The sequence below is a fragment of the Pempheris klunzingeri genome, chromosome 8 (genome assembly GCF_042242105.1).
Source record: "Pempheris klunzingeri isolate RE-2024b chromosome 8, fPemKlu1.hap1, whole genome shotgun sequence".
Taxonomy (NCBI): domain Eukaryota; kingdom Metazoa; phylum Chordata; class Actinopteri; order Acropomatiformes; family Pempheridae; genus Pempheris; species Pempheris klunzingeri.
The window spans coordinates 7,094,031-7,149,241 of NC_092019.1; the positions used below are offsets into that span (position 1 = coordinate 7,094,031).

Sequence of the window (55,211 nt, forward strand, 5' to 3'; positions counted from 1 at the left end):
TAAGCTCTAACAACCATTAACCTAAGCAACGACTTTTACTGCATGTGATAACAGAGACTGATGGAGCTGCGTGTCAAGATGTGACTAGACACTGAAAACAGCAGAAGAATGCAAACAACAACAACAACATGCTTCATGGTTCATGTTGAACCCGCCCCAGAGGTCCCTGATGAGTGGATGACTTCAGCTGCAAAGTCACTTTGACTCAGTGAATCAGGAATCAGGTAACGGGATCAGGCTTCATTAGGTGACTTCAGCCGAGCTGGCAGACGGCCAGGTGAGCTGGACGCACAAATGGACATTGATTTTTCAATAAGGGCCCTGAAGCTGTCAGCCAACCAGGCTATGGTGATATCTTCTCTCGCGGGGATGGCCTTCTCCCGATGATGGCCTGACTGGCACCCGACCACAGGCCACCACACCGGCATCCACTTCATCTCCAGCTTCACACATCCACCCGGGCCATGCCCCATGCCCCCACACTGTTGCTAATGGGTAATCCTGTGCAGCTAAAGCTATAAAGCTAAAAACTGGCACTGGCTGATGTATTGATGAAAATGTTAAACTTCACTATATGATGGTTTCCCAGAAAAAAATGACTGGAGTGTGTATATCCTGGTGTGTATACGTGCCGGTACATTTGTCTTAATACATATTTTATTGTTGTAACTGACTTGTATCATAATGAAAAGGCACTCAGTTTACAAATTAGTCCATGGTGTCAGTGGGGTGAAAGAGGTTACAATCATATTTTCCTGTCAGGTCATCTGACCCAGGCCTAAAGGGCCCCAACACCCCTAATGGTTTCCATCCATCAGGCCTCCCTCTGGCCTGCCCTCAGCCTCAGCAATCAGTACCTCTAAGACTGTGGTCATCAGATTGCCCTTGTTCTGAACTCCACAGCCAGCAGGGCATCATGCAGTGAAGGGAGGTGTAGAAGAGCTAGCCTGGACTCGACCTGCCGTATGACCCTCCAAAATGCGAATGTTAGATGTAAGTCGGCCTTGATGTTAGTAAGGACAGCAGGAATGGAAGGGAGAGAGGGGGAAGAAAATGAGAGTCACAGTCAGCTATAAAGATAAAGAGAGGAGCTTATTGTGAAATGATCATAACTCTTCTGTTGGAGAATGGCCCTAAAAGTCAGAGATTATACACAATGACATGAGATGATTTCTTTACCCCGAAAGGCATGAGTCAAAGGCATCTCTTTGTGCACAGTGTGACTCCAGAGAACAAAGTCATGATTGGTGAGAGCAACTGGTAGTTCCAGCTCCACGCTGGTATCCTTTGATTCACCCTGCTGAAGTGTTTTTGAGCTGCACATTAAATTCCAAAGCAAACACTAAACGGTTTGCCTTTTGGCGTTAAAAATATGCCATTTGGAAATGTTTGCACCTGATCAAATCAGCTGCATGAATGAATCTAAAGTAAGCAATTGTTTCATTTTCCTCAAAAGCATTCAGTATCTAGGAATCTAGGAATTCGTGTAATAACAAAGAAGAAAGTTCTAATCAAATGTCTAGCAGTTTGTACAAAACCAAAAGATTATAAATCTTTCCCTACAATAGGCACGTCCAGGTTAGCAGCACTTCATTTAGGAAGCGAGCATCCCAGTATCAACAATCAGCTGCTAATAAAACTTCCAGTTTGAATTGGATATCGGGGCTGTAAAAGAATCACCTGCAGTATTTTGGAACTATTTTTCCCCCACGCATCAATCAAGTCACAGTTTAGTGCTCACACTGGCCAGATTTTAATTTTTCTTTGAGCTTTATTGGAATTCTATTTGCCAAGATAAAGTTAAAGCCATTAATCTTATTCTCCCCACGCGTCCCTTCCAATAAACTCACTGAAATTGGCGCAAATATCTCTTTGCTCCAGATCTCTCCTTAGTGACTGAGTGTGTAGGTATTTCATGACACAATTTTGCGCTTTATTCAAATATTTGCTGTCAGAATCGAACACTGAGTGAAACTTGCTGCAGACGTTTGAAATACAGACAAAAACCGCAGCAGTAATCACTTTCACAGTTCTCAGCATAAGTTCAAAATAACAAGCAGCTTTCTGCACACATGACATAGAAATCACTGACTTAATGGCTACTGTATAAATAGTTCTTCCAGGATCATTTTCTGAAAAAGAATCAATAATCCAAATATCTCATAAGGATTCGAAACTCACTGTAAAGCATGTCAAGATCTTCAACTGATGTTACACTTGTTGGCATAGAAAACACATTTGCAAGTAAAAGGAAGCCTCCCCCTTGAATTCTACACAGCCATCATCGAGAGCAGACTCACCTCATCCGTAATAGTTTGGTGCAGCAGCTCGGAGGACCACACATGCCGAAAACTGCAGCACGTAGCCATTCCATCAATTGAATCACCATATCGCAAACACACAATCAGAGGAACAAAACAATAATAATAATAATCTCTGACCTCTCTCACCCTTCTCACCTCTTCTTCCAGCTGATGCCCGACTGGTAGTCGGTTTTTCCCCTCTGCAATCAGGACTCTAAACACCTCATCCTGTCCCCGAAGCAGGTACTTTCTGTGCTAATCGTTGCTTCCTGTGTCTAATGTGATGTTGCAAAAGCAAATTCTAATTGCTGTGTGGTAATTAAAGATGATAATGATGATGAGAAAAGAAGAAAAAAATCATACTTCTGAGCGTTATTAGCAGGCTGAGATGTGCTGACTTCTTGTCTATGGGGACTGGCTCTGCTCACTCATCTCTCCTCAATTTTTTTCCCTTCGCATCTTGGATGTGTAGACCTCGTCCACATCTGTCAACGTCAATTACGCATGGCTTTCCCCTGCATCTGCATAACCGCCACCACCCCCGTGGCTGCAACAAACACACGCACCCACACTTTAATAATTGCTCTCAATTCTCCGCCGTTGTCCCAGCGGGGCCTGGGCCCGGCCGACAGTGTCAGCCACACAAGTTGCAAGAGGAAGTGCAGCAAATTCAAGTCCGCTGGATCACACTGCTACTTTTCGCCTCGCCTCTGTCTTATTACCCGCACATTTCTCAAACAAATTTTCCCAAACTGTCTAGATTCTTGCAGCAATTAAAGCATTTCTCTCATTCCCTCTTCCTTTCTTCTCTGTCCTTTTGGCAGGAGGAGCGACCATGTTGGTCAGGTCGTCTCAGTGTTCCTGGGCCAAAACTGACATAACCAATTGAAGGAGGCAACCATGATCTGACAAATGAAAGGAACAGAGGATTACAGCAAGGAGGACGTCTGGGGTTCGAGGAGCAGTGAGAATCACACAGGGCGTGCCATTGTTTCTCAACCACCGATCGTTTTTGGCAGCTGTCGGGTCTTTTCTTTCCTAAAACCAAAGAGCCGTCCTGCTCTGGCAAACCTTTATAAAAGAGACATAGAGAGGTTGCAGTGAAAATAAGAAGCATTTGTGTGGCTTGAGGGCTGTTGGTGTATTGCACTGAACTGGAATATAAACCCTATTCTGGGGTGAAAGGGTGATGGCGAGGGGAGGAGGGCTCTGACGTGTAGTGGGGATGCTCTCTGTGAAAATGATGAGTCACTCGTGCTTACTGAAAAAAAAGAACTTGATAAAGAGAATGTGTAACATTATACGAAGATGATAGGTTGGTTGGTTGCCTGTTTTATTTCGAAAAGTGCAGCAGTGTTGGGAAGTCTGGTAGTTCGGAGTAGCACTTGTTTCCATTGGCCTCGTATTCAAAAAACTGGCCAGACAGGATTCAGAAAATGATACCAAATGACAGCAGATTTTCCACTGTGCCTCTGCTTTGTTTCTTTGTGTCTCTGTGTGTGATGGGCTGAAGTGGTCAGTGGAATTTTGCTCCTCCATTTCACCTTATCTTCTTTTTTTTTTTTTCTCCATTTTCGTTGCTTCTTCATGTGACCTCATGATGAAAATCTGTCAGTAACTCAGACAAGTGCCAGGATATGAAGATTGGTCTCATTCCTGAAATACTGCCCAAGTCACATTAACGTAAAAAGTTGTGATGTTAATCTTACTAAGTGAGACACGGTAACATTTCGTCCAACACATTAGTATCCACTGAAAGTTGAAACGCACAGAGGAAAATTAAAGACAAGTCTATACATTTAATTATCGTGTCCTCTGTTAATAGAAAATGAAATCACTTTAAGGTAATAATTTTGGGAAAAATTGTTTGCTATTTCACTTTCTTGCCCAGAGTTAGATGAGAATATCAATAAAACTCTCATGTAAGTACAGAAAATGTGAGGCTACAGCCAGCAGCTGGATGCCCAAAATTCCTTTTAATAAATCACAAACCACCATAAAAGAAAAAAAAAAGTCTCACACAGCCAAAATAGCAAGACCAGGTGTCTCCCTCCTTGAATTTATTATGTCATCTATTCCAACTGTATCGTCGCTCTTTCTCTAAATGTGCTGTCATGTGTGAACACAATTATTCAATCTACTATCTACTATCTCAACTCATCAGCGTGTTGCATATCACACATGCCCTCCGGCACTGATTGAGACAAACAGTGGAACACGGATGAGACTGCCTCTCTGCAGTGACACACAAAGGTGTGACGGGGAAACAAGCCAGTTTATCATTGAAACTGAGGGACAGGACAGAGGGGGACACAGGTATAGGGCAATGGAGACAGCCAATGTTGGACTCCTTCTAATATCATTAACTACATGTCCATTTTCATTTGTTCCCAGGCTTGGATAGCACGATGTATGTGTGTGTGTGTGTGTGTGTGTGTGTGTGTGTGTGTGTGTGCATGTAGTATGTGTGTCAGAGCAAAGAGAAAGGAGACAGAGGACGACCACATATTTATCTGACAATGAGCTGGACAATGTCAGATTCATCCACATGAGAGTGCATAGTTTGGATAGGATCTGCTCATTATTTATTACTTTACTACTGCTTTCATGACCATAACATGCCTCCAAACATCATTAACAAACCCAGCACAAATCCTGTGTTATTTACACAGCCAGGTGCAGTGAGGGCACAGGAGAACAAATATAAAATATCCTGGCACTCAAGGGCTGAGAGGTTTTGATGATGTCCAGGTTGGAAAGTTCTAAATATTCCCACCTCCGCTTCAGGTCAATAAAGTTAATCATAAAAAGCTATTTATTTTAGGCTTTCAGTGCTTGGTTTTCATTTTTATTTCTCGTGGGAAAGGCCCGCGTTCAAAAAATGAAACACATGCTGCTTTTGCTTGATCCACAAATGTAAATTGTCTAAATGATGTTGTCGAAGGGGCTTTTTAATAGACCTTTAGAGAGTACTGAAACACACCAATGTTAGCTCTGAAAAGGGTACGGGGTGACTCTTGTGACCGTGCGTATCCTGAGAGGGATCCGTGTAAATCGACGCTGAGAGAGTGAGAGCTTATTGTTAGTAATTAGGGAGAGATGAAATTGAATGCGATTCCTACAGCAGCACAGCATGCCGCGCTAATGTAACAGCACACTCATCAACTCCACGCCACAAAGCCAATATGAAAAACATCTGTTTCAACATCTCCCACTTCCCATAGCAATGTGCTTGAGTGGATTGTGGCACTGTGACCTTGACAGTGTTCCGTTTTTATTCAACCTCAGAGGCTGCGTTCGTGCCAGTGCCTGCGTTGGCTCCGAGGCAGAGTTATGACTGTGGAGGTTTGCTATTGTTCTGTTACGACTGCTAACTATGACTGTTTTCTGACAGAATTGTGGTTATTCTCATTACAATGTAACTAGGTGGGGGGTGAGGTCTGTCTACTGTGTCGTGGTGCTTTGTCAAATGAGTGAAATCGGGAACACGTTTCAGGCATTTTCTTGCAATGAACAAGCAAACAGTAATTAGGCAGCATTAACAGAAAATATGCAAAATTATTATGGAGCTTGCCATTGGCTCCAACAATGGACGCAACTGCTGGCCAGAAACCAGAGATTTTCCTGTAATATTCACAATACGAGAAAGAGAAAAAGAATGATTTGTATTGCATCTTCTTGGCAATTTAGACGTGCTAGATGGTAGCTGTTTTAAAAACTGAAATAACAATGAAAGGGAAATAAGCACGGACATCACATTTAGCCGTGATGACAAGCTTGTTGACAGTCCACCAGCGGCAAATAACCATGATACTGTTGGCCATGTTCATGGCAAGCACGCGTTACTACTGACAATAACGATGGTTCTACTCTAGTGTGTTAAAGTGAGCCTGTATTGTGGACATAATAAAGAAAGTTGAATATAGTGCCACCTCTCCCTGGTAGTCGGGACGGCTGCACATGCATGATAGTGGATGTAAGTCTGTGAGTCATTGAGTGAGTTAACCCAGCAGCACAACAGGCTCCACACCCACTGAGCTTAATAACGAGTGAGAGTCGTATTAAGTGAGCTAACACAGTGACACAGTACAGTATAAGAGAGGTTGTCAGTCAGCGGTTGTGTACAGAACAGACCAGAATTACTGAGGGAATCATTTTAATATTTACACCTGTGATTTATGGACTTGGACATGTCAGAATGTCATCTGTGGAAAAGGCCCACCATTAAGATACAGATAATGTTTTTTCCAGGAACAAGTACTGGCCATATACTGAACTCAAACATGTGTAATTTGAAAAGTGCAGGTGTCTTTGTTAACAACAAGCCAAAAACAATGTAATGTTTGACCCAATCCCAATCCACACAAAGGCTGTCTCTTCTTGTGTATGTCTTTGATGTACACTTTTCATAAGTCCATATTTCTGCAAATCACCCACAGTTCATGGCATTGTGACGCTCAACTCTGGGTTAACCAGGAGAAGTCAGGGGCATTCGGAACAAACATGGAAGGACCAGGAACAACTGTTTTAACAGAAACAACTAAATTGGTTTATTTTAAACCTCTAGTTAACTCTGTAGGGTAGCCTGGACTGTGACAGAGAAGAAGGTAAAAAAACACACACAAAACAACTGTGGAGTAAACTGTCACAATTGATTGCCGATCATAGCTTCACTCTCTTATACTTTGGAGTGGATTGATTGGATTCACTGCACATGACAGGAATCTCTGTTCGCAGTTCATTTCGATTCATTTGCTCATTATTTTGACCAAATTTTATGTTCACACATCCAAATTCTTAAACGAAATCCAAACTTTTCACAGCTTGCTGTCCATATCTAACCATTACATTTGTTCTACATATGGTTGAGCGTAAAAGCTGTTAAAACGTTTGACCACTGTGAGCTTTACAATGTTTATTCAACTTTTCATTTGTTGAAAGTTGTTTTAATTACAACTTAGTCCCCCTGGCTGGTTTGTAATCATAGACTCAAGTTGCATACACCACATGTTGTACATTTATTGTATAATTGCTTTTTAAAAATGTAACATAATGCAAAGTGCTATCCCATTCCTATTCATATCATTTCCAGCCCTTGCAGCATCCCGTGCTCATGCACTTTCTTGGTGACGTTACTGTAGTCCATGAGGGTTCAGGGCTTAGGCCTCTGCCTCTCTAAGCCAAAGACATCTGAGAGCTCTCTTTCTTGGTGCGAAGCCATTTTTCACTGGTCCAATTTTTTTTATCTAAGTTAAGTTGTAAAAACAGTTATATTTTCAGTGATATTCCTCAGGCAATGTGTGTCTATTTATGACCGCTAATGTCTCTCCATTAAGTTTATATGTTATCACAACACAACTAAAATTCACCTCACGCTCCGTCTGAACTTTTATCAATAAAACGTGAATATTGAGTTTTACCGTCACTCCAAAATGCAGCTTCATCAAAGTCACAGGCCCCCATGACATGTTTATTACATAATAACTAGCCATGGTGAGATCTTGGTAGAGCGGGAAGCACTGATTTATTCCATCTAATTCTAATTCGCTATGCTATATCCACTTGCACTTCCTGCAGAGTTTTCAAAATAAAAGCTTTTCGGACAAATAAAGTCATGGCCCCATCTGAGGAGCTACTGTACTGACTGTGTTGCTCACTTCAAATGCACGATTAGCAAGTGCAAATATCTTTTAAAAAGGCAAAAATAGGAAGATTACTGCAGAAATATCAACAACTTGACATTCGGTCAAGAGGATTTGTGCAGCGGAAATTATAAATGATTTCAGTTTTTGAGTTTCAGTTTCAGTTTCTCTGCTGAAGTGACTATAATTCTCTAAAGAGTGACCCTGGGGGTGCTCTGTAGTTTCTTGGGAGTAAGAAAGCTAAAGTATCACACTCACTTCACACACGATGTCCCTCATCCTTCCTCAGTTTAGTAAGTGTTGCTGTAAGACGAGACATGAATGCACCTCTTCCATTATTGCCTCTGCCTCAAAGAACGCCTCTTCATAGATCACCTTCAGTGCCTTTATTCTCCTCATAAACAGCCCTTAAAGATAGGAGGACAAGAGCCTTGCAGATAGTTTACACGATGGCAGTAGCACTGCAGTCAGACATATATTATTCCCAAGCAACTTCTTATGAAAGTCATTTATAATTTTCACATCATCCTGACATGGTTTATTTCACTTAGAAAACACAATAAATTCTTTCCCAACTGTCATTTCAGAATGAGTTACAGATAAATCAACTCTGTCAGGCTGCAGGAGAGACGCAGTGGATGAAATACAAGGAAACACAAGTTTGGCCTCTGGGTATTGTTACACATTCTCGTTGGTTTTGCGGCGCTATCTTTGATATTTTCACATGCTTCTCCTGGGTTTTGGGGCCAAATGAACAGTCTGGACCAAATGCTGGGCAGGGAGAGTCTCAGGGAAACACAAATATTATTTCAAAGAAATCCAATATGTGGGTACAAGTATGACAGCTAATAAGTTGGCCCCTATCCTTGCTGTGCACCACCCACAGAGCGACGCCCGCTGGCGTGTAAAATCCTACCCTCTGTCTGGATGACCTCACAGCTCGGACCTCTGCTCAGGCCAGGGTCTTTAACCAGAGTCCAATAAGCCACCCCATAACTCGCTAACACTCTTTTCATTTGTCCTCCTTGCTCTTTTAGAATACGAACACCACATACTTGCAGCAAGCAATCAGAATATGGTGCCGAGCGGCTGTTGAACACTGCACTAGGTGTGTCTAAGTCAGCGTGGGTTGCGGCCTGGCGCCTCCATTGTTCTTCGTTGTTATTTCAGAACTTAAAATTTAAAAAAATACACACACACACATGCAGGATGGTTTTCACTGGCCGAGCCATCAGTGAGGGTCGTGTGAGCTCTGGTGCAGAGGTCTGTCTTGCAGTCATGTGGCCCCAGACTTCCAGGAGAAGTTTTTACACAGGCCGCACGAAGATAGCCGCACCGCTTTATGCTGCGTCATAGACCTTTGCCAGGCATAATTACAATGTCAGTCTGTTTAAAAAGCAGTCTTCCGGGAATGCGAGGGCCCCATTACTGCATCAGGACTGTGCACTGGGGGCCGTGGGGCCATAAAACACTCATCTGTGACCAGCAGTAAAAGAAGCAATAGAGAAAAAAAAAATGGCACTCTGACAACACAGTATTTAGTGCAAAAATAATCACACCCCCTTTTCGCTTTTATTACATGTAAGCTTGATTGATTCATTGCCTTAAGGGGAGAACACATGGAAATGTGCTTGTCACAGTGTGTGTGACCATAGTAACACAATTTTCAAGGACTAGCCTCCCTTATGCAGTGCCAAATGTGTGTGTTAAGTTGGGAAACAGGGACAGTAAGAGGTGGCTCTGTAGTGTCAGTGGTTAAAGTCTTATACATTGATTCTTATTTCTTTGAGTTTGTTGTCTGAACACGTAATCCAATGCAAGTTTTACTGACTGAGAAAGTAGGTGATCCGTGTCATAGCTGTGGGCAGTTTTTCATCACATATGTTCACCTGTATGAATAAATCTTGTAGCTTTCCAATTATGGCATGATCAGTTCTGACCAGGCATTCTGCCACTTGTCTTTCATCATGATTTGTCATCATTTCACCAAGCTGTTCTGTTTAATAGCTGACATTATTAATAGAAAAGCCCATGGGTGGAATGATACAGTAAAACTTTTCTTCTCCTTTCCACCAGTTTCAGCAGAGGCCAAAAAGAGCAATGTGCAGTGTGGCCAAGCCAATGAAAGGCGCAACAAAGACGAAAAATAACCAGAAAATACATTTTTAAAAAATAACAATTATGGTTTAGGTAAATCATTTACCTACCAGTTTTGGAAACTGTCATTTTGTGTATTTCGAGAAAGATTGATTCAGGTAACTAAACTGTGCTTGAAGGGTTTCATTAATCCTCACTGGTGGTCTGACCAGAAAACAGTTAGATATGGAAATAGTTAGATATTAATGTTAGTTGAGACGCATCTGTCATAAATACAAGGGTCTGAACTTGCTCCAAGTACATTCACAAAGAAACCATATGAGCCTGACCTTTTGTCTGTTGTTCTACAGTATCTGCTGTTCAGTGAGCAAAAGTTCAAACGAACCACACAAACAGATCAGTCGTGTCAGAAATTGTCTGTTTGAAACAAAACCTGGCAAAAAAACAATTTGGTTGCTGTTAAATGTGTATTTATTGATTTTGTTTGCCCCCCAGGGGGTAGTGTAAGAGTCTACACAACACCAACAAATTATCAACTTATAAAGTGGATAGGCTGGAGCAGTGGTTTGAGTCGTGTTTGTGTTGACTCGATGATTCCAATATTTACTCTCATTTTAGCTCTGTTTTGGTCTCCACCAACTCCTGAGGGAAAAAAAGCAATATGCTCTTTAGCTGGTAAATGCTCCACGACAGTAGGCTCACCAGATAGTTTTACTATTTACTGCTTGGTGCTAGGATGGACTCGTAATGATTCGGTGAAGGTAAAGTAAAATTAAAAAAAACAATTATAGTAGAAGTCCTCTCGTTATGAGTTGAGAATTGAACCTGGGTCACTGCAGTTAAAGGCAAAAGTACATAGCCCTTCACCACCCCAACCACAACAGCCTTACTTTCCACTGTGCTATTTCTATGTCAAACCACTGCCTGTTTCTAGTCATGTCTCCTTCATGTAATCCTTTTGTGGTGGGAAAATGTATTTCTCACTTGTACAGTTTAAGATGTTGTGCTCTTTCCGTCAAATTTTAGGACATCACTCATAGGATTACCATGGGATTTATCACTCACTGGAAATCATAATAGTGCATGTGCTGTTTATGCCAATTGAAATGGACAAAAATAGACTGGGATTTTCCCAAAGATAAAAATAACAGTAAAACTCAATTCATTATACAACATTCGTCCATTCTGGGGTAAGTGTAATGAAAACCTTGCTTGTCAATCATCTGAAGATGGTAAACACCGTCAAGTGTCTTTGTAAATAAGCGCATGGAATTGTTTCTACAATACAGGCTTTTCCTTATGATTGAAATTGATGTGGATGGAGACACATGGAAAATTAGTCTCCAATCATGTCATTTTGAATCGTAAGGAGGAGCCAGAACTGTGCACAGATACGATTCTGTGTGGTTTCAAAGCAAGCATCAGGGTCTGCAGCAGTAAGTCAACGATAATGGCCAAAAGCGATGGTCAGTAACTATGAAACTGACGCAGGACTTCAAATTGACAAGTTAAATGTATAATTTCTATTGTCCAATCTGATAGAACATTGCATTTAAATTAAATAATGATAGCCATCGCAGAAGTTATTACTTACTGAAATATAATATTCTGAGAACTTTATAGAGTTCAATCTTCTGTTCAATGTGAAAATCATAAAACTCAGCAGGTTAGCCAAAGACTGCCCGTCGATATCCATATTCACCTCAGTCAGAGTAAACATACCTTCAACATATCAAACAAAGATTGTATCATAGACAAACGCACATGGCAAGGACCACATGGAATGCTTTAAAATAGCTGACCTCGTGTGATCCTTGGTGCACACAGAAACATCGCAGAAGCTTAAAAGTTTGATGCTGTGATCAAGGCAAGAGTCCAAAGGGCCTGAACCAATAAAAAACCATGGAAGATATCCAAAGTTTCTGGACAATTGTAGAATAAGAAGTGCTTGGCTCAGTTTGGTTTCTCCATCCAAGCAAAGGTTTGGGCTGGAGGCCTGTCTTCAGAGTCTTGACTGGATGCCATGGGAGCAGGCCGCAGCAGAAAAACAGGTCAATACTGACTGTTAATGCCACGATTGGATGGTTTGTGGTCTGACCATTTGGAAGACTGAACAAAATAACATTTTACTGGGGTTCATAAACCTCTCGTGGATGTTAGAATGACTCCTCCATAAATCCTAAAGTGTTGAAGGCAGGACGTTAAAGTTGAAGCTACAGGGATGACAAAACGTATAGAACTGCAGAGTCTCAGAGGAGCCTCCAGCACATGCCGGAGAACTAAACTGTAATGCCTCTGGTGTTATACAGGCAATATAAAGAGCCAGTAAAGATCGATGAGTGGTAAATGATAATCACTTAGTGAGGACACAGTCACAGTTCCCTTGTCAATAAAACTAGCACAATATCATAACCTGGAAGTCCACAACCTCATCAGTTTTGCATAGTGATCTCAGTTATTTACTTATTTGTAATTTTTAAAGTTGACTATAACTAACTATTGTTTCCATTATCAATTATTCTGATGCTTATTTTCTCAAATAATCACTTAGTTTTGTCTTTAAAATATAGATAAACAAAATCTCCTCAGTTCTAAAATGAAACTGACACTAAAATGTGTGTTTGCTAAGAAACCAGTTTTGTAGTCCAGCGTATGCAGAGCAGAGGGTAGCTATCCTAGTTTGCTAGCTCCTACTTCCTAAGTGTAATGCAAACATAACAGAGCGAAGGATCCTTCCAAATGTTGAACGTTGAAAAGTGACATCATCATACATGCATGACATCATAAATCACTGAGGGTGTATATCCACCTGTGTGTTTGTTGAAAAAACATGTCTTGTGTCAACGTTCATATGTCATACAGAGCTACGTGTATAATAGTAGCTGCAGCTCCTTACACAAAAGGTGAGAATGCAAATTTCAGGTTGACTTTAAATGCTCATAAAAATGTGTGTAGGGTGTGCTTGTGATGAGTTCATGTCCTTGGTGCTGAGGTCATGTTGGTGATTACAATTGCAGTGACAAGACAAATGAGTTCAGAAACTGAACTCGTGCTGATGTATGAAAATGAATATTTCATTGACGTTATTGAAGGGTGACTCATCTGATGAGCTGCAGGGAAGCAAGCAGAAGAAAACACATCTGAACTACATCCTATAAGTGGTGCATCATTTGATATGATTTAAGCATAGGCTCCCCTTGAGAAGACAGAAATTATACTGACGTCTTGTGTACTAACAATGAACTAATGGTAATTTGAAGTTGACCAAAAGCCAGGCCAAAGTGGATGTTCTGAGGTCAGGTTGAAAATAAATCATACCCAAGAGGATGTTATGGTTATCATAATGAATACAAGGAGGATTTCGCTTGATATAGAGACACAAAAGTACACATAATACCAGCAAAAAGCATCCTCTGGGTTATTAAAGTTCACAGTTTCATTATGCATCATCTTCTCTATCTCTGCGACCATATGTACCTCCTCAAGCTTGTTTATTTTCTTAAATCTATCCTGGTCAGTTGATTCTTTTTGCCCCAAACCATTTATCTGCTTCATGTTGTGAGGGAGAGGCATCTTCATTTTTAAGTAGCAGATAACACCTGCTGCTCCACCACCACTCTGCCCAAAGTAACACAAGTTGACACGCACATGTGGAATTTAGCCCTGTGGTGGTTGGAAAGCTGATCCCCTGAGAAGTGTGGCGAACTCCAGAACGGAAGCCCTGCTGTGACCAATATATAACCCAGCATGAGTCATCCTGCCAAGACCCCACAGATATGATGACCCCCTCCATTGTGCTGCAGCAGCATCAGTTTAGGCCCCTGTAAGAAAAGGTTTGCACCCAGCCTCTCTGATCATCTTCAGATGATCCTCCTCTCCCTTGGGGACAGCGAGAGGTCAGAGAAAGTGTGGGTAATGGCAAAGGGAAAAAGAATCCAGGAGAATCAGTCATCTCCTGAAGGCCCAGGGTGTTTCATTTTATACACGGCTTCCTGAACTAATCCTAGTGATTTGATTTGTCCAAGGTAGAGATACACTTCAGGGCTCCCTTACTCACTCAGCGACTTTGAATTATTAGAAAAGTGTGTGTGTGTGTGTGAGAGAGAGTGAGTGAGTGAATGGTTGGACTTTCATCATGAGATGACAATGAACAATCAGGAAGACTGATGTAATGATAAAATCGATCAGGATTTGATACATGGCCCCATCGCGCTGCTCACCACAGCTATTATTCCAAAGATATCACCGTTTCAGCGCGCCAAAAATTATACGGAACCACAGCATGAGATCTTTTTCCTCCCATTCAGTCCAGTGTGGCTGAAGTGAGCCACAGGGGTGATGAGGATAGTCTGGCTGACCCTTACCTCAAAGAAAACTCCCCTCAGGTGCCAGAACCTCCACCAAACACAGAGACCAGATGAAAGGGAGCAGAGCTGTTGAAAGTAAACAAATTAGCAGTTGGCTTTTTATGTTGCCCTTAGGTTTGTGGGATTTCGTTAGAGTTGGAAGTACATACAACCACAGGTAAAATCCCTCCTGGATGCAAAAAGATGTGGTATGTGTTTGAAGTGATAACTGCTGGGCCTCTCCAAAACAAGTAGAGAGTCTCACTTTCTTTCTTTCCAGACTCTCAGTTCATACAGAGAAAGGATACAAGCTGGGGGAACACCCGCTGCGGCTCCACAGAGTCAAAAGGCCTTTCTCAGTACACTACATCAAATCCAACGTTGCCATCATCTGAGCTCGAATTTGGCAAACCGGTAGTCCGACATCCTGAGAACGTATGTACATTGTGTACAATATACCATTTGCTACAGGGACAGTAGTTCTTGTTGCTCAGCTCTTGCTGACCAAATCAGCCAGCCTGCCTCTACTGCTAAAAATTGCGTCAGAGTCTACCTTCCCCTAGGGGGGAGGAAACAGTCACTCCCCACCTCCTGCTGTGCTGAGCTGGGAAACATGAGACATGTTCTACATTCACATCATCTATTCTACACGAGTTAACTGACTAAAAACATATTAGATATATTTATTTTAATTTTTATTGAAGTTTTACATGGAGCTGAGAAAAACACAGGTAGAAGTATTGTATTAGGTAAAGTGACCACTAAATAACCATAAAACTTAACTTAGCCTTTAGACAAATCAATATTACCAGCAACTAATATTTGATTATATTTCAATTATGATATCTAAGTTTATCCTCCAGCACATCAGTGCTACCACTGAACTACCAAATGCTTTCTAAGATAAAACTGCTCATTGATATCCAGCAGGTCCTGCACAGCTAGCTGGCTCTCACCTGTCTGAAAACATTGGAGCAAATTTTCTAAATCTGAGTGTTTTTTCTCATCTACCTAAGCTGTTGTAACTTTTAGTGTTTTAATGCCAAATCTTTGTCAGTTCTCTCCCATATGTTTTGTGTTTCACCTGCATCATTGTCAAAGTCAAAACTTTCCAGCAGAGATATGAATCTTCTTGTTTATGTGAAAGTATCTCAATGATGCAACTTTCTTTAAAGTGGTGTAAAAGTTGAAAATGTTTTTTGGTTAGTTTCCAAATTGTCTCAGTCCAAAAGGACTTTTGATGGCCACAGTACTGAGATGTTATCAACAAGAAATGTCTTGGACCTGAAACTGCAAAAATACTATAAAATATTACTCTTAAAATAAAATAATACATCAAAAATGTATTTTTGCCATTTTCCCCCAGTGTTCAGCCAAAGTCAATGGTCATAAGTTCACAAAATCAGAGAGCGCAAACAATGATGACATAAATTTTTCTACTGACTTTCAATAGAAGCCATTTTCAGTATTTGCTACAGTGGGCTTTACCATCCAAATCACAGTCTAACACTCACATATCCTGCTGGAGGATATACAATACATACAGTACTGTAAGTATATTATTCATTCCTATTTCTGTCTTTCGTGGAAAACAGTAGGAGTGAAAGCAAAACGGAGAGGATGAAATAACATTTGCATGGTATACAAAAGCGATTCCCTGGTTGTGCTGCTGGAGGAAGATGCACAGTGAGTTTCTATGTCTTCTGTGGTCTCTAAATGTGATGAATCCAAAATATCCACATATTTTCACAGACACCCTATCTCTTTCATACTCAGGTCCAGCCAGCAGGCCATATGTATTGGGCTTCACGCTTCCCAAGACCCTTGCCTGTCTTCTACAGACCACGACTTCCTACCACAGGACCCCTGCTGCACAGCGAGGCCCTGAGGCCAGACCACTCGTCTACCCAACACTAATGGGTCTGTTTAGTAACTCAGAGCCCTTCGCAGTTGAGCCAAGAACTCTCCAGGAGTCAAATTTGACATGGAGACCCGGAGCACATTCTCACAGATTCCACACAACTGGAACAGGTCAAATGGCTCCAGCATCTTTCTCTATCGTAGTCTATTTAGCTATCGAATGGTTAACGAGGGCTTTCAGGTTACAAGGTGTCCTTAAGAAGGCCATAGGAGATCTTCATTTCTGCTGCGCTCCCTGGAGAAGGCACAAGGTGTCCCACAAGAGTCCCCCACTGGCTCCTAGCAAGAAACGGATAAAAACAGGTGATTGCACTTCTAAAGGTTTTAATTTTGCCAGACAATCTATCCTAATGATTTATGATATCCCCTGTCTTTTTCTACAGCACCATGCACCAGCAGGTTGACATTAAACACGCTCATGTGTCCGTCTCAGGCTAAACATCGCTCCATGGCAAACTCCTCCAGCTGTGCGTCCCAGTGCACCGAGTGCTCAGCTGCTGTCGCCTATGGTGACACCATGCTTCCCTATTCCAGTTTGCCATCGGAAGGGAGGCGATTCTTTGAACAGATGCCCTGGCTCTAAATGATGGCGTCTGGCAACCAAGCCTGCTCCACTTCCTGGAACCCAGAGCTGTACGTCCTGGTCGGGAACAGCGCGTGCCAGCACTGCAGAACAGTATACAATCCAACAACAGCTTAACTTTAGATATCCCTCATGTATGCACTAATGTAGGCAGAATTGGTTTGAGGTGCAATGCACCTTTTAAATTGAACAAGCTGCAAACTGCCCTCGAACTACACTAATATATTCCCCTTAGAGATTTTAAAGCCTTATTCTGATGCTTCTATGATTCATGTAACTGCTTCATGTAGCTGTTTCTTTAATTCTTGTGATTGTGTAAGTGTGTTTTGCTGTCTGTGTTTTTGTGAATGTTACTTCTTCTCAAATCGCTCTTGGGAGAGAGATCTTAATCTCAATGACAGTGTCTGATTAAATATTGGTAATATAAAAATAAAACAAAAATTTGTGGTTTTGAGTTAAATGTCTCAGCAACTTTTGAATTGATATCCATGAAATCTGCTACAGATGCTTCCTCTCCCCCCCCCCAGGATGTAATAGCTGTGGTTTTCCTTTCACTTTTCTTGAGCATCATCATCGAGTCAAACTTTAAGTTTTGCTAATACTTTGGTTTACAATACAATACTCTTTTTATTTAAGCATGTTACCATGCTGACATTAGCTGTTAGCTCAAAGCACCGCAGCCTCACAGAGACACAAGCATGGCTGCAGACTTTAAATGACATGACTTCAACATCACATCAACATAACATCACTGCCAAGTACCAGCTAAAAGCAGATGGACAATACGGCACCCTAAACTCACAGTTAGATGTCATGCCTCAGACAGAATTAGGTTTGGGATTTGGTTATTTTTAAAAACTGGACTTACATTCGCACCACGACTGTCACGTCTCTCTGCTTGTCCAGCTTGGATTTTTTAACCACCATGATCACACTGTTCACTACATATGAACACAGCCTTAAAGCCTGATAAAAGTATCTGGATCATAAGGGTGTGTGAGCTTAATAGTGGACAATGGTGTTGTCAATCTGGGCTTGGACATGTTTCGTAACAAAAAGGAGAAAAAAACTGTGCTCATGTAGTAAAAAATAAATGCAATAAAAGCAAAATGCATGTGTCGATTCTCAGAAGTATCAAATGTGTTTCTGCGAATGCATGGATGCAATGTCCCAAGGTTGGACTGGTGCTGATTCCAAGTGAGAGAGCATGTCAACAGACCAGCAGTAAAATTCATGTTGGATCGTCAGACGGCACTTCCACATTTCCTGTATTGAGCCATCAGATTTATTGAAGGGCCACGACAGCCGCTGAACTGATTTCACTGTGCGGTCAGGAAGTGAACTTTCTCATGCAGACCAAACATGCCCACACTGCCATGTAATAGTTTCAAACAGCCCAAGAAAACATAAATCTCTAATAGTATATCATATTTGCAGGATTAAAGAAATAACCTTTTCCAGCCCTTGTTAAATGTCCAGTTAAACAAAATTCCCAATAACCTCATCCTCACCACATTTGGATGAACTAAGGCACAGATCAACAACAAAGTTCATAGGTATACAGTATATTGTCTTTGTAAAGGCATCATGCAAATTTGGTTCCTCCATGAACAAAAGATTAATCATTTTATAATAAAAGAGCAAAATATTGCCTATATATTTGGCCTGTGAGCAACGTGTTATGTGCAGTGAGACAATAAATAAAAGCCTGTACTAATGTTGTTCAATCTATCCATTGTAGTTTTATTTATTAAGGTAAAAACATGACACTTACTGTGTTCTATCAGCTTCTGTCGTGGTCCAAAATCCCCCAGAGTGATGGCATAGTTAGCTTGTGAGGAAATTTGCTGTTTCTCTAAATCACCCACTTGGAACGTGTTATGGGCTCATGCTTGATTTCAAAGTGTGAAAATACAAATATGGTGTGAAATGGCAAACTGGCTCTGTTTTAAATAGACTGTATTTGTTATTCAGAACACGGGCTTGTAAACAAAGTAGTGAATAGTGAATATAGAGATTGTCCAACACTTGACCAGTCAAACTAATTTATTACTGACTAGAACCTGCATTTAAATTCACAGGAAATTACCCAAACTATGTCAGTAATAGTACAATAATATGAAGAAATTAGTGGTGATCAGTAGAAGTAGTAGTATATATATATGACTCAGACTTCACAGAAACTGCTACCACTACTGTGCACTTTTCTCTAATACTAAAAATAACATCACCAGCAGCTGAGGATTCACAGCCGCTGGCTTGTTGTCATTCTAACCCTCCCCACTTCGGCATCCATATAAAGCTCTGGCTTCCCACTTGACTGGCTTATGATGAGTGACAGCATCCCTGATTCCCAGACTCCAGAGCCAGCCAGCAAGGAAAGAGAAGGGTGGGCGGAGATGCCAGCAAGCTGGATCAGGGCATCTGTTCTGGATGATTTGGTACAGGCTGGACTGGACGGCCATGAACAAATCACTCCTTCCCTGCTTCTTGATGATGGACCATTTGCTTCCCTTATTTTACTGTTAATAGACAAGGAACGATGGAGGAAGACTTGGTAATATTTAACCCCCGTAGCTCTTCTTTTGGTTGCAGGAGTGGTTGACGGTGGCAGTGACATCTGTGGTAGCAGTGAGGGTAAGTAATGAGATGGCACGTATCACCAAGGAGATATTAATTCAAATGAAATATACCTAAAGAGCCAACCCTTGATCTGTCAGTTTGAATAATGGTGGTCTCTGTGTGTCTGTACGATTTAGCCTAGGTCATTAATCTCCAGGGAGTAGCCCTAGCCCAGAGGCACTAGAAGAAATCCCTTTACCCACTGAATATGAAGGTAAAAAAGCTTAAGTCAACCCTGCTCTTACTCATTCCCCATTCAACCTATCAACCCCCATGCACCCCCTCGCTTTGGCAACACACAACAAACTCAGTCAAACTCAGCTTTTCAAATGTAGGTATACCACAATTTAAGTTAATGCAACCATCTGTTCTAATTGTAATTCAGACGAAGAAAAGGAATTTTGTCTTTCCCGGTTCAAGTGTGCCCACCAAGCATTCAGGTAGACTTGCAGACTCTGCTTCTTTAAGGGCTTGATAACACTCCAACAATGTATCAAAAGAAAATAAGAACCATAAGAGTGTTGACGCACAAGGGCAAAACAGTAATGCTCTCAGTCAAGGAACTTAATAGTTTTGGTTTTTTAATCCCACTCGCTGAGACCTCTAGGAGGAAAAATAGCCCAATTTGGGCTGCGAGGAAACCGGACTCCATCTTGGACTGAATCATAGCCTCCACAACAAAACAAATTTGCATCAATGATTATTTTCCAAAGGGGGAGAGAAATCTTGCAGAAACTTTCCAGAGGTATAAACAGCGCAATTATTGACAAACAGTCACCACAAAGGTAACCTTACCCTTCTGACGAGCATGCATCGTTCAGCATGTGATATGTATTATTTATCCAGATCTTTACAAGTGTTGCATTGCTGTACGATACATTGGGCTTAATGTGAGCAGGCAGTGGCAATTGAGATTATTGAGCTGGACCAAAGTGTCTCGGTCACCAAAGAGAAAGTAAACTATACTGAACGTTGCAGAATTTGATAGCTTAAAGAAGAACCCGATCTCTACTTTGTGTTCGCTGTAGGGTTGTTGATGCTGCGTTGGATGTGCTGATATATAGCTATAATATCCAGAGCGGTGTCATTAAAGTAATTCTACCTAAAGGCCGTGTGATAATATTTCTTGAAAAGATGTACTTCTTAATCTTTTTATTGTGTTATTCGGTGGTGGAAGAAGTACTCGGATCCATTACTTCGATAAAAGTATCCATACAAAAATGCAACAGCGTAAATATACGCTGTTCAATATTTTGTCATTTTCATGACAAAATATTGTTTTGAAAATGCACTGAAACTATCAAAAGTATTTCATTACATTTGACTGTTGTAGCTGGTTGAAATGGGCACACTTTACACACAGTTACGTGGTTTGGGGTCACAAAATAAATCGTGAGGCATCATGAGATGATTAATGAGGTACAAAAGAAAAAAGTTACACAAGTTCTATTACAAAAAAATGAATTCATCTTCTGGATTTTCCTATAATCTTTGCTTTTTGTGAAATAATGGATGATTTTATCTTGCGGGGCCTGAAAAAACGACTTCAAATCAAATCTTGTCATGAACCAAAAATGTTTGGAACCACTGGTTTAATCTTTATCACACAAGCTCATCCTGTTTTCAAACGTAACATCCTAACCTGAATAGTAACAGGCAACTGTTGCTTCTGGATAAATGGAGTACTGTGAAAGGACAATAATTCCCATGAAATGTCGAATTATAAAGTCGCATAACATGGACATTGTCAAATAAAGTAGCTCAAAGTTGTACTTAAGTACAATAATTGAGTAAATGTACTCAGTTCCTTTCCACCACCTGTGTTATCTTGAAAGCTATATTATTTTTACCAGTAACTTTGTCTAGTGTTGGTGGATGCTGGGCAGATAGTGTACGACTGCCTGCTGAGGCCCAAAAATATGCTACAAGAGCTGTGAAAATGGACCACAGTCGTGACGTTGTGGTGGGATTGCTAAGCAAGGAGCTGAAACTCACTATAGAGCTTCACAAAGCTGAGGGGCGCTTCAGATTCAGGTGATAACTCTCAGCAGGTTCATCACTGCGGGCTTCCACCTTCACATTGTCACACTGTGTTCACATTGTCACTGATACATTGTTACTATAAGAATATTGATTATTCTCCCGTAAATGGCCAAGAAACCTGTAGAGGCATTCTGGAAAACAACCAGGTGAGGTATGTTTGTCGTCTGCCTGCATGGCAGATATAATTACCCCCTCTCTGTGCTGCTTTTGACGCACAACTGATGAATAATTAAGAATGGACAAAGTGGATCGGTGCCAATATTGATTGTAATGCATTATGGGTTTGGTTGTTTGTTTTTTTTTGCATAGAGCAATAGTATCTGCAATGTCGAATGTGTTACAATAAACTGCAGCAAGACTGTGAAAGATCCTCCATGCAGCACCTACATAATTTGTTTTCATGTGAAAGATCCCACTTTGACCTAAGAGGAATATGTGGTGAAATTAGACTCTACGGTTTGGCTCGCTCGGAAAGCGAAGAAAAACCTGCAAACTTTAGCCAACACTAATACTGAGGGAAGGTCACGAGGGCGACCACAATTTAGCTGATCAACTCTGTCATTTAATATGGGAAATGTAATGATTTATACATCAGAATTTGCACCTACTATATATGAGATTGAAGAAACACGAGTTGGACGAACGCCCATAGCTTTAATGTGATCACTCAAAACCAGATTCAATTCAAGTATTCAAGTATCATTAGTGGCTCTATGAATATCTGGATGTTTTAGTGTTCCTGAAATAGAGAAATGCATAATTAAGAGTTTCTGCTGTCCACAGTCCAGATGAACAAAATGTCCATTAAAATGCTGCCATAGGTAATGGATTTGTAGCCTAAGCTTTTTATACTCTGGCATGGATTCTAGCTATTCATTTAGTTGAGGACCCAACTCATAAACTGAGTTCTTTTATTTTGTTTTGCTGTTTTTTTGTGTTTTTTTTTTTTTTTGGGGGGGGGGTTTCTGGCTTTACCACACAGTTCAAGCTTTCTTTCTGCTTGTTTCTGCTCTTCGCTTTATGTGTCTCCAAGAGCAAAGAATCCTCTAAAGTTATATGCAGAACTCTCCCCCAATTAGCATTTATTAAGAAATCCCTACCTGGAAGTATTGGCGGAAACTGGCTCCAAGTTTTACAAGGGTAAGAACTGTATGAATAAGAGATTCTGTTTGGTTTAAACAAAACTACGTAAATGTCTGAAAAATGTTACAGTAGCTGCCAGCGAACTGGAGAAGCACTTTGTCGTTGTGCTGTGGCCCATGTTGTACAAAGTCCAAACGCTGTGGAATGAGGAGTCTACTGCTGTCTGTGAGATAGAGACTTAGTGGAACCCATCACTATTACCTTGGCTGTTTGTGGTCGTCCGCCTGCCATATCCCTCTCCCCACAAGCAGATGGTAGCATCGCTAGCCTGCCAAGTTTACACTGACGAGAATGTATTTGTGTGTGTGTGTGACACGAGTATCCACTGGTGTATATGTGTGTATGTGACCGCACATAAAATTGTACGTGGCAATAACACGGTAGAGTTCATTCCCATCCATCGCGAAAAGGCTACTTGAAAATTCCCCCTTATCTTCCACAACAGAGGGTGTACTGTATGTTTTCGTGTCTATTACAGATCATGTCACAGGGAAAGAGAGTGATGGGTCTCGACTGGATACATGTGAGAAAGGATGTAATACGGTAACCTTACTATGCACCAAAATGAGACGGCAAGTGAACAGTGGGGAAAGGAATACAGACAAAGCGAGGCAGCAGACCACATTGCATGTCAGTATGTCCTGCAGACGTAGGCTTGAATCTCTCACTGATGCCATAATTTACACAAATCAAACGACACCAGGCTGAGTCAGGCTTTTCACTGGGGATCGGCGTGTTTTTTAAACCCCACCATGTTTGCCAGTTATCATAGTTGGGGAAATTAACAGTGACCAACCACCCCAGAGACAGCGGAGGAGACAAATGGCTACCATGAGGATGGAGGAACCAGCCAACTGATAAATTAAACCATGCATGGCCACATGAGCACATATGGATGTAATTAATAACAACGTTGTTGGAGATTACTAAAAAGGAAAATCATGCTGCTGGAGTTAAGCTGAGGAACTCCGTCCAGTACTTCATACTGTAACAGGTAGTGGGATGCTGAGTCAGGAGCTGAAAACATGCAGTGGTGGAAGACGTACTCAGATCCTTCTCTGAAGTAAAAGTAGCAATACCACAATTTTAAAAAAAACAAACTGAATCACAATTAAAATATTTCTGAGGTAAAAGTATGTTAGTAACCTCAGCCAGATGAATAAGTATCATGTTAAGCATCAAAACTAAAAATACTCCCGTCAGTGTTATATTAGTATTTGATAACATCTAAATTATTATTACTACTGGGTTATTTATGAGCAAGCAGCATGTTGTGGCTGATGGGGCCTATTTTAAAGGAATAGTTCAGCATTTAGGGAAATCCACTTGTTTGCTTTCTTGCCAAATTAGCAAAGATTATTGTAACTAGTGCAGCATTAACTAGCTACTACAGCTGCCACATACATGTAGTGGAGAGAAAATACAATATTTGCCTCTGATATGTTATGAAGTAGTTGTATAAATTAGCATAAGGGGCAAACATCTCAAAACTGTACTTAGTTGCATTCCACCAGTGACAGTATGGTATGTTGGCAATCGAAAACAAGAGAGGAAAGAGTTCACACAGCAACAAAGCTGCAACGTGGAGGAATATTTGTCCCATTGTTCCCAGTTGGATAGAGGTTTGGCTCAATGCCTTTGGCACTGCTTTGACTCCAACACCCTAGTAAAATAGTGTTTACCATTCCTGGATGGGATCCCGTCAGAGTATACAGATGAGAGGTCTCACAGTGCCTATGGAATAAAAGAACATGTTATAGCTTGAATGTAGTTATAAACCCACCTAAAGCTCTGTCTGTACAACCCCAAACCTCCCCTGCCTCCACATACTCCCAGTCTCTGTTGCATCCCTCTCACGGTATAAAATATCCCTCTGTGGTTGCTATTAACATTCACCCAGGAAGCTCAATCAGTAGCCAATTCTGGTTTTCCCTCCCATTTGTAATTAGGCCCCAGGCCTTGTGTGGGGTAAGCCTGTGCATTCTGGCTGAGAAGACGCTCTGAGAGGGGATTTGCGGTTTGAGAAGCCTGAGCTGGAAAGAACAACTGTCTATTGGAGCCAGCAACTTGCCCCTTTCTGATTTGACACATGCCCTACACTGTGACAAACGTTGCAGACAGGATGCAGCCTCGACATGTGCACGGCGGGGCTTCATCCAGAGAGCTGAGAATCCAGCGCAACAACCAGAGAGGCCTGTGGGGGCCACAGAATATCCTCTGGAAGAAGATCGCAGCAGTCTGGAGCCTCCTGGTCAAGAGGCTTAGGGATACAAGCATCGCCTGAAGCCAATAGTTTTAATTCCACAGGCAAAAGCTCTACATATTGTTGAAATTACCACATAGTCTCACACACACTCACTCACATGCACACATAAACTCAAGCTGACACAAAGGCATGCCTGCACATTGTCTGCACATTCATAATCACACTTTCATAACCACACAATCTCTCTTTCAAACACACACGCACACTTTTCTCAGGGATGTTCTCTTGCCTCGAGAGGAAATTATTTCCTAGCATCAATGCCCTTGGAGAAAAAATTAAGTTTGCATTCTTGCTGCTGCAATTGTGCTGAGGAAAACTGAGATGGGACCAGCAAGGAGATATTGTGCAATGACCAGGAACAAAAAAAGAAATATATATATATATATATATATATACATATATAACTTTGCTGGATGACCTTACTGCTTTGTATGCAATGCTTGCATTGTGTTATGCAATACAAATTTCCCCCTTTCCACATAAACATCCCACCTCCCACAATCATGTAGTGAAGCTTGGACTGTGCTGTGCAGGATGGATTGATGTGGCAAACTCTCAGTACTTTATCCAAAGCAAAAAAAAGAAAAAAAACCCTACTTTGATGAATTCATGCTTGTCAAACAGTATTTTCCACTAAATGAATTTCATCATGAAAACAGCATTAATTTGACACAACTAGTCAAGCAGATCTATGCAAATACTCCAGAATTGATGAATGTGCATTTGTAATGGTGTATGTGTGTTAATATTCAAAGATAATTGAAATGGATCATAAGCTTGGGCCGACTCAAGAGTTGCAGATTAGTGTGAATTTGTTAAGCGAGTTCTGGAGTAGTTATCGCCTCGCAACCCTCCTCTCGGCCTACATGTAAGGTGCTATCTGACTGATCCATATTAAGCTGGTCCAACTCTCTGCTTCTGCTGCATCTCCATTCCCAGAAAAAAGGGAGTGGGTCGGGCCGTCCCCTCTCGTAGCCAAAACACTATTTCATCACCAGGCCCGGTTGTGTGACTGGACGGGGCAGGATTTAGCACTGCATGCCTCATCCATCTTTAGCTCTCCCAGCCTCTCCCCCTAAAACAGACAGAGATGGATGAGCTTGCTGGAGCCCTGCTCTCTCTCTCAACTCACTCCCGCCCTCACCTTGGGAAACTTCCCTGATCTGCTCCTGAGCATCATGGAGCAGTCTGTTCCCCTCTCTGTCTTGGAGCCCTTCACTTTCTTGTTCACTCTTCTTGTTGCTTCACTTTGATCACTCACAAGCCTTATTCCCCCCACCTTTGCAGCCTATTCCTCGGGCTTTCCCCACCAGCCACCACCCTGCTTCAAACAACATAAAGAGCCTACAGCAATCCTAGTGGCTATGTGAAGCTGCACTTTGGCACATTGTTGCTGTTAGCTAAATGGAAGCATAGGCAGTGCAACACAACAGTGGTGAGGGGAGATTTAGCCAAAGACTGCATGTAAGAAGTGGACGTGACCACCGTGAAGTCACCCATTGGTTTGTGGACTAACATTTTGAAGTCTCGAGTTTGGCATTCTGGCCATCGCCATCTTGGTTATTTGGAGCCAGAGATGATGCTTGATTTTTTTTTTTTTTGCCTTCTGTGTTTCTCAAAGATCTGCCTGGTCACAAGGTAGCCCCGCTCTAAAGCATGCCCGGCTTTACTGTGTATTTTACACTAAATGGGACCGAAATTTACAAAATGAACATCACGCCACGCTGAAGAAGACCGGAAACTAGCAATTGAGACGATAAACTCATTAGGACAATGTTTACTGAGATAAGTAGGCTCATTTTCTCAAGACTTCCACATAATCAGACTTTTTGCAACCAGCAGTCGTCCCGTTGGCCATTACAAACACAAGATTAAGGCACATACGCATCGGCTTCATTCTTCAGACCCAGAAGCTGCATCCACTTCTTTTGTACAGTCTACAGATTTAGCAAGTGTTTACCATGTTCACCACCTTAGTTTAGCATGTTAGCATGCTGATGTTTGCACTAAATTATCACTAAATACAAAGTACAGCTTGGTTTTGCAGCTGTTTATCTATAAACCAAAGCAATGGACAAAATGAATGTCTGTACCAAATTTAATGGCAATTCACCCAAAACCACAAACCTCATGGTGCTGCCAAAAAAAAAAAAAAAAACTCAGATCACTTACTTAATTCAGGGTTCATCCTCTGGGGACCATGATTGACCATGACTGTACCAAAGACAGTATGGAGACCCATCTGATAGCTGCTGAGATGTCAACTGGATGGTCCACAAGACCATTCAGTGGCCACGAAGTTAAAAATAGTTTTACACAAAGCAATCATTCAGTGCATCTACTCCTCTCATTGTGGACATCATTCTTATTTGACAGTCATGTGGTTTAAGACTTTAAACACTTCTCACAGGAGCAAAGTCGCTTTGCCTCTTGCCCCTGGTCATCTTGATAAGCGGTCAAGGAGACCTGTCCTGTTCTTATATTAATGTCAAAAGGTAGAAATATTGCCAAGAGGACAGACCTTAATATAAAGAATTATCACATTACTGGACCAATATTTTAATTCGTCTCTCCGTGCGAGCCCCGGACAGTTGTAAATCTCTGTCACCACCGCTGCTTTTGATGAATAGGCTGATCAGGCACAGCTCTATCCCGGTGTAAGCTTATCATCCCAGAGCTCATCCGGTTCAGCTAACCTGGCCACTGCAGAGCAGCTGAGGACAAGCAAACCCTCTCCAAGGGCTAATCTCTCAGGGAATCCAGGATCACAGGCAGTGCTAATGGTGAATCCCCTACACACACTAAGCTGAGCCAACAGCTTAGTGGTGTTAGAGGGTTCTCTCCTCGCCTTCCGCCGTCTTTTGTTTTGGCTCTGCTGCTCAGGTATGAGCCTACAAGATGTTCATGAGATCTGAACCACTGGGACAAAGTTTGAGATGGCTGTGAGGAGGTGGAGGTGTTGCACACAGTGAGGTGAGAAGTGATGCTTGGGTTTATGCAGACTCTATGACACACGGCAGGGCCAACATGCTATTTTTCTTGACTCTACAAGGATATGTTTGGATAGCACAGCTGAAAGCAAGGGAAAGATTTATCGGAATTTATGACTGATAAATGGTCCGTGACCCACTTTTTTCCCTGCTGAGCAAATCAGAGTTGCAGACAGGCTAGAAATAACAAAACATGCAGGTTTAGATGTTTAGTGCTTGCCAGAGATAGCCTGCTTCCAGGTGCACTGTCACTCAGTGCAGCATGCAGTCAAGTTTTAGTCATGAGTTCTTCATCCAGACTACAGATGGCACCATCGCCTCAGCACAATTGGCACTGAATACTAGTATCTCATATTGATGACCCATCTAAGCGATCAATAACTTTTATTCCCCTTTTACAACTTCATAAATAACCTCTGCAAGTGCAGCAATGTTTAAATGGGAGACACAACAAAAAGGAATCACTCTGCAACTCTTCAAAAAAAGAGCTCCTTTCCTGTAAAAATAACTCCAGTCAGTTTGCGCTCCAACGTCCCCTGGCTTTCATTGGTTCCGCCAGATTGGGGAGGCAAATCAAATGCAGATATATTCATCCACTGACCAAGGCCAGAGAGTATTAAAAAGTTGAGAAAACTGCTTTCCACACTCCAGTCTTTGGGCTGGTGACCTCTCTCAATTTAAAAGCCGTCCAAAAGAGACCATAAACTCAACACTCAAGTTTTCCATCAGCCGAAGAGTGAAATTATGAGACAATTGCCTTAACTTAATAAACAAAAGAAATGGAAGTAACAGCTGACCCTGCACGGGTGAGTGACAACTTAAGATGATCATTTGGATCAATTCAGATTCAGCAGTTGCAGAACCCAGTGAACTGAGTGTGCTGCTGTAACAGCAGAGGAAACCAGGGCCGCCTGTCACAGCACTAAGATGTCTTTCTTGCCGCCTCTCATAAAAGTTCCCAGATTCATGAAAACTGTTTTTTTTTTTTTTTCCCCTTTCCAACTTGTGGCGTGTTAATTTCTGGCAGCACTCTCCGAGGCTCTCTAAACTGAAATGACAGAGGTGTTCGTCAGTGTGCTGAAGCTAGTTCAGCTGCTGTCCAAGGTAATTGAAAGGCAGGATTTCCCAGCTGGAATCACTGGGAAAGAAGAGGCCCTTTTTTTATGCCCCTGTTGTTATCACTGCTGCCTTCATAATGACACGTCTCTCATCCTTTTCCAGGACAGTTACAGTAGTTTCAAATGTGTCAGTAAGTGTCACTGCTGGGGGACAAAATGACCGTTAAGATACATGGAACCCCCCCTAAAAAAAAAATATCACTCTGCTCCTATGCTGCTACAAACACCCATTCAGAAAATGTATCTTCAACCTGACAATCAGTCCCACTTTTATTATGACATTTTGATAGATTAGAGAAAACAAGTTTTATTAGATAAAGATGTTTCATTTACAGATAGTACGGAAACAGTTAAGGACCTCAGTGCAGACGGGTGGATTCTCCACATTGTCTTTATAAATAGAATTTACTGTACAGCATATCGTCTTTCCTGGTCACAGAGTTATAACCTTGATGTGGATGTGCTAATTAGTAATATTAGTTCAAGGTGAACCTAAAAGATGGCATGGGGTGGGGAGGGACAGTATATGCCAGTCTGAGGTAAACAGCTGGGTTAATACGATGTAGAAGTTGTTTCAATAAATTGGATTACTTGGATTTGTGGTTGTGGATCCAGATAGACTGGGAAATCTTTGCACTTAAAGGAGACAAATGTCCTCCATTGTCCATGTCAAGTTCAATTAATTACAGAACTAGAGGGGATAGAGAAGTAGAAATCATTTAAACATCAGGTTCTGGCCACATTGAAAGGCTATCCGAGCTGCCATGATGCTTCAAGTGGCTGTGTGTGAACAGGAGGGAAGGAGGAAGGCGTGGACGAAGACATCTAGGACATGGTGATCTGCATGGACTCCAGCATCTCCTCCACCGCCTTCACGGAACATTTGTTCTCCTTGGTCCCACGACCAGCCAGCTGCATGTCAGAGAGGGAAGGTGAGAGGAGAGTCAGCGAGACAGAGAGAGAGAGACAGGAGGAGAGGAGGAGAGGGGAGAAGAGAACATTAGGTATTCTCTGCCGACTGAAGCAATGGAGAGCCAAACACACTCAAACACAGCAGAAAGTTCCCTTTGCAGTTTGGAGTTTACAACGCTGGAAGCAAAAGTAATCAGAGAGACAACAGTGATCATTAGATAAAATTGGTAAATAGGTCATGCAAAGAAAAATAATACCTCAAATCGGAGGGTTTTTCCTCAACTGTTGCATAAGTGCCATTTTAGTAGTGTGTGTGTGTGTGTGTGTGTGTGTGTGTGAGCTCCGAGACAGGATGCCCACATGATTAGTCCGCTTCCATGGCCTCTGGTACAGGAGTACATAACACTCCACTCTATTTTCTGCACTGTGTCCAAGGGGTTTCGCAGGAAGTGCCGCAAATTATAATCCACAAACACATCCAGGATTACTCATGCGTGCACATACAGGCACACATTTTTTCTACCCAATTAAACTATGCAACAGACAAGGCATCCCCTCCAAAAATACCACAGAGAAAGACAACTTCCTTAACCTTGGGTAGGGGACCAGGGACATAATAAAAGGGTCAGTGCAATTAACCTCACTCCACCCACATTTATAAATAGACAAAAATCATTATGAACTCTTTCTAGAAGAATTTCAAAGTATACTTTCCAATAAATTTATAACACTAGTGCATGTTATGTTCAAGATATGACCTGCAGTTCAGTCGGATGTGATTTTGCTCACTGTTGAAACACTTTCTGCCACAATGAGACATAATAAAGCTACATTAACACTCTTATTGATTGTTAATGTAAGAGACTAAGAGTGGAGAGGAATATATATATTAACGATTCATCATTAATTAACTTGTACATTGTTAGAAGGCTAACAATTTACAAATTAAAGCCCCTACTTGATTTTAAAATGTATCTATGTAAATAAAACCCCAAGGAGAATTTGCAGCATATTAATCATCAAATGAAAATCCAGGAAAAAAAAAAAATGTAGAAAAAAGGTATGTCGGCAACTAAAACACTAGTGAACGTCAAAGGACGTAGTACAGGAGTAAACAGCATTGCAGGGTCCGTTCAATGAAAAGAGCATTAGCTCTGAGTCAAACACAGGCAGCAGTGATACTGTTTCAATGCTGCCTCTGCACAACACAGCACACTCTGCATGTCCTCCAAGGTGAGACATGAACCCCCTCAGAGTGTCCACACTTGATCAGAGAGAAGAAAAAGCACACACACACACACAGACCCATTGTTAGCACAGTTTCAAATACTTGCAACACACGGAGTTGGTTGAGAAAGTTTAAGCATCACCAAGACCGTTATGTTTTTCTTCTAAAACCGCATATAGTCCCTCCTCTACAGTCTATCTATTTGTGGAATAACACAGCAAAAATAGACAACCCTCAACATAATGCAGTGCTGTTACCGCTGTAAGGCATTTATTCATTCAAACTCTGGCCTTCCTCAGGCTTCTACAAACAGGAACTAACTGGAGCCTAAACCTTGCCTATACTGTATTTCCATGGCAAAAGTTTTTTCCTCCCTCTTTTGCCAAACTAACTTACTGAGGGCCATTGGCTAAGGTGTGCAATTGGCTACGTAATTTCCAAGTGTGACTCATTCTTCTAGATTTAGGGTGTGTGTGTGGTGGGGTAGCTATAATGATCAGTGCATTTCATTGCCTTGCTGCCTAATGCGCCATTACCCCCGGCCCGGTAGCCAATTATCTCCTCAGCCTGAGGTGAGACCACCACATTAACTCCTGCCCTGTTCTACAAGGAGTAAGAGAAGGCCAGACAGCACCACATCTATTTAGAGCATCTGATAATAGAGTCATGACGCAGTGGGAGCCTGTGGTCCGTGACAGAGGAGCTAATCAGAGAATCTGTTTAGAGAGTTAAGGCAGGAGGGCAGGCCATGTAGTGCTGCTTTGAAGCCCCCTGAACCTACAACCAACACATCTCCAGGTCTTTTACATGTCAACCGACCCCACCGAGGTAATTCCATTTTTCTTTTTTTTCAGTCAGTCGTGACCTCTTACTGACGTCTGTTCCCACTTGCACTCACCTGCCCACCTCTTTCTCCCACTGAGGTATGACAATCACCAGGTACCAGGGCCTAATAAAAGTGGATGACTGACACGACCAACGCTTTAAAGGGGCCATCAATCAGCAAGCACAAGCCCACAGCAGCCTGCAGCTGTCTGACAGAGGCCCACACCGCTGCTCGCTTTTAAAGATCTCAGAAGTCATTTAACTGGAGGTGGGAAGCAAAAAAAATACAGGAGGGAACCTTACACCTTGTCATTTAACTTGTCTCGCACAGCAACCAAAAAAACATCTACAAGTACATTTGCGCAGTGCCAGGTTTGCACAAACATACTGTACATACACACTCACAGGTGAGTTAAAATCCCTACGCAACCTCACTATTACCAGGCAACTTAAACAAATACAGGAGGTCGTAGACAGGGGCAAAGGGAGAGGGGTGGGGTGAAGCTCACATCATGTTCCCTGAAGGTGTGACTGACTGGGATGTCTCATTATAGCCACCAGGGGGTCAAAACTTCTTTAACACTTAAGCTTTGTCCACTGGCCTCTCGGAGTAGCTTAAGTATTTCAGTCTTTCATCACTACTCAGTTGAAGCCGTTTTCCTTTGGGCCACTACAGCATGGCCTGTCTGTCATGGTAATGCACAAATCAGCCTCACTGACACCGATTTAAATGTAGCTTCAAATGTTAATGGTGCATTTAGAGGTGAGAAGGACGAAAACAATCCTCAAAACAGAATTAGTGCAGGAAACTCACTAGCACAAACTCTTTTGTCATTTTTGTATAAAAGCATTGCGAAGGTTTAACTGACAACTGAAATCTATGTAAATTAAGCTATTAGTACAATGAATCTATTGAACTGTGTATATAGTCATATGTAAGGGAGTGTCTGGTTAGCAAGTAGCTATCTATTTGATTCATTACAGCCAACATCACCAAACACAGATGTGTGTTCCCTGTCTGTGGGCAAACCCTCTCCCACACCTCCTTGGCAATAAAGAACATATTTAAGTAAGGAAAACATGTGCCACACTACTGGTTGTGCTACTGTCTAATCCCTGTAAATTTCAGATGAGGAAATGTAATAATAGGTCTGTTTCAAAGCTTGTTTGATGTGCTTGGATGCAGCCTGGCAACTGAAAATAGTACCAATTTGAGATGAAACTAGAGACACTGTTGCGATGGGATTACACCTGCTGTGACGCTCAATTGGTGTGTATGGTGTAATGAAACACATGACATGAGACAAGTGAGTCTGGGTGAAATATTGCAGATTCATTTGATATGCTATTTTTTCAATTCCAAAAACCATGCTCCCTCAGTTTGGCCAGGGAAAAAGTCATTTTCTGATTCTGGGGACTGAATAACACAAAAACTACAACATACTATGCTATGCTTTCGCCTTGCCCTCCTATTCAAAGTCAGCTGTCCTCTTAGCCTGCTGCCTTGGACCCTTCACTTATTTTCTCCAGATATTTGGACTCTGCAAAGTCCCTTACAAATGTGGTTCTTTTTCACACTTTGTCCTTCTCCGTCTTTTTGGCCTCTGATTTATAATTAAAAAAACATCAGTTAGAGATATTCATCTTCTCCCCTGCTGGGATCAAAGACCTGGTAAGACAGTGACGTAAGGTCAGTCAGCAGATTGATCAAAGTGATGAGTAGCATCAATCAAGACATTTGGTTGACTAATGCTGTTGACCAACGCACCTCTACATTTTTCAATTTATCAAGATCTATATCTGCATACATATTAAGTTTTAACCTTAACAAAACAAACGACACTTCCTAACTTATAGCAGTTCATTGCACTAAAACCAGGTGTGAAATGTCATGTATGCTGTTGTCTCATTAACACACGCACACACCGTACCTTAGGTAAACGCTGCCCTGTCTCACTGTGAGCTGGGTGCTCGGTGGCATGAAGTGACACCAGGTCATGGTAGTGGGACGATAGAAAACGAGTCTCTATTTCCCCCTTTGCCCACTGTCAATTGCCTCAAGTGTAGTTCTCATTTCATTCGTGAAAGGTGACAAGTTAGCACTCCTGTTAAGTCAAACTTAATGGGAGGAACAAATAAAAGCTAAGAGCTCCAAAAGAATACAGCCATTCACCAAGACGTTCCTCACATGCACACTTTTTCCAACTGAGCCCTCATACTTGTCTGAGTCCTCAACATGTGAAATGTGTCTATAAGGCAAAGAGAGCAGAGTGTGGTGAGACGAGGTTTTTAGAGGTTCAGTGGGGAGCCTCTCGCTCTCTACAGGACCCACACATGCTGAGCGAGGAACCGCTTATTACATGTTTAACTGTCGATGCCCAAATAAGCAACACATATGGCCCGATTTCTTTTAAATATGCTTTTATACTTGGGTTGTCATGACAACGGCATAAACCATTTTAGTGATACCATCTGAGGAGCTCCTCACTTTTTCCCTTACTTGCTTTGCGTGCTACAAATATGTGAGCACAAACGCACACACATACATTTCCATCCTTAATCTCCCTTGTTTGCCCAGTTTCTTACTCTCTGTATGGTAAGAAGTCAGAGTCACAACAAGGGTCCTAAAATTTTTCTTCTCACTTATCCTCAAATGTACATAAATATCTAATCAGAATTAATGTCAAGGACACTTGTTCACAAAAATATTTCAATTTGTGGATCTGAGATTAAATGTACAGTATAACCGTTTAAGAAAGGTTTCCACATTAAATTATATAAATAGGCCTGTGAATTTCACTGAGGACCTCCTAGATTCAGATGAAAGGCACTCATGGGTCATTGAATCTTACTATGGGAAGCACTGAACAAGACAACTCCCCACTACAGTCTAGCTTGATTGTTGTCCTCTGAGAATAAGTTTGTGGCTCCATGAGAAGCTCATCTGTGAGGCCAGGGTGTGGAATGAAGTCCTAATAGACATTGTGGCCTTAAATCAGCACATTAACAGTAAACCTACCCCGAGACGCAGTGAGAGACACTAGAGTTGTTATTACAACACTGCAAGTCACAGGCATCCTTCAGGACTGATGTGCATTCAGGGGTCATTTAGTGGTGGGTGAATACTTTTCACATACTATGCAAATGAGGGGATTTCTGGATGTCTGGATATTGTGTGCAAATACCCCATGAAAGCTAAAACACAACAGAGGAGTCATAAGATAATACGATTGGTGGTTTTCAGTGTCTGGCGGAATGAATGAGGATGTGGGGAAAAAATATAAAGATGTTTTTTAGTGGAAGACAGAGACACCAGACAAGAGTAATGAAGATGGCTGGAAGAATAAAATATATAGCAAAGCTAGAGTATCAAGTCTGACATGACTCACCTTATAGGCTCTGTTTATTTGAGAGGCAGCCCAAGCAGCGTACTTCATATTGTCCTTCTTCACCTTGGCACTAACTTTTGGACTGGCAGCGATGTGACTTGCAGACTAGAGGAAAAACAGAAAAAGGGAAGAAGCAGCAAAGGGGAGAACAGGGGAAGGGGTGTTCTTATATCAAAACTTGGTGAAACAGCAATAAAAGCATAATTGAGATGAATGTGCAACCACTCTTACCATCTACCACTCCACTAGTCATTGTGGCAGAATGAAGAGAAAAAACAGACCTTGGCCTGATGACACAGGAGAAATCATTTATGGGGAGGAAAAAGTGAGCGTTTTAATGCTTCATACGTAAATTGTCACTTAACGGGGCCTAATTTCTCCAACACCATCGATTCACGGTGATGAAAGGACCTTGTATGTCTCCGAAAAAACCCAGCGAGCAGTGAGAGAAGCGCTGTGTGAATCACGGTTTCTGCCTGCCCCGACAGCTCCCCTCTGAACCACAAATCCCATGTCTTTCCCATGTTCCTGCCATCATCTCCACACAGCAAACCCCAGAGGGCTTACCCTGCCTGCACTTCAAAGCTCTCCCTACCAGTGCGTTGAAACTTTAACTACACACCAGTCAACCTGGCCCCTGTTTTTTCTATCAAATGGTTTTGCTTCTGTATTTTTCAGTAAGCATTTTCTTTATTTCGTTTTTTTTTAACTCAAGAAACCTTAATTTGGATTATGTCAACCTAGACAGGCTATCCCCAAATAGCAGAGTGCACCATTATGGAGGGGAATCCCCGCATAAGTGTTGTGAGTAACTAACCCACAACCCAATTGTGGTCAGTGCTACCAGGTCTACTGTCGAACTGACTCAGATGGTGTGAGATGGTGAAAGTTTCCTGCCCTCTTACTGAACTTCTTGCACCTGTCAGAACTGGACAACTGAGACTAGCTAAGAATCGGCAAAAGACGCACTTAAGACAGATCTGTGACTGATGCAGAGAATAAAGCCCTATGTAAAGTATCCATTAAAGACCTGAGTGTCAGTGGATGACTTGTCAGGAAACCGTACAGGGCCTGCTCTGTGTCCAGACGAATGTGAGAGTTAACAGAGGCGAATGTCTTGGTTTGACCCTGCCCCGCTCCCCTTGTGCTCTACACCTCTGAGCGGTTTCAGAGGATATGAGCTGCTATGAGGTGTTTGGACTACCTGAAGAATCCCAGTGCAGCACAGAGGAAAACACTAGGGTTCTGTGTGTTAGACCTGCTTACCCTCTCCACATTTTATTCCCTGCACCGCTTCGTTTGTATTTTTATGTCAAGTCTCACTTACATATGATGCATTGGCACTAGCTGACAACATCCTGTTTAAACAAATATGTAGATGAAAGGGCTGTTAGGCCAAAACTACAATCTAACTGGCACCTGGGTGGTTAATTTGCCAGTGACAAAATGCTTGCAGCAGCTGTACTGTTCTCTCTCTTGTGCTTTTCTTTTTTACTCTGTGACTCCTTTATTTATTTAAGTCATAAACATAAAAAAAAAATCTCACCAAAGGGGTATTATTACTAAAATAAAGAGCTCCTGAGGGACAGACTTTTCCGATGCTGGAGTTCACCATCTGAGTCAGCAGTGAGCTGACCTGTCTGACAGCCCCCTCTTCACTCCCCCCAAAAACACGCTTACACACTCACACACACACACACAGTCAGTGGCCAGCCTCAACCTTGACAAACCACAGCCTAACAAAAAAGGTTCTACTGTTTTTGTTTTTTCTTCCTCTCCTATCCCACTCTCTCTTCATGCAAAGCAGTACTCACCATGTACAGACCAAACAATGCCCTCATGTTTCGGTTGTTCAGCCTCAGCGCCTGGGCAAAATACTTTCTGGACAGCTCCAGGTTTTCCAGCCCCCCCTGGGTGTACTTCACCTGTGCGAGGAAGCATTAAACACATCAAATAAGCTGTGCTAAAGGGCAGCTCAACCAATGACAACATGACATCTGAATAAGCAACACTTGACAACCACATTTAAACACATCTCCTTTCATGAGCCTATATTCCCAGTGACGTTAAGTGTGTGTTGGTGTCCCTCAGTGTTACAGAGAGGCACCATTCACAGACAGCTAACATTTATTCCACAGTTTGCCCCCATGGTTGATGACGGACATCCAGGCGGGTACCTACCTCAGCGTACTGCTCACAGTACAAGTGATTGTGAGGATTGGTCATCATCAGCTCCTCCAGACAAAACGCGGCTTTTCCATAGCTGTGGAAATGACAAGTAAAACAGTAAGCCAATTGATACAGCTGTGGATGTGTCATCCTTTAGCTTGCTCAACTGTGAAGCACAACATCTATGCCCTATAAATTTACAGGTATAAATTTGAATTGAAAACTTCACAGGGTACGGGTCAGTTTACATGCAATGGACTTATGGCCTATGTTGCAAAGATCTGTAAAGATCCAACCACATGACATGAAGTTTATTTACAGGCTTACGGTAAAGATTACTCATTCCAGCTGGCATAGGTAAAAGCCTATCTGGTGTGGTGATTCTCCCTCCTTTGGGGACACTGAGGATCAATCTTGTCCGTATGTGTGTTTTTTCAGCCTTTAATGTGTAGTTAACTACCTTCCTGAGGTCAGCACTACAGTAAGAGCTGGCACACTGTGCCTATACTCAGATGAGATCACTTCTCAGCAGCAGACTGCTGAGCTGTTGACCTCACACTAATCTGCTGCCACTCCACTTCTAATACACAGTTTCCCCTTCACAGGCCCAGGCCAAGACCAGCTAAGATACAGTATATCATTGAACACAAAGCCATAAAATGTCCGTACACCTAGCAAAATAGAAGCCAACACACAGAGCCGAAAGCAGAAGCAGACACACAAACACAAAATGAGGCTACACTGGCTGTTGATAAGTGCGGTCCAATAAAATTGAAAATTAGGGTAATTCTTTGTAGCCAAGCTTTCACTTCTTGAGCACTGCCTTTTTTTTTTATTTTGCTTTGCAAGACTTTACATGTGTCCAACAAAGACAAGAATCAAGAAAAACCAAAAGACCACTGCTTGTATAGACAGGATTCTTCACTGCATATAAGGAGAGTCATTTCACTGTTTGTGAGAAACGACGGAAATGTTAAGATGCAGAGTTTTTGCTCAAATCAAATTATCTCAATGTTGCCTGCCACAACATGAAGAACCTATCAGTCTATTTAAAGTCTGCCATGGTAACTAGCTGAAAGATTAACAGCATAGGAGGGAAAGGAAGGTGGGGACAGAAAGAAAGAAATAAACAGGGGGAAGGGGTTGAGTAGAGGGGGAGATCAGAGGGCTTGGAAGGTTGGGGGCTGCTTACAATTACCACTTCCTCTCCATAAAGACTTTCAGATGTGCTCATGCAGTGGCCGTGGCCTGCAACAGAGCCCGCTCCATCAGCCATCCAACCAGAATCTTGTACCAGAGCCAGACCCTTACCTCTTCTACTCTTCCTCTGAGGCATCTAACCCCACCATCACCGAGCTCCTCTCTATGGCAGTTCCTAAACTCACTCTTTACCACAGTGCTTGAGTAAGGCTGTAGCCACCATCATGCGCGAGAGTGTAAGAACTCTATTTGTTTCTTTTGGAGGTTAGTAAAACCATCAGCAGCGGCTTTCCCCCATTTCAATACCACATTCTGACTGCGTATAAGACAAAAATGGACTCAGACTGTGCAAAGTATGTTTAAAAAAATTATTACTATTTATCCTGTAATTTTGGATGACCAGTCCAATTTTGTTGAACAGTCTCATAAACTGGGTCAGAATGAGAGCCAACAGCAGATTCAGACAGTGGCTCTGTGCATTACTTGCAAACAGACAATATAACCTCCTGTCTAAACACTGCTGGCTAAGGATTGTTTTAACAGTGTCAACCCAGAGGCTATTAATTATATTTCTAATGTGTTAACACTGATGTCTGCTGCAATCCCCACAATGGCACTGCAGAGGCACTATGTTTTGTTTATTTTTAGCTCCCAGGGTGTTGCGCAGTGAGGGGAGGAGAGTTTATTTCTCTTTCTCGCTTCTCCATCACCCTCTGTTTTCTCTGGCTGGGGGGGAAAGAAAAGTGCCACCACCTTCTCCTGGGAATTTCACAGCAAGTGCTCTCTCTCTGCCCCCTGCTCTATCCCTCTGGAAAAGAGTGGCGATAATGCCGGGCTATCCGGAAGAGGAGGAGGAGGGGAAACAGGGAGTTTGTAACCCAAAATAAAGAAAACAAAGAAAAGAAATTGACACGCCTGTAGATAAGGAGCTGTGGGAGTGAATGGTGTGATATTAGAAGTGTTGGGATAAGCTGGGAGATAATCCGCTCACCCCTGGATTTCCTCTGGCTACTACAGCAATAAAGCCTCCCAGACAAAAGCATGAAATATCCAATAAGTAGCCTTCTCACTGCGCTACACATTCCTGCTGCCACTGCCCTCTTACCAGAGCAACCAAGCAACCATAGAGTCAGTATGCCCACACACACACACACAAGCGCACACATAAAACCATAGTTCAACAGCAGACACTGCTTCAGTAACTTCTGAGCCCCAGACAATTAAGGAGGGATAAAAGGTGACACAAACAAAATTATTTTTTTCTTCCACTCCTCTTGTCTGTCTGGTAATTCTCCTTGGCAACTGAGATATCAGTGGGAGGCCAGGGAGTCTTTCTGCTCACGTATGTAGGAGAGGGGGCTTAAGACTGAAATCCTATTAAACAACTCTTATGTGACACACATGGACAGGGCTCCATTCAGACCCCTAGCTGAGTTAGGCATCTCACCGCCTTCCATTGTGGCCATCCAACAGCCCTCTGGAGATCAAGCCATCAGTCTGATTTGAAGCCCTGTTAAACTGACAGATATCCCAAACATGTGGATACTTTACTAGAAACTGATTTTTGTTCACAGTAAAATAACAAACTCACAAAAATTCTCTTCAGAATGTGATCATCTCACTAGATTATCTTTTATCGTTTGTGCCACTGTTATGAACAAATTCACTGTCCAACAAGCCAAAAATGCCAACTTGTGATCTCTGCCAGTTGTAAGCCTGGAGTTTGTGTGTGTGAGTGTGCACACGTATATGTGTGTCTTTCTGCAAATAACACAGTGGTACACAATTTCTTAACCAGCCAGTAGGGGCCACAAGTCATCGACAACTGCTTCAGTTTGAAGTCACGTAGCAAAAGGCATTTCCAGCAATCAGCAAGGCTAAAAAACAAGCTTCATCTCGTGAATCATGAAACAAGATTCATCTCGTCTGTTGCAGGTCACATTTTGGCCTTTGTCGCTTGCTCGAAAACTGACATCCATAGAGAAGTTTGGTCTCGTTTTGAGTATCTACAGATTAATTACATTCCTGATATGTTATGATCCAAATTTTAATGTCAAGCTTTAAATTGTGATGCCAGCATTGGTCACACTTGCTGACTTTTGGTTATAGTGATGACTAACTTTTTTGGGGACAAAAGTGTCACTGATGTCTTCTATGCAATCAGGAAGTGAAAAGTAAATCCTTATTGGCGTTAAGCTTATGGTGCAAAAAAACTAAGAAAACTAAATAAATAAAAAATAGGGTCACTAAATAATAATAATAAAATAATTATAATGTATTAAATGTATTTACTCATGTTCGTTGATGTATAGCTCTGACAACTCATGCCACGCTTCTTGGTCGCCAACAAACCTGTAAACACAATGAATACATGAATAAATTATCTTCCTCACGCACGGTACTGTATATCAAGTCAAAACAGTTATATAGAGTGCATTTGTTACAAAGTAAAGCAAGAATGCAAGTGTTTCGCATTACAATAACAATAATCACAGTCATCCAACTATCGAGGTAGGAGAAAGAGTTTGCTGGCATTTTGTGCAGATGTTGTGCCAGCTCAATCGACAGCAAACTGTGTTTTTAATTAAAATAAAAGCCAGGGGAGGTGGAGAGGAGGAGGGGGGGTGCCTGATCCTCTCGCCCTCTTGAAGAAACACTCACTGCTCCAGATACTCATTGAGCTCCCGGATGGCTTCAGCGCTCTTCCCCTGGGCCTTCAGTATGGAGATCTTGCGCTTCCTCGCTGCCTGTAGAGCAGAGAGTAAACAGGATTAGCAACTCAGCTCCTCAAGTGTTTGTCTGAAGGGGGGTGAAAGGATGAGTGAGTAACAGTTGTGAGTTTAAGTGTTCACATAAGTGTCTTTTCAGAGCACCACAATCCTGTTTTGCTACGAGACTGAATCATTTTTGTAAGATGAATCAGCACTTTGGTACATTACAACAGCCATGAAAATAAAAGGACAAAAGGCAAAAACATTGTCAACTTTATCTGTATTATTACTGGAAAATTTAAATGAAGACAAGCGTTTAAATCCATAATTGGAGATAGTTAGTGGCCATGTCCAACAGGAGATGGACAGACACATTATGAGTCAATGTTTGGGAGTTGGAATGAACTCAGTGGCTGAGATAAAGTGGTGAGTCATCCCTTTACCAAGTGGGGAAAATGGCACACTCCCCTAAACCCCAATGCCTGTCTTCTCGCCGGCACGGCACGCATCAAGAGCTGCACCAGCCCAACTGACATCAGCTGAAAATTGCTTTCCGCTTCGTTTTGATGTTGAAGTGACCTTAAGGTGGATTAGATTCTCATCAATCTGAATTAGAAAGTATTACTCCTGCTGCTGCAACTTTTCCAAATGTTTTACTCCCGCCAACCCTCCTCCTCCTCCTCCTCCTTCTTTTGGTAGTAAGTGAAACCCTTAACAGGAGGCTGCCGCTCCATTAGAACTGCACTGCCCTGCCACAGCCTATTTTATTTATGGACTGGCAGCTGATTGAGTGGGGCTTCCTCTCCTACACTCTTAACCAAAGCCATTGAGCGCTGTGTATGAGTCATATCTAGAGAGCTGTAAATGTGGGCCTCTTCTGACACTGACATCACAAGAAATCCACTTACCCATCAAGCTTGGACAGGAACCTGCAGAGACACTGCAGTGTTGATTGACAAACAGAATTTTAGCCTCTCAGAGAACAACATCTTGAGAGGGCGAGGAAGGATTGTAACAAACAGTAACGATTTCTACAAGTGTGTGTTTTTGGATCACGGTTATCTAAAGGCAACTTGTGAGAAAATTACAGGTAAATTGAAATGTTATGAAACGACAAGCAGCGGTGAAAGGTCAACGCATTATTTCCTCTTTTCACGTCCTGACTACAAAGCACAGATCAAACCACATTACATCAAGTGCATCTCACCAGAACTAAATTACAGGTGTGTGGGATCTTTCCTCATCCAATACCAAAAAAAAAAGGACTGAAAACAGAACAGAAAAGAACTAAAACAAACACTACAGTGATGTTGAATGTGGATTTCTGCACTTGTGCACTACCATCACCACACCCACCTCTCTCCTCTTTTTTTTTTTTTTCCTTTCAAGATAAAGAACCACTTGGGGCTTAAAAGGAACATATGGAAGTTGGTAGCCCAGAGTCACACAGCACTTTATTAAACAAGAAGCAATTCCAAACCACTCCTCTCTCTCCTCCTTTCTCTAACTAATGATCCAGAAAAACCTGGCAGTGGGTCTGATCCCTCTGTTGCCGTGATTCTTTTTTAATTAGCGCACTGAGGAGATCTTAGAAGTGAGGACGGGATTATGTACATCACCGCTGGCTCTTCGCTACGACCTACTGCAACCTTCTTTTGCAACAAGAAACATCACAACAAGGGTCGGCACACCTAGCACACTGTAAATACTTGAAATTGGACAGAGGAAGGAAGAGAAAAAGAGAGTCTAGAAAGAAATTAATGTTTTACGATGCTGTTAAAAGTTTGTTTACATATGTATATAGCAGGCATACATTTTCAATATGATCAGCTATGAAACAGAATGTTGCTTTTTTATCTTTAAATCAAACTCTTAGTAGTAGAGTATTTTTGTGAAAAGACTTCCCATTTATGTGGGAAAAAAATCATGAATTGGGGCTTTAAGTTTCAGATGGCTTGACCCAGACAAATATAATCTTGTCCCACAATGAATCTGTAATTGCATATGATGGCGGATCAACCTCAGGAGTCGTCTATGTGACCTCAGAGGCTTATTTAGAAATATTAGCTTTTTATATTGAACAATTAGAGTGAAATGAGAGTGCAGGAACTCAATATCAACTCAATAACTGAGTCAATTCAATGTTAAAAAAAAATAGTGAGTTGGTATATCGTTTTATGCAAATGTCGTGGGCATTGCACAACATGAATTACTCTGAAGAAGAAATAAAAAGGTGGAGGAAAAAAATGCATTTACGTATGCAGACAAGAATTTTGCCAGATCATTGCTGTAGGTATTGGAACATAGCAAGCAATGGAAGGGCTAAGAGTTTGAAACATTTTTTGGACACCACCATGGCAAAAAAAAAAACCTTGAGCAATTTTTGTTGATTCAACAATTTTGGTTAATGGGTACCACATCTATTCCACAGCCTGTAATTACAACAGCTCAGTTTCCAATCTCTGCTTCGCATGCTGGGATGCTTCGCAAGTCTTCCTTGTGGTCGCCAATTTTCCGCCATTTCTCAGGCCCATCCCCTGCCTGATTCTTAAGAGCATGTTGGAGAATATGTACGGAGGAGATAGTCGTAGCTCCAAGACAGGTGACCTGAATGATGTCATCATATAATCGTTCCAACCTCTGCCACTACACCCAATTCAGGACAAGGATTGTGGGAAAAGGGTTTAAGGTTAATATCCCAGGGACAGAGGACCCATTTGTCTGTTTTGTTCCATTCCCGGCCCCAGGTTTGACTGACAGTCTACGCTCACTAGGGTGGCAGTATCCAGCATGCAGAAACCAGGAAACTGACCATTCCCTTTCCGAGGATGTCCCCGGAATCCCCAGATCTGTGCCATGTTGGGGAGGTGTCCTGGGATTCAGCGAAATTACAACACCCATTGTCCAAACAGTGGATAAAGCAATTTGCTGCGGATGAAGCCAATTACTTACATTTGCTGGAGCAATACCCATTTTGTATATGAAAATGACAGTGTTACAAGAAAATAACACAATTTGTGGCTTTTTCTTCAAACTTGTGTTGGACAGCATGACTGGGACAAAATCTTTTTAAAATATTCACTGCAACCATCCCAGTGTTATTTCATTGTAAGACATGGCATGGATCAAGCCCTCAGCATAAATTACTTTCGCCAGATATGCGTAAACCATGAGATTGAGAAATTATAATCAAGTCAGTAAGCAACCTCACTTAGTTCTAATTCCATATTATACTTACTCTGGAAAAGAAAATGCTGATGCTCCCTAGAACAAATGCCACATACTTTACTGGACGCTATCAAATAGAATAGAAAAAAGGTATATCCAGTGACCTGACTGAAATATAACTGAGAGGAGCTGCCCATGTCCTGCCCTGCTTATTTTAAAGGCTGACTTGCAGACTTCCACGGAAACAAACCCGTAGAATAAACAGAGATGGTCTTGACAAAGTGAAGGTGGGAGTGAGACGGTGGCAGGCAGCAGCTGTGGCTCGATAAAGACGAGGAGGTTATTCCTCTACGCCACAGTGAGAGCAAGTGGGGTGGGATATAGAGCACTGTAAGGATTCTTCAGTTTTTCAGTAAGGTTCTGTCTCTAAAGTTCTAGTAGATAACCAACAATGCAAATATCCTCACATGGCATCCGAAGCACAAATGTCTATGCTGTGTCTGTAGCACTAAGAGAAAATGTTTAATAAATCTAAAGCAACTCATAGGTTAGCGTGGCACAGGAAATTGTTTAACATCTTTGGGGTGAGGGGTGTAGCCAAAATAAATACGGTCATGGTTCCTTTTGAAAACCCTTTAAAAGGTTTATTTTCTTGTATGGCCACATGTCCTTATGGAAACAATTAGCAGCAGGTACATTATGTTTTGGGGTGGTGGTATGGGATTGGCAGAACACTAACTAGACATGCTTCTGCAAGTCAATTCAAAGAGATGAACTGTGAAATTGAAGATAGCAAGGGCAGAGCTCCGGGGAAGGGCTATTTGGGCTCATCTGTTTTAACTGCATAGTTCCCAGCAGACTTTGCACCTGAAGCAAGCAAACGGCAATAGAAAAGGTGGGACAGGAGCTCAGCCCTGTTCACTCAGTGTAGGGGTCTGAAAGGTTCAGTAAATCACCATCTTCAAAGGCCAGCCCTTTATTTACACTTTACTTCCACCAAACATGTCTGACACTGGCTAAGACCATGAATCACCCCCACCCACCCAGCCCCCATTTTTAAACGCTTTTCAGTTGTGTGGGTGATAGGCTGATCAGCACTGTGGTTGAGGTCAGAGAGGCCATGGGGAGTTTAACTTAGCAAACTCACACTGCTAACTCCAAAGTGCCTCGGCAGATTTACAGGCCTCCAAAAAGCTGAGACCACAAAGTGAAGCAAAGTAGAAGGCTAAGCAGCGGGATTTTCCCCTTTCTTGCCCTGCTCCTCAGTCTTACCGTATTGGTGGGGTCCTCTTGGAGAATGGCATCATAGTGCTTGTTGGCCTCGTCGTACCTTCAGAGAGAGCGAAAAGAACACAAATTTGTTGTTTTTTTTTTTAACCAAACCGAGCTCACAGTCGAGTAAAATTAGGTGGTGGGGAAATCAAACAAAGTTCAAGGTAATCAAGTTTCTGTATACAGTGTGGCAGGTTCCTATGATTACAGTGAGGCTGTACAGAAATCAGTGGAGATCTAAAGGAGGAAATAAACATTCATTTAAGTTTAGGTTGCTGGTCAAACAGCAGACATTGTGAGGGGCTTATATCACTTCACAATGAGTCATGAAATCAATATAAACAAAGCACACTGTTTTGAAGATTGTATTTTCATTTGATTGTAATCAGTTTGATTCACCTTTAAACAAAATTAAATTGCTGCTTTTACATCTGTCCAGATCCGCAGCTAAGTTGTTGGTTCAGTTGTCTGTCTCTTGGCCTATACATAATACCACAATACACACATATGAACCTGATAAGCAACAATATCCAACACAGCGCGCCTCAAACCATTGGATTGAGCCCACATGATTCTGTTTAAAGGGGAAATTTATGAGCTGTAAATATCAAATCATACGGTAAAGCAATCTGGGAATAGGAGGCATATGCACTTCACTTGTCATGTCAAATCAGGTGCTGACGGATGATTTTAGAACTTTTTTTCTATTAGGGGCAATCTGCAATACTGACGTTTTCGCAGCCAAAGGCGGGGATCAGTGATCGCAAACTGTCCCGCCCACAGCCTGCAACAGACAGAAGCAACTCTGGTTCCCATTAGCACTGAGAAGCCCCACTTCCAGCACTGCTGCTTCCTTCACATTCACTTTATTACTCAGCCACACTTTGTGAGATTTCAGATGGCACCAGGCGAGCACTCACAAGCCACTTTGATTTGCTTTATTTATTTAGGAACCAAGTGTGTGTGTGAGCATGTGCATGTGTGGCGAGGAATGGCCTTGTTGTTTGAAGCTGTGTCATTCAAGTGTAGCTCTGTCTGCTGCCAATTAGATCGCAGTGTGCCGTTTATTTAATCTGACAGTGCTGAAGCACTCACTCTCAATTATCACATAAACTCTGACATAACCGATAAACCAGCAATGCTGATCCTGGTGGGGAATGTGAGCGAGGTAGTAAACAGATTGAATTACCCTTACTTCAGTTCAGCACAGACTGACATACTCAATTTATCTTTTTTTTTTTTTACTTTTCATATAAACTGCAGGAGGGGAGGGCAAATAGTTGCGATTGGGCTAAGACATTATCCTGTCCTGTTTTGGTCTCTGTACCACAGGAAAGAAAGCAAGAAAATAGGGAGGGCAAAGAGAGACAAAAATACAGAGAGAGAGACAATGAGTAACAAAATAAGGAAACAACGGAGGAATAGAAACCAGAGAAGACTGAGGGACCCCCAGAATAACAGTGGGATCCGACCACTTCCTTCCCGGGAATCCCTAACTCAGGCTAAAAGGGCCACAGGACTACCCAGCACTGAACTGTTCCTCTCTCTGTTCCCCTCTTCTCCAAAGGAATGCTGGGTGATCCAACATAAACACAACCTACCCCACACGCAAGCTGTACTTACACACACCCAGACCATTGTACCACTTAGGATCTGCTAACAGTTTCTCACCCCCAAGCCTCCCAAAGTACCATGCATAACAGTGAGCCTGAGCTTTTTTTGTCTCCTCTGCCTCTGGAGCTTTCAGTACCATTGCTTACCTTTCCAAAGCTTCCAGCCTCATGCCCGATAATCGCTTCACTCTGTGGCTATCTGGAAACTGCTTCCTCAGTTCCTGTAGACAGGTCTGCAAGGATGTGGGCAGAGGAGAGAGACCAATTATAGTTGGCTGTAACTAAACTTTATGTTACACTCTTGCTCTCACACACATACCTCTACAGATACAAACCACCCGTCTTCAAAATGCCAGTGTTTCATGCCTATGTTTCAGTTTCACTTACTTAATACATTATGAAAACAGAAGGCCAATTTCACAGTTGCCGATGTGAAAATCTGTGAAAACCAAGCTTGCAACCGTAAAAGGAAGGGGAGTGGGGATGATCCGTGCCACTACCTCCTCTACACAGAGCTTGGATTTGTTTGTTCACACAGTAGTGAAAGAGGTGAGGAATGGTTACAATTACATTCAGCAATATCCTGAATGAGATTTTTTTTTTTTTTTTTTTAAAAAGGCTACAAACTGCTTGCGCTATCCATCAGCTGAAGTCTGGTCCTTCTGCTTTTTTTTAAAGTCTGGCAGCGGGGCGGAAAGGATAGCCAACAGACATCTAATTCCAATGACTGAGTTCTGCCTTTTCTCTATGAGTCATTCTTTTTGCCAAGGGAGTCGTTTCATCCATTCTGATTGGAGATGTACCATTTCAATTACTATGATCTCTTGTCTTTTTTATCCCATGCAGATTTGACCAATTTCAGAGCTATGAATATTTCAACATGAACCCAGAAACATCACATTAAGCTTCAGGATGGCAAATAAATCCTGAGGGAAAAAGCAGTTGAACTCCATAAATGATGGCCAAGTTCAGCTAACACGTGAAGCATGCTTCTCCGCTCATTTGCTACACCCTCTAATTCCAACTCTCAGAAAATTGTTTTTCCAAAGTACAGACAGAGTAATACCATTTGGCCAAATAAAAATCAGATTTTCACATTTGGCAGAGGGGTGCTGCAAAGTAGGAATGGCTGTGAGAGAGGGTGAACGATGGCTTTTGAAGCTCTTGGGTGTATGAGGACGAGCGGTAAAAACTTACCAGAGCCAAGTCATCCCGACTGCAGTCCAGCGCTGCGATCATCACCTGCTCATAAATAATCCATACTAGGCAGAAGAGACGCAGACAAAGAAGACTGTGTTAACGCCCTTTCCATTCCACTGTCTGGTGTAACATGAAAAAATGATATATTGAACTATACACTTGACTTCCCAACTTCGAGTGTGTCCCAACAGCTGCACACGTTTTTTTTTTCCCCTCACACAAACAAGCTTCCATGATGTGAATCAACAACTTAAGACTTCAGTGAAAGAACTTTCCCATTTCATTCAACATATAATACTACATTTACTATTCTCTGAATGGAAATTTACTGGTGCAATATTTTAAAACTTGGACAGTACTACAATTATAAAAATAACCATAAATGCAGGAACACTTTAAGTAACCACCCTTGTGTGCACATGTCATCCTATTTTTCCTCCATCAGTCTGGTTAGTGTGACAGTTGCCTGTAGGTCACATACCAGAAAAAGTTTCAGCTAAATGTGAATTTTTTTGTGAAAACCAATTGTTTCTGCTACAAATTTTTTTTAAAAAATGTGCATATCAGTTTCAACATAATACAATATAAAATTAATTTGATCAGTGAGTGATGTTAAAGCTTCAATGAAACATTTAAATGAAGTCCCACAAGTAGAATTATTCATGAATGTTTACATTGCAGGGCATTATTTTTGGAGGTGATTACATTTTAATAACAGTCAATTCTTTAAAAACAGGCTTTTGTCTCTGCAGCTTGTATTTGTAATATAAATGGGCTAAATAAAGACGAGGCCTTGCTACTGTCACATAATGTGATACTGATCTCTAAGCTATGGTGTGGAGTAGCTGTGGTTGCTCATGTAGACAATTATAACAATATTTGACTTAATGATGTTGTAACCAATCTCAAGCAGGTTGAAAATTACATTTTTTATACTGAACTAAATTGAAAGTTATATTTATATGCTTGTAGAGCAAGGCATATTGAGCACCATCATTTAAAAGCACAACCATTCCTTTAAAACGTTTCACTTGGTGGTTGCTATAAAAAATGAAATGTTTTTCTTTTCATTCAGTCAACTGTAACATTATATAACATACTGACTAATAGCCTGGCTACAGGACCCAATTAATAGAATTAATACAACATGTCAGACAGACAGCTTTGACAAGCAAACTGGGCATGTTCAGCCAAATGAACACCCCCTGTTAATTGAAAAGAATAATAAAGTCCAACTCCACCCAAAAACTGGCAGGTCATGCCAAAACAAATAAATGTCTCTAGTTTTTCTTGACTTTAATGATTCCAGCTCTTGTTTTGATAATTGCCATCTCATTTCACAGCCAATTTAAGAGCTGGTTTCAATAAAACCATGGCATGCTAAGTGTTTATCCGCCTCTTTTGAGGACTGTATGAATCATGATGACTGGGGGGAAAGGGAGAGTTTTATGGGGTAATGCAGCAGGACAGTACCATTATAAAAGCAAAACATGGCCTTTGATATGTTTATGGTAGGTAAAAGTCACTGGTGCTTCAAATTAATACGTTAACAAATCCACAGCATACTGTGCTCAATGCATTACTAGGCAACAGACAACGCTTTCTATTGCTGCTGTTAACTTGCAGTATATTTGGAATAAGGTCATCTTTCAAAGCTATTTTCTACTTTTACTTATAATGTACTCACTTGTTTTTAGCGAAGTTGCCTACTCATCATCAAGGTCACCAAACCAAGAGATATGAAAACATTCATCTGCTTCCATTCATGAGTTTCCAAGTTTTTTTTCAAGTTAAGTATTTTACCTTTCCCCCTAAAATCTTCAAAATATCTGTTTAATGTGAACGATGCTGTATTTCTGGAATTGGCCTTTCAGCCATAACTGCGTCTATCTGTGTTTTCCACATCACAGGAAACCTAAGATCCTGTTCAGAAATGTATCCAATTGAAAAATATATACCACAAAAGAGAGGAGAGAAAAAAAAAATCTAGCTAGCAGAAAATCACCCACTTAGATCAATCATATTTCAGAGTAGTACAGATGAACCCACAGTAACCCACATTAACATTAGCCTGACTGTTTTTACAGAGGGACATTCAGTGGTTTTCAGCTCGACAAAGCAGATCCTCATTCATTCAAAATTGTTATTAAACTTTGAATCTCTTACACATTCATCTGATGCTAGAGCTGCCACAAGGTATACTTTGTACTGAAACAGTAGTGGTTTCCACCTTGGGGTCGCCTGTTTTAATTTTATAAAACAAACTGAAGACTGGTGTAAAGGGAAACTTGCAATTTATAATCTGATTTCTAGTGGACCATCTGAGAATCACAATGCAGCTAAAACATTATGTACCTATTCATTCAGTCTGGACACACTTACTGTCATCTCCCAGTTTAGATGCATGGTCACAGATGAGCTCTTCACCAACATCCACAATTTGTTCACTGTTTCTGTAGTTATCTTCTCTCCACTTTCGCAGCTTGTCTCTCATCTCTGCGGACAAACCATAAGGACAGCTGTAATGTGAATCAACAACAGCTTTCACATAATGTATCAAGCCTGGTCATTTCACTCTGAGACTGTCCAATACGGAGGAATGGGATGGAAGTGTGACAAGCAAAACATATGAAGCTCCACTGCTCCAATGCGCCGTAACGTTTTTCCATTAATAACTCTCCTTCATCTGAACTGATGTGTATGATGAGCCTAAAGTTAATGGGGCTATTAGACACATCAAAAGGGACAATCAATACATTCAACTCAGATAATCGGATTATCAGAGTAATAACTGCAACCTGCAGCCACTCAGGGTTTTTTTTTTTTTTTTTAATTAGATTCATGACTTTATTTCAGACAGATATCAAGTGTGTACCGAAGTATGCTTGTGCGACTGCTGCACTCGCAAGTGCACGAACTGGCACTGACATTAAATCTGCATTATTCGTATGTTATGTATGCTTTGATGAGCCAGAGCTCAATCGCGACTAGCTATAGCTAACTTTAGCCTACGCCATGATTTAGCCATGACATGCTAACATGCTACAACGTTAGGCAGGTAGCTGACAACAGGCAGACGTCGCGTACTGTTTAACATCAAACGTGACTTCGCCATCGCCAACAACAACATCAAGTTTACAAGTGACGGGTATTGAGCTACGATGGATAACCCCATAATTCAGCTAACCATGCTAACTAGTGTTAGCTAACACCTTAGACGATGCATGCTGAACCGTTAGCTCGTATGCTCGGTCGGGACAGCGGCTGCTCTCCCCCGTGCTCCCAAGAAAAACATCAAGAAAAGAGCGAATGCCGTCGAAAACACAGAAACACGTCCCAATGACACTCGCAGAGGATGTATTTGATCTTTTGTCTTACCTTCCCAACCAACATCGTACATTTCTGAAACCGACGCCATCTTTTCTCTTTTGACAACAGACGCCGTGCTTACGTCATAGACTTGCCAGCTGTGGGCGTCACTGACGTTGACTAATAATAATAATCATCATAATAATAATGTAGCTATTATCATATTGCGATCATTATTATTTCTATTATTATATGAACTTGGTGTCTTGTTTTCTTCTGATATGAGATGTTAAGTGATAAACTTAAAATAAATCTCATAGTTAATAACTTGCATTCAGGTTGAATTGACTGGTCATTTTGACTGCCATTGCTATTATTCCAGTGTACTGTAATCCTACATTTGCATACCTATTGTGCACTGTGCAGCAGTCAGCAGGCTACAACAGTCATTCACAATCCAGATGATGTCGTTCACATGCTCCATTTCCATTTTTATGTAATTCTCCCACTGAATATTGGGTAGGACAGTCGGCTGAGCCTAGAATCAGATTCCTGTGAAAATATGAAATGTGCTTTCCAAGCACTTCAACCATTTTATCCTGATTTCCCTCAGGAACCTCTGTGAATCTCATCCCCTCCCTGTGTATGCTTGCTTACACACTTCTCTCTTACCACATTACACACTTGTTGATGTGTGCTCAGTACAAACTTGCTTACAGAGACATTTCAGAGATCTGATGTCATATCCAGTGCTGCTCACTGCACATAGCCTACTGATATGCAGACTTTGTTGGTGTTCTATTTTAAAGGGCAAGAAGGAGATATTTTTTCCTATAGGACACTGATATTGCAAAACAGCTTAGTGTCATCAGTAATGGGCAAGTGCAAGTGCACAAGGGAACGATGAAGTGTCATCATCTCTGTCAGGGATACAAATAATAGCACTGTGTACAGTTTAAGTTACGCTCAGCAATAGCGATCTGTGCACTTGTAATTTTCAAGTCTGCACATGGCAGTCAGTTGATATGTGGTTGGGTTTTTGCTGGAACACAAAATACCAAAGAAACCACATTAAAACAATCACACACTGTCCTTTGGGGTAGAGGGCTTTCCCCTGTCTGCCAAGGTGCCACTGAAGGCCAGGGCCCTAACAGTGACCTGCAATAAACACCGTGCAGCGGGTGTGACTCTTGGGACTTCGGGACATGATGGTAAAAGCGTTCTGTGAACAAGCTGTCTATAACTTTGAGATGCAGCTGGATGTGGTGGTGGTGAAAAAAGCCTCTTGACATAAGGCGCCTGTTTAACTTGGAGCAGCTCTCTTGTACAGAAATGTCACAATATGGGAGATAAATTGCAGCCATCTGAAAACCCAAATTGTACTACTTGACTAGTGCTTACGTAGGTTTCCATGCTCTGGAAGCCCCCACATATGGCACACGGGACAAGCATATATATATTTTCCTTTTCAGTCTCCATGTATGAAAAAAAGAAATATTCCAGTAGAAACACTTCACAGGCATTATATTTTGATTTCTGACAGAAGCAATCAGAGTTGGCAATCTCTAAAATGAACAGTTATAGACTAAAAATTGAGGTAAGGTTGAGGTGCTCTCTGTGGTTTTGAAATAGTTCCTGTTCCATCTAGATTTCTTTTTCGTTGGTGTTGTACAGTGAGTTGCGGAAAATGAAGACAGATGCAATTAGCAACAATGTTTGGACTCAGCCCTCTGGAGCCAGCGGCACCGTGTTTACTTTGAAATCTGATTAGGTGCCCTGTCTGACCAAGTTGCTTTCACCTCACCACGAATAACTCTGTACAGATGACTTCAGCACGCTTTGCCTCTGATGGACTCCCTCTATTGCACCTTTGACCTCACCCATATCCTGAGTGAGAGGCCCTGAGCGGGAAATTATGGCACATCACAATTAGGCTTCCTCACTCTCCTGCTCTTCTCTCTCTTGGCTTTGTTGCCAAGAACAATATTCAGCCCCATGTCAGAGCAGCACCACGCTGGTAATTGATGTTACTCACACAGTACAAAGCTTAGGACGTATTGCTCCCCCGACACCTCGTGTAGTAGCGTGATTGCTTATTGTGGATTGGAGTATTACCACATGTAGTATATTATGTGTCGCTAGATTGGTTTTAATAGCCCATTGTCTTTTCTCATTAAATCCGAACAAGGATTTAACATCACCACACATGAGATTACCTCTAGAAGACTTGGGCTGCTGGAGGTGATGGCCACATTCGTCATGAGAAGTGATGGTAATTTAGAATTAAAAAAACTCATCCTTACAAGCTTTTGAGACCATAAATCGATTTCCACATGGACACAGCCCTGTGCTCCTCCTGGAATTTATTACAGTAAAAAAAAAAGTCATATTGAAGGACTCTACATTTGAGCCTAATCTTACATAACCCTCATGCAGTCTTATTAAAGAGAAAGTTTGATCTCTAAGAGAGTACTTGGCAGTGATGTGACAATTTTGACACCTCCAAGCCAAATATTGAAATTTTTTTCTGTGCCGCATCCAAGAATCACATCATCTTCATTCTGAGTTGCGGCAGCTGGTGAAATTCATTCATTCCAGCAGCATTTTTTGTATGGTTCTAACTTGAAATATAAAGCACTTCCACAACCTCTCAAGGGGTCTAAGTTGAGGTTTGACATTCATGGAAGTCTTGGCTATTGTTCACTGATCTTACTTTCTTTCCATTATTTCAAGAGTGGTTTTGTTCAGAGGCCTCCACTTAGCTCCATAAATACACACAATAGCAATTATTACAGAAATTTCAAATCCACAGAAAAAGGAATATTCAAATCTCATCCCCCCGTGCAATGGAAGCCTGTAACTACACAGCATAATCTGGAGTTATCAGATTTCACTTTTGTTGTCTGGTAAGAATGTTCGTGACCGCAAATTTGGAGATAGCGCCGGGTTCCCTGTAATGTCATGTTTTCAAAGAAAATTGCAGAGGAAAAGTGAAGTTATGCATAACGAGGGGAGCGAGCATGGGAGCAGCGCTTATTAAGGAAGGATTAGAGGGGTCAAATATTGATCGCCTCCCTTGTGTGTGTGCCTGTGATATTGCTGATGTGTGCGAGTACAAGACACTCCTTGTTTGTGCGGCAGA

The 55,211-nt window shown here is 41.7% G+C and overlaps 1 protein-coding gene across 1 annotated transcript; it reads right to left on the minus strand.

The window, feature by feature from the left end:
• Positions 1-29,354: 29,354 nt before the first annotated feature.
• emc2 (ER membrane protein complex subunit 2) lies at positions 29,355-52,192 on the minus strand. Its single transcript, XM_070835978.1, has 11 exons — positions 52,139-52,192; positions 51,143-51,256; positions 48,758-48,822; positions 47,708-47,793; positions 45,948-46,005; positions 41,458-41,543; positions 41,089-41,148; positions 37,609-37,690; positions 37,242-37,352; positions 35,428-35,532; positions 29,355-29,985 (listed from the first exon to the last, which is right to left on the minus strand). Exons 1-11 carry the CDS (start codon positions 52,176-52,178, stop codon positions 29,899-29,901), a joined length of 894 nt encoding a protein of 297 aa, XP_070692079.1. The 5' UTR covers positions 52,179-52,192; the 3' UTR covers positions 29,355-29,898.
• Positions 52,193-55,211: the final 3,019 nt, after the last annotated feature.

Coding starts and splice junctions, on each gene's coding strand:
- emc2 (XM_070835978.1), bottom strand. CDS start 52,178: ATGGCGTCGGTTTCAGAAATGTACGATGTTGGTTGGGAAG. Junction 47,794..48,757: donor GTCGGGATGACTTGGCTCTG/GTAAGTTTTTAC, acceptor ACATCCTTGCAG/ACCTGTCTACAGGAACTGAG. Junction 29,986..35,427: donor AAATAAACAGAGCCTATAAG/GTGAGTCATGTC, acceptor TCTGACATGCAG/CTGGCTGGTCGTGGGACCAA.